The sequence below is a fragment of the Juglans regia genome, chromosome 12, assembly GCF_001411555.2.
Source record: "Juglans regia cultivar Chandler chromosome 12, Walnut 2.0, whole genome shotgun sequence".
Classification (NCBI taxonomy): domain Eukaryota; kingdom Viridiplantae; phylum Streptophyta; class Magnoliopsida; order Fagales; family Juglandaceae; genus Juglans; species Juglans regia.
Window position 1 is genome coordinate 30196692 of NC_049912.1, and position 60851 is coordinate 30257542.

General features: G+C 35.5%; 6 protein-coding genes and 1 pseudogene across 6 annotated transcripts; 3 read left to right on the top strand and 4 right to left on the bottom strand.

Annotated features, from left to right (window-relative positions):
- The first annotated feature begins 15461 nt into the window (after window positions 1–15461).
- LOC108984077 lies at window positions 15462–16222 on the top strand. Its single transcript, XM_018955907.2, has one exon. It carries the CDS (start codon window positions 15617–15619, stop codon window positions 15863–15865), a length of 249 nt encoding a protein of 82 aa, XP_018811452.1. The 5' UTR covers window positions 15462–15616; the 3' UTR covers window positions 15866–16222.
- A 6704-nt stretch (window positions 16223–22926) lies between these two features.
- Window positions 22927–24693, bottom strand: LOC108982657 (aspartic proteinase PCS1-like). The gene has a single exon (XM_018954091.2). It carries the CDS (start codon window positions 24469–24471, stop codon window positions 23158–23160), a length of 1314 nt encoding a protein of 437 aa, XP_018809636.1. The 5' UTR covers window positions 24472–24693; the 3' UTR covers window positions 22927–23157.
- Window positions 24694–29919: 5226 nt separating this feature from the next.
- On the bottom strand, window positions 29920–32203 carry LOC108982658 (probable E3 ubiquitin-protein ligase RHC2A). Its single transcript, XM_018954092.2, has one exon. It carries the CDS (start codon window positions 31544–31546, stop codon window positions 30368–30370), a length of 1179 nt encoding a protein of 392 aa, XP_018809637.1. The 5' UTR covers window positions 31547–32203; the 3' UTR covers window positions 29920–30367.
- Window positions 32204–33449: 1246 nt separating this feature from the next.
- LOC108982655 lies at window positions 33450–35343 on the bottom strand (annotated as a pseudogene).
- Window positions 35344–42158: 6815 nt separating this feature from the next.
- LOC108982656 (pumilio homolog 1-like) lies at window positions 42159–49056 on the top strand. Its single transcript, XM_018954090.2, has 9 exons — window positions 42159–43202; window positions 44050–45599; window positions 45684–45825; window positions 45918–46025; window positions 46650–46862; window positions 46955–47065; window positions 47460–47654; window positions 48174–48348; window positions 48628–49056. Exons 1-9 carry the CDS (start codon window positions 42576–42578, stop codon window positions 48672–48674), a joined length of 3168 nt encoding a protein of 1055 aa, XP_018809635.1. The 5' UTR covers window positions 42159–42575; the 3' UTR covers window positions 48675–49056.
- An 854-nt stretch (window positions 49057–49910) lies between these two features.
- Window positions 49911–56117, top strand: LOC108982660. The gene is made up of 6 exons (XM_018954093.2): window positions 49911–50642; window positions 50822–52639; window positions 53563–53764; window positions 53861–54057; window positions 54142–55186; window positions 56016–56117. The coding sequence occupies exons 2-5, from the start codon at window positions 50842–50844 to the stop codon at window positions 54216–54218; spliced, it is 2274 nt and encodes a 757-aa protein (XP_018809638.1). The 5' UTR covers window positions 49911–50642; window positions 50822–50841; the 3' UTR covers window positions 54219–55186; window positions 56016–56117.
- Window positions 56118–56644: 527 nt separating this feature from the next.
- Window positions 56645–58986, bottom strand: LOC108982661 (L-type lectin-domain containing receptor kinase S.4-like). Its single transcript, XM_018954094.2, is given in 2 exon segments — window positions 56645–56778; window positions 56781–58986. Coding segments are annotated over 2 exon segments (2025 nt in total). The 5' UTR covers window positions 58693–58986; the 3' UTR covers window positions 56645–56665.
- Between the last annotated feature and the right edge of the window lie 1865 nt (window positions 58987–60851).

Consider the following 60851-nt stretch of genomic DNA (forward strand, 5'->3'; position numbering starts at 1 on the left):
ATAATATATAAAATAGATTTATATTAGTTAGTATACTACTATACAATACGGCGTCGTTTCTATTGCAATAGGACTTTCTTTTTAATTTTTGAATGCATGTTATTATGTTACTTGTTTTATTTAGTTGTATTTCTTGTTATAATCAAAAGTTTAATTAATTCCCACAGGTAATGTTGAGAAAATTGAAATTTAAAAGCTCACAAATTTTTTTTTTAAAAAAAAGTGGGTCAAATATGAAGTTAAAAAAGATAAAAAAAAATAATAAAAAAATCCGACTCCGCTCCGACTCCGCTCCGACAAGTCGGAGTCGGAGTCGGAGCGGATTTTATATATTGCTAAACTTTATAAATATAAGAAGCACTCACAAAAAAACCAATAATCTAATTGTCAATAATATTATATAACATCCTAATATATAACTTAAACATTTATAATATAATATATTATATTGACAAACGTTCGAACGTAATAATAAGTACGTTCGAACGTTCTATGTATATAAGGCCAAAACCGAACGTCGAAACGCATTTCCCTGCCCGTATCCATCGTCTTCTCCGTTATTTGCCGCCACGCCGCCGTCACCGCCGCCGTCAACTCCGCCACAACCGTCACTAAAAGGTAGGCATTCATCTTTTATGCAAATAACATGTATTTTATTGAGATTTAGATTGACATTTGGATTGAGTTTGGTTTAAAACCGGATAAATATTACCGGATTTTCAACTTCATTTTCCGGCCACCACGACCAGTCATTGGCCGAATAGTCACCGTAGAAATGTTTCTTGAAGTGTATACTTCATTTACATGGTGACATTTCGGCATTTAGACCCTTGTAGAGAAATTTTCGAGATTTCAATAATGGCTGAGTCGACTCAGCCATTCTGCGTCGAAACGTTCGAACGTTTCACCAAGACATTCGAACGTACGACGTTTAAATTACCGAGCCGTTACGGCTTCCACGTTCGAACGTTAATCGTCTTACATTCGGACGTGAATATTATTAAACGACATACGTTCGAACGTTAATATTTACTTTCGCACGTAAATCACATACGGTCGGACGTTTAATTATAACATCCGAACGTAGTGATTTTCTACATTATTCATGCTTCGACGTTCGGACGTTCATATTTACGTTCACACGTAAAACAAATACGTTCGAACTTAAATTCGAACGTATTTGTTTACTGCTTATGTTCGAACGTACATCTGTACATTCGAACGTATTTGTTTTACGTTTGAACGTAAATTTATTTACATTATTTTACGTGCGAACGTATAAGTTAACGTCCGAACGTTTTTATCTTTAACGTTCGAACGTTAAAGATAAAACGTTCGAACGTTAATCCAGAGCATCTTAAAATTAATACAAAAAAATGCATTATTCTAAATAATTTTTTTTCCTTTTCTATTTTCAGGATATGGCTCTTCCACTGCATACACGAAAACGAGGGAGGGAAGGAGCCACGTCGGACACTGCCCGTATCGGAGCTCGTACTGTTATGGTAGAGAGAGAGGTCTTAATTAATGAGTTCGACGAACTCTGTTGGCAGCAGACGAACCTAAGAGATGTTTTCCTCAGTAGAGGCTGGGGAAATATCTGCACATTGAGGGGGAAGGTATACCCCTCAATGGTTCAAGAATTCTATATGGGGATGTGTGACATGCCTCCGGATGCATCCTCTCACACCGTGACTGTACGCGGTGTTTCCATTGAGGTATCGGCAGATGTCATCGGCGAGCACATCGGGATTCATCGAGGTGCTCAGACATTTACACACTCAACACCCCGTGAGGATGTAGGCACTTCTGCATCATCTACTGGCCGGGGATGTGAGCCAGCATCAGCCGATGATGCAGGCCAGTCAGAGGATGAGGATACTGGCGTCGAGGCTCGGGATGATGACCGAGACGAAGATTTCTACATCCTCACCGGGAGGGATCGCATGCAGATCGAGCGGAAGAACGCCTTCAACCAGAACCATCTGCTGCATTTCTTCCGCATGTTGCACCTTATTGTTGCAACAAATGTTGATCCTGTGGCTCATAAAACCACATTTAGTCGGCTTCGGGCACAATTTTTGATACGAGTGGCACGTGGAGATCCTATAGATTTGCCACTGCACATTTTTGAGAGGATCCGTTACGAGGCGAGCATCGTCTCCACGGATAATCTCCCATATGGTGTCCTCATCAGCCGACTATTACTTGCACGGGGAGTGCCGACCCAGCCAGAGGAGCGGGTCAAAGATCAGATGAGCCCCCTCGACATGACCACGCATCGGCGTAGCATTGGACAGGCGAGGGGACGTCAGCCACCCCCTGTAGAGGATCTAGTTCCTCCGACGCAGCCTGAGCCAGGTCATGTCGGGAGTAGTAGTCAGCATACGCCGAGTACATCTGCAGGAGATGTGCGGCCTGCTTGGGTTGATGCGGTCATCTCACAGCTGACTGCGCATATTGATCATAAGATCGATCGATCGCTCGAGGCTATATCGGCGTCTGTTGCCGAACTCACCCATCGTGTAACTATCCTCAACGACAAGGTTGATACCTTGACTGAGGAAGTACGGAGTTCGACTTTTGCGGATAACGTTATCATCTGACTGTTGTTTACTACGTTCTATCAATTTTTGTATTTTATTTTTAATATTTGTAACGAAAAATATTATGGAATATTTTTATCGTTTTTTCATTTCAATTTTTAATCTTCTTTGATGTTATAGTTTTCAACTTTAATACTAAATCACTGCATTTCAAATATATATAAATCAATAATATATATTTATATATTACAAAGTGTGTATATATAAATATATACAATTCAATTTTTTAGACTTGTTCACAAATTATGCACAATAAAAATACATAATTTTTAAATTAAAGTCATTTAATTTAAATTTACAATGAACGTTCGAACGTTAGTAATTAACGTTCGCATGTTGGCGGAAAACATTTTACGTTCGAACGTAAAATTAATAACATTCGAACGGTTGCGCCAAAACATTTTACGTTCCAACGTAAACAGACATAACGTTCGAACGTATATGTGACGTTCGAACGCATATTTCCCATACGTTCGAATGTAAAAAAATCTCATTCTATCTTTAGTGACGGTTTCCAAAAACTGTCACAGAAAATGCCTTTTAGTGACGGTCTAGGGACTGTCACAATTTCCCAACCGTCACTAAAAAGCAATTGTGTTGTAGTGAGTAGCAAGTGGGAACTATATCAATATGGGATTTCGAACTAGTCGGAAAATCTCTTACCCATGATATATGTCATGGTTAGAAAGGATTGAATTAGGTAGCATATTAAAGTACAAAAACATTTGTGTGGTCTCGTTCAATGTTTCATGTCTTTGATGGGTTCTCAAGTCGATCGGTTTATAATTACAAGCAAAAGTATGATACTGGCCATAGAGTCAAATGGACGAAACTTGGGATAGAAAAGCAGTTGGCCGGCGCACAACGGCCAAATTAAGAGAGAGCTAGCGTTCGGATGCAAGTTCCACTCATTATTTCAGAAGAAGTAATTCCTGAGGCTGCTACAATAATTAACTCGCTTTATGCGTATATAGGTGTACTGGGACACATGCATCTCATGTTGCTGAATCTAATATGTATGCATCATGCGACCCGGCCTTCAAGTAAACATGATGGTGTGCTCTATGGAAGTTGCTTAATTCGCCTTTCGCAAGTCCGGTCAATATATAATCAATTATACAGAATAAAAAAGAGAGTATGGTTTTCATTGTTTTAGGCTAATGATTGATGATTCCCTGGCGCAAAGAAAGAAACCCACCAATTTTTTTTTTTAATAATCTGAACTATAGTGATTGATGGATCGAGAATTCTAGCCAGTACTCTATGCAGGCTTTGTAGCTAGCCAACAAAGCGCCGGAAAAGTGATAAGTGGGAAAGTACCTGCCCGTTTGAATTGAGGTGTACGTAAATTATATGTGATGACGAGACCAATATATACTACGTACCGAGTACCGATATGAGATCTGCATGGCGAGCAAGAAAAATATTGTCAGGGGCCGGATCTGGGCCGCACTATATATATACACACATACATACATATATATATATACTAGTGGTGATAAACGTGCAAAGCACGTTTGCCACATCTATCAAATTAAAAAAAAAATAAAATATAACTTTGAATATTAAAATATTTTAATGTATAAAAATAAAATTATTATTTATTTATGTTCATCATTTATTATGAAATTTAAATTATATTAAAAATTCAAATTAATTAGATAATTTTTTTTCTTAAAAATGTACAGTAAAATTTTATTATTTATTTAATGATAAAAAATTAGTATTTTAATTATCTATTTTATGTTAGTTTAAATCAATATTTAAACTTCTATCGTTAGATTAAATCTGAAAATTAAAGATGAAGAGTTGTAATTTAAAACCTATAAATCAATATTTTTCCCCACCTTTCATTTCTCTCTCTCTTTCATTCCCCACGCACAATTGTGGTATTACGTCGCACATTGACATTCACACAGACGAACCTAAAAAGAAACAAAAAAACAAAACAAACATGAAAAAAAAAAAAAAAACCTCTTTACTGTTCATAACAGTAATGAACAGTATATGAATATGCGAAAAAAAAAACCACACAGCTTATTTACTGTTCATTACTGTTGATTAACAGTAATATGATAGCCTCTTTTAAGATATCGACAAATATATATATATATATATATATATATTTGAAGTTAATTTTAAGTGTATGATAGAATATTTATATTTTAATTAAATATTTTATGTTAGTTTAAATCAATATTTAAACTTCTACCGTTAGATTAAATCTGAAGATTAAAAATGATATATCACTTTTAGTATTACTCTATAAAAGTCTAAATAACTTAAATAAAAATCTAAAAAATACTTATTACACAAATTTGATCCAATCAATTCAATTATATATACTTGCTTTTACAAATTCTAATATAATCACTAAAAATTCAAGAATTATAAATAACAATTACATAACAATTCGACTATAAAGCAAGCATTTGACAGAAGTAATAATTTATTTTACTCTTTAGATAAATACAAAAAAAAGTGTATTTAAAGAGAAAGAGATAATATAAACATTTGCGGAAAAAAACATGCAAAAAAAAAAAAAAAACTCTACACTGTTCATTACTGTTGATGTTACTTTAAATTGAAGTTAATTTTAAGTGTATGATAGAATATTTATATTTTAATTATCTATTTTATGTTAGTTTAAATCAATATTTAAACTTCTACCGTTAGATTAAATCTGAAGATTAAAAATGATATATCACTTTTAGTATTACTCTATAAAAGTCTAAATAACTTAAATAAAAATCTAAAAAATACTTATCACACAAATTTGATCCAATCAATTCAATTATATATACTTGCTTTTACAAATTCTAATATAATCACTAAAAATTCAAGAATTATAAATAACAATTACATAACAATTCGACTATAAAGCAAGCATTTGACAGAAGTAATAATTTATTTTACTCTTTAGATAAATACAAAAAAAAGTCTATTTAAAGAGAAAGAGATAATATAAACATTTGCGGAAAAAAACATGCGAGAAAAAAAAAAAAAACTTTACACTGTTTATTATTGTTGATGAACGGTAATAAAGGTAATATAAACAATTGTAAAAAAAAAAAACTCTACACTGTTCATTACTGTTGATGAACAGTAATATCAACAGTAATGAACAGTACCTGCATAGCCACTTTTAAGTTATAGCGCAAGGCGCAGATATATATATTTATATATATTTGTTGTGATGTCAACCTTTTCTTCATGCACACAAGAGAAGCTGGCAGCCAATTAAACTTATGCAAGACGTGCTGAGGTGGCAAGAAAAGGGGCTTCTGGTTTAAGTGTGCAAGTTAGTTCAAATAAGAACTATAAATACAGGAGCTGTATTGTATTGTAATACTGGTGAATGAGAGAGAGAAAAATCACAGAGAGTAAAACAGAGAAAAGAGAGATTGAGTATGAGAGAGAGGTTGACAATTTTGTTTAAAAATTGTCTGAAAAATCACTACTTATTCTAAAAGCTTAACATAATGAGAATATGTAAATTTTATTATTTATTTTATATCTTAGCACTCTCTCACTTGTGGGTCAAACTTCCTCTCAATGAGTAGGTTCAATAAGTGAAATATGTAGATTTTATTATTTATTTTATATCTTAACATAAATCAAAGAGATCAGATGATAATCTTGTAATCTATATTTGTGAACTTTCAATCCTCAATAAAGCTCTTAGATTGTTACTGCCGTGAATGTAGGTCACTAGGATAGAACCATGTAAAATTCTTGTTATTCTTTACATTGTGTTTTAACTTTGCTTTCACAAGTTCCTGGACCTTTCTTGAGCAATCTAGCTTGGCATTGCAACTGTGTAACGTCAGAATTCTAACAATATTATTAGCATATATATATATATATATATATGTTATCATTTGAGTCATGAAAAGCAATCAAATATTAACGAAGAGATCAAAATTATTCTTGTTTGTTATGGAAACATGCATGAAAATAATTATGATATTGAGAAAATGGATTCTTCGATGTATCGCACAACATGTATTAATCACAATATGCGCTACTCGATCAACCATGTATATATTGTTTTAAAGAAGATAACAGTATTCCAATTTTATTAATTGTCCTCACTTGAAAATGAGGAAAATTGTGGTTACAAACACGACACTTGTGAGGTACATATGAGCTATGAAAATCAGAACACAAACATCAAAACTATTATGTTCATATAGTCCAAGTACACGGCCAAAAGAAAAACACTTTAGCCTAAGTTAAAACAATCCAAATATATGGAACCTGCAAGAAAACCAAGCACATAAGAAAAAACAAGCAAAACTTACCAGGTACAAAACATTATGAGACCCTTAGGTAAGGCATACCCAATTTATCCATGCGGAGAAGACCCCTCAATGAACTAGGCAAAGTATAATTTTTAAACCAGTCAGAATTCAAACCCTCAGCCTCACACTTTGCAAGAAAATCTGTCACAGCATTTCCTTCACGAATGATAATGGGTGATCACCTTGCCTTAGGCCCCGCTCTCCTTTAAAGAAACTCATAAGAGTCTCATTCATCATGATTGAATACCACGACGAGTATATATAAGAGTTAAGCAGGTCACAAACATTAGAAGAGAACCCAAAGTTGATCAGGATGTTTAAAAAAAATTCCAATCCACCTGCTTATAATCCTTAAACATATCAAGCTTAACCAAAACATTGCCTCCTATGGACTTCCGATCCTGTGAATAGATCAATCGACCATGTATATATGTTTAGCAATCTAGCTAATTATAACTGACATCGATCAATCATGAATGTTAATGTTGTAGCTAGCTAGAACTGAAAGCAATAAGAACCCTGCCCGAACTTATGAAATAAAATTAATATTCCATTGGTAGACTCGGGAAGGAAGATGTTAATCAAATCCATTTTTTGACAATAATCAAATTATGTGTAGCGTCCAAACATCTTTGTTAGTTAATTCTTGTCGCTCCAAATCTGCAGCATCCAAACATTTTTTGCTCTATTTATGTTAAATATAAACACAACAACAGGAAAAAATAAATAAATATTTGACTACAAAGATATGGGGAATAATATCTCATGTCCCCCCTTAACGCTCTGACGACTCTCTCTCTCTCTCTAGAACATATGAAGTTTGACTCAATTGTTTTTCAATGTTGTTGTCGTATATATGAACTCTAAACTACTAACTTCAACTACGCTACTGGCGAAATTAAGCTGTGTTTAAGCTAGAGGAATAGCGCGCTCACATGGAGGCCATGTGATAGTTTCGTCGCGCCTGACAATCAAAACGTTGGTAAAATTGCATGACCAGATCATTATTTATCTAATAATTAGTACTACCTTATATATATACCGTTGAAAGTTCATGTTGTTTATATAATTATACATCGATCGATCTCGATCCTAGCGATCGAGTGGCCGGTTATACATATGCCACGGCAGCTATATTAATTAAAGGATTGGTGGTGTTAACTGCTATACAGATCAGTTATTGCATTCTGGCTGTCCGATAAATTAAACAAGTTATTAAAACACTTGGATCAGAGAGGTCCAAGACGTTCAAAACAACCTGTTGCATAATTATACATCGATCAACATATTGTATTGGAGTGATCTTGAATATATATACATATATATATATATATATTGCCAATTCGTTCTTTTATTTTGGAGTGTGTTATTTATCATTTTGGCTTGTTCTTTAGAATTATTTTGAAAGTAAAACACACTAGAGACCAGAAAGAAGGGGGCCAGGGGAAACGACAAAAAAAACATTTGACATTAAAGCTGGGGCACAACACGATAGCAAAACAATATATATGAAATCAAACCCTTGAAAACACTTTCCTATTATGAAATGGTCCTCAACAACATAAAAGACAACAGCATAAGGCAATAATTTGGGGAGCATATTCTAAATTAAACCAAAAGAAAGAAGAAAAAAAAAGAACCACGTACGTCCATACATCCGCATCAAAAGCAACGTCCTTTGCAGTCCCAATTAACACTTGGAATGAGAAAGGCCAATAAAAGAAAGAGTAATCTTATCATAAAATGCACAAACGATATACAGTCGTTTTAAAAAAGAGTAGAGTCTATTATTAAAAAATTAATTTCTTATCATAGAGTCTCATATTTATTCACTTATTTTCAAAATGATTACGCGGCACTTACATACTCACGACTGCAAATATCATTTCTCTAAAAAAAAATGTGGTGATGACGGAGTAGGTCAAAATTAATGTCGTCTTTATAAATTAATAAAACATTATTAATCTTATAAATTAAAAATACATGACGTGTTTAACCACTCCCATGATCCCAGATGCTGCTGGCCTCTTCACTACTTACTTAAATAGGCTGTTTCGTTACTTTACATGCTCCCAACGCTAAATTAGACGACGTTCTTGTTCGCATGCAGTAGCTAGCTAGCATGCATTAATTTGCACTTGAGAAAAAGGTTTTTGACTGGTCAAATTCAGCTAATCAAAAGCAAAAACAAAGATACCGTAGAATCCAATGGATCTTGATCAGGAAAGCGAGAAATATATTTTTTAGAACAAATGTTCCCCGTCCTACGAACATGGCAGACTAGAAAGGTCGCTGCGCCTCATTTTGGATTTGTGTTTCACACGCCATCCGAAAGTAAAGCAAGCCTCAATGATTGATGATTCTCAATCCCGCGCAATGAAATTAATATGATTGATTGGGAATTTAACTAGTACTTAGTGGAAGGCAGCTAGCCCTGATAATTTTTATTATTATTATTGATTTCCCAATTTCTTGGCCATGCAAAGGATCCAGGATTTCCAGTAAACGAGCTGGAAATTGCTCATGATTTGAGTGGATATATATATATATATATATATATATGTGTGTGTGTAATACCTGGAGAAAATTACAGGTCTTGATAGCAGGAAATACACTCATGTTTGTTGGTGGTAAGTTTTATGAAACTTGCCGGTTGTGTTACACAAGACATATCTCGACAAAATTTCCGTTGGAAGTGGTCTCAGTTTATCACATGAGGGAATGGAAAATACAGTGTCCTTTTTTATTGGAACACTAAATGCATTTAACCAATTAGCTAATTACATATAAGATATACGTACGTACGGACATTACCTGAAATTAGCACATGCAATGGCCAGAGACAAGTAATTTGAGCTTTCAGGTAAAGCAGAGGTACTAGATATATAGATCTTGTCAAACTTCATATCCATGCATGGGAGGTGGTCTTGGATCTCTAGACAACAATCAACATTATCAGTGGTCAGTGGCAATGGAAATTAGTACTTAAACGCAGTACTGAAGTCATGAACTATGCATGCATGCATATGTTTCTGTACTTACTTAAGCCAATACATACATACTCCATGGACAGATTTAAAACTTTAAGTTCAAGCATAGGTACATTAAAGCTTCCACAATTAATAATACTAAAGTTCAATTTTCCCTACGTACGCTCGCTGCAGCCTGCCCATGCAGTAGTCACTTTTTGGATATTATAGAAGCACTACACCACTACACATAATTTTTAAGGATGTCATATCTCGGACGTTGGTTGTCAAGTTAATTTGGGCAGATTATTAACTTTACGTACATGGATGAATTTGTAAAGAGTTATAACATTAATTGAAGCCCCATGGATCGACTGACTAGAACATGATGCAAGGGTCGAAATTGATGTAATTATTGTTACCTACATTATATAGATCATCATCTTGAAGTACTGCCTTTTGAATTCCATTAACCTGGCCTTTTCCACCTATTAATTTTAATTTCATGTCTATCTTCTAAAGCTTAACATAAAGTACTACGGTCGTAGGGAACGTACAGCCTCTTGAACCAGAAAGCTGCAAGCTGAAATTTAAAAGAACCTTTTCCAAGTTTTATTTGCAGAAACAAATGTTATTTGACCGATGGAGACAAGTTTTTTTTTTTTTTCAATTTTATTTTAATTATCTGTTGCCATGTACCAACCAAGGCGCAGCTAATTTAACAGTTTTGTAATCGTATTTTTAATCCCCACGAACAATTTTGATAATATTTAGTCGATAAAGCGTAACGGTAGTGCAATCTCCTTTAAAAAAATAAATAAATATAAAAAAGATTAATTTTTTAATTATAAATTTTATTATTTTTTAAAACGATTATACGTTATTATTTACGTAATACACAAATTGTATTATATTATTACTCTATTTAAAAAGAAAGGCAAAATGCAATTTCAACATTTATCTTATTAGCTAGGCGTGTTCGCAACAGATTCTCTCTTTCTTCGTCTCTTTGGCTCTCACAGACGGGTGACCAATAGAAAAAACGGGAAGAACTTTTGGATCTGGTCCGAGGGAGTCTGCACTCTGCAGGGACCTGGACTCTGGAGTCTGGAGGCAAAAAGCTTCAGTACTTGTGCCGACTGACACGTGTGCAAATCGACAGAGACCAGCCCAACACAAATTTAACGCACATCGCATACTAGGGAGGGCGCTCTGTCCCACCCATGTTCCTTGATGCCATGTGCACCATGTGATCCTCACTACCATTTCCTCGTGCCATTCTTTTTTCTTTTTTTGTTCTTTATTTCTTCTTTAATTTATCTATTTTTTCGATTTTCAAAAAAGTCTCTCTCTTTTTTCTTCTCTCTCTTTATTTTTCCGCTATCAAACCAATCCTCTGGGTTTACGATTATACTCCCACATTTTTTTAATATATTTACTACTTTTCTTTTGATTTGGGCCCCATTAATGTTCCGTAATTTTAGTATATATTAATTTATAACTCTTTTCGATCGTTTTTAGAAATATAATAATCTATCTTGGTATCAAAATACACTATATATCTTAAGTACATCCAGTGACTTTGTTTACGGGTTTAAACTCTTTTTGGAGGGGAAAACGTTGTTTCAAAACCTTTGAAAAAAAACAACATGCGATGCATAAAAATTTATTGTTCTTCGTTTGTTTTCATTTTACCCAAACGATCTGCCTCATTCATAGGAGGGGGGCGTTTGGGTGGGGAGGGACATGGAACGTGGACATCAATATTGGCTTTGTTTCACAGGATGGGCATTGGCATGGACGTACATTAAATTTGACTCTTACACCGCTTGGTATTTAATTTTAAAGGAGCCATCGAGTCAAAGATGGATCGATGCATCTTTGTACCACATACGCGTTTGGCTCTTTGGGACCACAATGGTCGAAAAGAGAAAAAAGACAAAAAAGTAATGTCAGTTTAGATTCGAAAATCGTTTCATTTCATCTCATTATTATAATTTTTTTTTAATTTTTATATAAAATATAATAAACAATTCAACTTTTTTAAATCTCAATTCAATTTATTTAAATTTTAAAAAATAAATAATATTAAAAAATAATATTTTAATAATATTTTTTTCAACTTTTATCTTTTATCTAAAAATTATATCATCTTATATTTGAATCCAAAATAATTTTAAGTTATCAGGACTTTCAAAGAATAAAAGTATGAAAGTATAAATGGAGTTTTTACGTATGTAATAAAGCAAATTATTTACCATCTAGATAAATTGTAGTTTAAAATGTAACACATCATGAGTATGTAATCGGAGACAACATAATCGATCTAAAATAAATATAAGATCAATTTCTTGATTACCAAAGTCATGTCACATCCCGTAAATAATCGATAATTCAATGTATATTAATCATGTATACACGAATGTGTAGTCTGGCAGCCTTGATCCTTGTATATTCACTTTAGATTCTAAGAAAAGGAAGAGGATAAACAGAGGCGTCCTCATTGGCTGAATCAGGGGAATCGACGGAACGTATTGATGATTTTAGGATGTGATTTATTTTTTTTTATTTTAGTGCGACATCACGAAAATCTGACATCGATGATATAAGTCTCTTCACAGTTTTGGTAACCTGGTCGATTCAATCACTCAGCCGTACCCATAAGATGAAACAAGCTCAAAAATAGCTGTAATGATTGATCATGCAACACAATGGATCTGTCACTGTGGGCAACATGGGATATTTCATCAAGCTGCGCATGCCTCTTGTACGGTCACAGCCACCTGGTCATCTGATAATTACCAACACACTTTGGATATATGGGAAATAAAGAGATTACGATCGAGGAGGAACGACATGCATTCTTTTATGAGGACCGTTACATCTATAAAAAAAAAATTATATAAAAAAATTTTATAATTTAATAAACCACATTAAATCATATCAATTTGTAAGATTATTTTTATATAATTTCTTTGTAACTAAAATATTTCTCTTCTTTTCTTTTATATATAGTTAGAGCTGCACCATTGCAATGCAATGCAAACATGATCGACATGGACGTTTTTGGGTATCGATCGTGGAAGCTGCTAGCTGTAGATTAATATTCGACGTGGAAATATATTCGAAGAATATATAATAATTAAATAAATTAATGTTTTTTGTACAAATAAAAGCTCGGAGAGAGATGATAGAATTACTATTTTATAACAACTTATTTATAATTTTAAATATTATTTTATTTTGTACTTTTGATTTGATGGATTTAAATATAATAAAAAATTATATTTAAAATTATATATAAATTGAGCAAATATATCCGCACAATATATTTCATAACACATTTTACAATATATATTTTAAAATGAGAGTATTTTTGTAAAGTGATGTTATTTTTATAAAATATTTTACGAACAATGCTATACAATTTTCTCAATCTCCACACACCACTTTTTTTTTTAAATCTTTATATTTTTTTTTTTTTTTGAGTTTTATTTTTTTTAAAATATTTTTTTTTTCTATTCATTATTCATATATTAAAAATTTGATGAAAGAAAAAAATAATAAAAATTAAAAAATATGTGATGCGTAAAGATTGAGAGGTTGTGTAAATTTTTTCTTTCACTTATAAATAGGCATTGTAAACCTATCGTTACTCAAGCTTAAAATGTAGAGTTTATCACTCCAAATATTCCCTTTTATTGTACGTTTTTCTCCAACGACGGGTTTCTTCCTATACGACGAAATGTCTTGCGTCCCCTTTCATGCATTTGGAATTTTGGAGTCTTCCGATGAGGATGATTAATGGCTCCATGCAGGCGATCATGATTAAATTTCCTAAACGTGCATTTGATGAATATGGAAGCACATATGAATTAGGCTTTTCAATACGATTATAGACGTACATATATATAATTTAGAGTAATGTTATTTATTATCTCAATTTTTATTATATTCTCATTATCTCATGATGTAGCATTAGATAATAGATTTAAATATTTAATACCACATCATCAGATGATGAGATAATTATGAGGAAAGAAATGATATATATATATATTTTTTATTGTTACGATTCTACCTCGACTAAGTATAAGATTGATTGATGGTTTATAAGTTCTTAAGCACCATTTCCTTGTAAGCTAGTTTTTAAAGGTGAGTTCTACCTAATGGATTTATAACAAATAGTATCAGAGCCACCCCACGTCTAAGGCCATGTTGCGACGGTTGCAATCGTGCGGAACGGGAGATGATCGCCTGGAGTTAAGAAAAGACCTAGCGTACAACTAGTCCGTGTGAGCGTCGGGACTGTCGTGGAAGTCGGTTGCGGAGCGTGGTGGTTGTTACAATTCTACATTGATTAAGTATGTGATTAATTGCTGGTTTATAAACTCTTAAACATCTTTATTTTAAAAGATAGTTTTCAATGATGAATTTTAACTCATAGGTTCATAACATTTATAAAATATATGCCAAAAGTATCATTTCCGATCGTTATATCCAATACAAGAGGAATGATTTTTGTTTTTTGAGAAATGATTTTTCTTATCCAATGGTGGAGTAGTACGGATATATATATGTGACTAATGAGATTGTAACAAGATGACATGCGTGCAGAACAAAACCACCTAACCTATGGTCTCGTATTTGGAATTTAGTCTCAATTAGTCTCAATTCTATCTAATTTTAATTTGAATCTAATATTTAATATTAAACGGATTTTTCATTTAAAATTATTTCATATATATATATATATTATATTTTTCAAATTTTGTCCAAATCCATTTATCTTGCCGGAATTTCTGTCTCGATGCGAATTCATCTGTTTATTGAAATTTCTCGAGAAACATAATAAATTCGGAACTCTCTCATTCGGCAAAATTAACGCAAAGCAATGCGTACTTGGTGAGATTACGTGACAAAAAAGTTTTACTCTCGTAGAAAAAAAAACAAGCAAGGCATCTTTTCTATATGTATTTTTTTTTCTTTCCCTCCAAATGGTTCGGTAGAGGTGGCTTCCACATCATACAGAGTCACACACACTCCTCTTTAAGAGATTCTACTGAGTGCAGTTAACATTCCTGCTGGGCCACCTAAACTTCAAGCGCGTGATGTCACAAGCCCTAATTTTTCACGACAAGCCATGTTTTTTGGTTTTACCTGCCAACTGGGTTTACTTGCAGAGGGCAGCATCTGATCTAATACCAACTTTTCTTTTTTCGTAATCATAGATCTTCTGTTCTGTAATCTTTTTCGTCTATCTCTAATCTTGTAAAGCTTTTATGCAAACTGCAAACTTATCTTCCTAACCCTAGCAATTTACGATTACAACCCCCACAACCTTACTGAGATTTCGTGCATTAAATTCCCATCTCCCCTCCATTTTACCGAATTGAGAAGCCCATGAGTCATGACGTGTGCTTTTGGAACCCACCTCAATATAATAGAGTTTATTTATTTATTTGTATTATTAAATAATAAATTACTAAAATATTGGTGGGCCTCTCGAGGCAAGGGAGACCCAGGTGATAGACACTGCAACGCCTTTTCCTTCCTAACCCATTATAAATACCAACTCTCCGTTCTTCTTCCTCACTGACTGACTGAGTCTCGCTGCTCTCTGCCCATTGATTCCCTCTTCTCTTTGCTTGCTTTTTCCTCGCACTCTGTGTTCCAAAAGCCTAAGGGAAAGAGAATTCTCTCAAAAAAGTCAGTCAAGAAAGTAGTACGTACGTTCATGGCTTCCCTGTCTTCCAGTACTCGTGCACCCAGTGCTCCACCACCGTTTTACTTTGATGAGAAATGGAAACTTTCGAAGAAAGAAGGCTCATCTAGAAGCCGCTCCTCGACTACTCCTTTCATGAAGACTTCCCCGCAGAGAAGGTGTGCTTTTACGAGAAAGTGCGCTAGGCTTGTGAAGGAGCAGAGGGCAAGGTTCTACATCGTGAGGCGCTGCGTGACCATGCTCATCTGTTGGAGAGATTAATTTTAGTGATTCTTAGAATAGTTGATGAGGGTCTCGCACTGTTTTTTTCGTACCCTTCACTTGGGCGCTTTTAATTCTACGAGATCGTTCCCGGGTATGAGTAAAATCCCGGCATTTTCTTGGCATCCGAGAAGGAAGACTGGAAGCGGAAGAGGAAGGCCGTATACTTGTATATATATCCCCCCCCCCCTTTTAATTTTGTTTTTTGGCTTAGATTTTTTGGGCCCTGATGTCCAAGAAATGAGGCGGGTGGTTCTTGATCATGTTTCTGTTGCTTTCGATGTTTCCGGTCTCAATCAGAGATTTAAATTGAAAGAGAATGAATCAAAGATATCTTCAGCTTCTGAATATGATTCACTCTGCTTTACCTCCAATTTCCCATTTTTTCCTTTTTTGTTTTCTTATATATATGGATTCTCCTGCTCTTGATGATTGAAGTAATGGGTCTATCATCTCACATCTCTGTCTTTCTAGAAGGGGATTCCATTGAACCATTGCAGCTGATCAGCTTTGTGTGGATCTGGATTGCTTTCTGACAGATTATTATTTATCTAATTCTTTAGTGAACCGTGGATGTTGAAGATTAATAAAGAATATATAGTTTTTTTTTTTTTTTTTTTAAGAATAAAGAATAGTTGTATACACAGTAGAAGACGGAATCAGAGAGAGGAGTCTTGGCAAGCCAAGGGGCACAGCCATTATCAGAATTCGGATGCCACCCCTTTTTCCATTGGGTATTAGTATTCTTTTTCATTGTACGATTAAACTTTGCAGTCATTAGAGTAGCATTTTCGTACAAAAACCAAGTTTTTTTCTTTTTTGCACAGTATTTTACGATTAGTGGCCGAAACAGAATCAATGCACTTACTTCTACCATTAGGCTGATGCCTGGAGAAGTAATTGGGGCGCGACAGCCTATGTTCTGTAATCCAATCAAATGACTATACTGTCCTTGATTCTGAAGTTGTTTTGACCATGAATGGACCACTTTGACCCATTATTATGGGGGCTTTCACTGTTTCACGACTCTGTTTTGTGGACGGAATCGATAGATATGATCAGGTTCGTATCATGTGATGGGGTTAATAACAGAGTATTTCTTGGAATATTTTCATCCCTGAGAATTTTACAGCTGGCTTTCCCTGTAGTTTATACTGTTTCTATGTGGTGCAGTACGATCTGACTATTCGTTATAAAAAAAAAAAAAAAACCTTTGGAAATCATAAAGCTTGGTACTTAAATGAGTCATGACTGCTTATTGCTCAGGACGAAAAAAAAAACAATCAGCGACTTATTCCAAAAGAAAAACAATGAACAGTAACCTATTTGTTTCTTATTGGTTTCTCTAAATTCACTTTTTCCTTATAATTTAAGGAAAATTTTAAAAAATACTCTCAAAATCTTCCTCATCCAAATTTTTATTTTAGAAAAAAGATTTAGGAAATGAATAGTCGTTCCCTATATTTGAAGAACTACTATTCATTCTCTAAATCACTTTTATCAATATTTCATTCATTTCAATTAAATTAATTCTTCTTCTAATCATCTATATTTTCTTTCATATTCATATTTATTATAATTTTAAATAATAGTTTTAAATATAATTTAAATAACTACGAAAATATAAAAAAAAATAATTTTAAAAATAATTTAAATATTTATTTAAAATATTCACTAGAGTAATAATTCAAAACATAAAAAAAATATTGAGTAGTTAAATTTGTAAATGAAAGTGAGAGAAAAAGATAATAAAGAAAGAATAGAGAAATATTATTTTAATAGAATATAGAATGGATAGGGAATGAGATGTAGAAGGTTTTTGAAATATGAGTAAAATTTAAGAAAAAATTTTAAGAACTGTACTTTTTAGCTAAATTATAAGAAATTTTATAGGGAACTCAATGTGAATGCTCTTAGGCGTGTAAATAGTAATGCAGAATCATAAACTCAAATTTACATGTATATGCGTGATTATGGTGCATTTTAAACAGTGAGATGAAAGAATCAAAATTAAAAATTGAATAAAATCTTGTTTTTAATATTAATATTATTTTATTTTTTGAAAATTTTAAATTTTTTATTATATTTATATAAAAATTTTAAAAAATTATAATGAAGAGATGAAACGCATTACTTTAAAAATCTGAAAAATACATGATTTTTTTTATAATGTTAAAAATAACACACAAATTCATTAATTGTAATTTTTTAAAAAAACTAAAAAAATAAATAAAATACAATAGGAGTACTTTAGGGATACGTTTGGAGAACACCGATGGCACGATTGTGCAGACGATGAAGGATGGAAAGAAGCACGCATGGGGTCTAAGTGAAAAATTTGAAAAAAGAAGCAAAACAATTGTATTTATATTTTGTTTTGTGGAGGGGCTGGGCTATTGTTGAGGTCAACCGATCAGCTGAGCTTTCCACGGCAAATCTTGTTTGCGTGCACTTTATGCAATCAAACAAACATCAGTCCCTATATAAGATCTTATGATTTGAAGATTAATCATTGGATTTAGGTCTCGGCGTGCTTAGGGGCCCCGCAGGAGATGGAAAGAAATAGGGTGGGTTGTGGGTGGATGTTTGATGGGATGGGATGGGATGGGATTGGAGGTTTGCCTAAACCCAAATCATTAAGATCTTAATGGATATGATCCGCATGTCTCTTGGAGTATCAAATTCAACCATTCTACTTTGTGTTTTTGGAAATATTGCTTTGTTGCCCTTTAATTTAGATATACTATTTGATTTTTTCTTCTCCAAATCAATGCAATGGGTCACATCGATACCATCTAAATAATGAAATTAAAACTAACTTAACTTTGTCCGCCCAAAAGATAGATACCGTTTGACTGTGAATTCCCCTTTTAATTTTTTTTAATTTTAATTAAATGTACTGTAATTTACTTAAGGCCTCATGAATGCAACTAATCACATATAGACCTTAGGCGTGCATAGCGTCAAAGAAGCACGCACGAGAATCTTAATGACCATCATCATCGCCTCATCGCTAGAATTTTTGGGCCCACCCTAAAGGAAATCTTTCAGTAGAATACAAATACCAAAAGCTAACAAAAAAAAAATAGTTACATGAAGTTAAAGATGATAGAAAAAAGAAAGATTCAAAGTTTTTTTTTTCGAAAAAACATATATATATATATATATATATATATTAAGATCAACATTGAGATTTTGGGATGAATTCTTCGAATAAAAGCTTTATTTATACTTATAATTTTATTTACATAATTATATATCTTGATTTATCAGTTATTAAACATTTAAATAAAAACAGAAAACGCTCCTAAAATGAGACTGCCACTTGCGTATTTTCTCTCCCAAGTTCCTAACAAAACTCTCTTTTGACATTATTAGTATGTCATCTTGCTTACAAAATGTAGTGTAACGGTAATTATATGAATGTGGTTTTAAAAAGTAAATAGGTGATATATATATATATATATATATATATATATATATATATTATGATAAGAAAACATGGAGAAGACAGTTACGTACGTAGTCTGAAACCGTACCAGAAGGTAGAATCATATTGAACGGGAGTTGGAAGCCAGAGTTATTACTACCCCCATACACAACTATTTTAAATTAGAATGATTTCATCTTTAATCATTCGTCGCGTGGTGTAGAAAGGACCCACCAAACACGCGAGAGAGGCGGAGTGTTCAAAGTGGGTCCGAATTTCCCATAGTCAGAGATGCCGTTTGTTGTTTTTCTTAGTGGGCTTCTAATTACTACTCTCCATGGCTTTCGTGCTGTCGGGATTTGTACTGGGTATTAGTATTATTATCCAACTAAATGTTTTGGGCCAATATGCTACCGCAATTCAGTGAAGCCCACGGACTACTACAGAGTGATCTTGGGCCTGAGTTTGTAGATGCCACTTAACAAGTTGCATACACTCTCGGCCTTGTCGCCATCAAGAAGACACCAAGCCTTAGCCAGAGCTACTTGCAAAACAAAACAAAAAAAAAGGTCCCATTAAGTTGCCCATTGCATCTAAATCTCTTACAGATTTACCATACGAACATAAAAAAAAAAGCGTAAACTTATTAGATTGTAAATTTATTTTATGAGATTGCATTTATATATGCGCAGCGATAAATTTGTGAAAAAATTAAAGAATATAAATAGTGAAAAATAGCCTAGCTAGTTAGGTGGTCGTCCAAACATGCCGACAGTTTCTCCAATGGCGGATCATGTGTGGTAATATTTACATGCATGTACATGACCCAGTACTGTTTGAGCAGAGAAATTGGAATTGTTTGTAAAGAAGAAAACAATTGCCAATACAGCCATGCAGCCACTCGATCTGTCAGCGGGAAGCAACTCCATATATCTATATATATCTATAAAGCTCCCAAAAAGCCATTAAATTTGGGAGGGCCCCTACGCTATATTCCATATATATATATGAGGCGCACATGTTCCTGTCTTTGCTGCCTGCTCTTAACAAAGATTTTATGCTGCAAGATGCATCTCTTCGTGACTTAACTACAAATAAAAAATAAAAAATACAGTGACGACACATGTACGTCCATGGTGTGAGTTTATAGAGATCGAGTACTACAGTTATATTGATGTAACTAGCTAGGGTTAGTGTACACGTGCATGTCTAGATTTGTTTTGGTGTACGTCATGTTTTCATAACTTTGATTGTTTTAAAAAGGGAAATGCCAAAACCATATCGACTTTCTTAGATATTTTCATTTTCAGTCTATTTCACTACTAATTATAAATAATTCACTACTATATATTTAAAAACTATTCATTACTATATACAAATAATCTAAGATACTCTGTTTACCAACATTAATCTTATACGGTCAAACACAAGAATATTGGCTATTCTAAACGCTTTTGTAATTAGTCAATCTTCGAAGTTTTAATTTCATTTTATCACGTCATCAAAATTACTTATATAAACATTCAGAACATGTTATTTGGCAATAAGATTTATATATATATACATCTATATATATATTCCAAAGCTATTATCTTCGTGCAAAAAACTTGAATTAGTACGATCTTTTGACTATGGGATTTTGTGATATGGGCATTCCAATCTATGTAATTTTTTAGACTTTGTACCTATGTATTATCATGTTGGTCGTAAACTAATATTCGAGACAATTTTAAGTAAGATCTCAAGAAAAGCTTGGACCACATCATGAAGTATATTCAAAGATCGAACTAATCAATATTATAATTCAATTCATTGAAATATAATAAGCGGCAAGAGTTTCTCACTTACAAACAATATAAAATATAGTTAATCTTATAACCGGTCGGGCTGACCTCTACCCAAAAACAACCCACCGCTCGGAACCTTCGTTGGCGAGCTCCCTCTCAACTTTCATTGGTATTTAAGTATTTGGTAAGGTAATATTTCTAGCTTCTTACTTTCCTTCACCGTCATGAAATGGGGAAAACCTTTGGCAAAGCCGCGTAATGCACCATGTGATTGTTCATTGTTGCTTGTGGTTTTTACTGGCTCAAAATGTGCAGTCATTCGGTGACATTACTTTGATGAATAGGGGAGGTTATTAACATATTGGTAAATAAATAAGAACAGAATCCGACAATTTGTAATTCTGAATGTTAATAAACTGCAAATTATATAGAAATTTTTTTTTTCTGAAGAGGTCTCAATTTGGGTAGTTTTAGTATGCATCATGTGTTTCAATACTTGGGAAAAAATATTGATTTGTTTATTTTTGAATATGACTGTTAATTATAAAGTTTAGATATAAAAAATGATTGATTTTGTTTTCTAAGAAAGGCAAATGCATAATGATTCGTATCTCTTGTTGATGAGGTATGGCTGAGGGGAATGAGGTGTTTAAGATCGGCCATGAAAGTGGCTCAATTAGCCTGATACACCATCTATGGAAGATAAATCTAGACCTATAGGAAAAAACTTAAATTCGAAGCTTACCATGTCAGTGGCTAAGGACGACGGTGCTGAAGTGAACTCCTACGACAGTGCTGAAGGCTTGAACAATTGAGGGTTGCTGAAGCTTGATTTCGATCGGGTGAGAAAATGGTCTCCAATTCATGAAAGATCTAGTGTGATGAGGTTCATTGTGGTTTAAGTAGAATTACTGATGTGGCAAATTATCATTAAAGACTGTTAAAACCAAAGGATCAGCTCAACCGCTCCAAAACAGTTATGTATAAAATATCATTTGCTTACTAAATCAAGAGTATTTAATAAATTTATATAAGTATGCTAAACCTTACTTCAAAAATGTTAAGTAACGTTAAGTCATTCTCACTCAACCAATGGGTAAGCTTATGTTGTGAAAATATTTAAGAGACGTTCGAATTTGAAGATAATTTGAGATGAATTAAAATAAATTATGAATAATAATAATATGAGTTATAAATAATAATAAGATTTATGAATTAAAATTATTAAATAATAATAAATAATAATAAAATAAATTAAAATAAATTAAGATGAACTGTAAATATAAACATCTCCTTATTTTGAAGTAATTTGTTTGTTCTATCTTATTACGAGTACATGGGACCTACGAGACCGAGAGAAGTCATGTCATCGTGACGAAGGCTATTCCGGTATTAAAAAGAAAAAACGATTGGACGTTTCTAAAAAAACATTAGAATTTCAGAAAGGAAAATGATAGGCTTACTATCCTCTTACTACTCATTTACTACTTTTTTTATATTTAATTTTTTTTATAATTTTTTATTTTACTTAATAGTTAAGGAAGTGATAATTAATAAATTTATATATTTTTTTAATTTTTTCTTAATGATTAAGGATGTTAAAAAAATATTTAAAATAAAATGATAAAAAAATAAAAACATTACAAGTAATAGATAGGTAGTAGATAGGTGGTAAGCCTATCACTACCCTTTGAGAAATTAGGTACAAATTTTGGTAAATGTTCAGTGACATGACGTGCTTTATACAGTAAGATGTCATACGCACGGCTGCTCTGAGACTGAAAGTGGCCAGCTTGCACTGCAATAAAGAACTCAATGAGTGAGTAATCAGAGCCATCCCCATGAACATGAACCCTTGAGTTCGCTATGACTCATCAAACCTAATACTATGGGTGCTGCAACCATCTACACACAAATCTATCATTTAAAAGAAGAAAAACAAAAAAATAAAAAGGCAGTAACTGCCCGATAATTAATTGGACACCTCCAGTACTGTCCTAGTTTACGCGGGTCATGGAAAACCCAATTCTGCAATCACTCATAAAACTTGCTTTAGCAGGAGCTAGTTAGACTTGTTAGAGACCCAAGCCGAGCCTTTGACTCGCAAGAGCACACCTAACCTCTGCTAGTCCGACCCTAGAATTCACCAAATCAAACTCCATCCACAAGTTCTGCTGATGATGGTGGCCAATCACGAAAGCTTCTATGCCCAACAAATCCGAGTTCCCAAATGTGAAACAATACACCGATTTGCCACCCCTCACCATTCCCGGTACCCGATACATTAACCTTTCTCCCGATACCACCATTTCGGCCCCTCGGAACATTAAGGTCACTGCTGGTAACTGGGGTAAACTCCTTCCACTCGAGGGGACTCCGAAGCACAAGTCCATCGCTCCTTCAAAAACGAAATTGGGGTCATCCAAAGGACTCAGTATTCCTTTCGTTTGTTTAATGAACTCGTTCTTCAAAGCGGTGTAAACCGGACCGAGTAGGAAAGTGAACTGAGTGCCCAAGTCGACCATGGTCTGACCCGCCCCGGTATGATCCGGTACAAACACGGATTTCGGAAGTGCCAAAATTTTAGCCGACACTTTAATCCCCTCAAGGTTAACTGTGTAAGCTACCCGATCAAAATACGGTAACGGGTCTGAGATTTGAACCAGAGGGGTGTAGTTCAAGGGTCGGAGCCAAGTGAAACTCGCTTCACCGAAAAGCAAAACACCGGACGAGTCACTGCCCGATATGCAATACGAGAATTTCGGGAGACCCATTTGGCTGATAAACGACAAAGACCCCCGGTTCAGGCCCATCAATCCGGTGGTCTTGGAATCCTCTTCGGAGTTGGAACTGAAACCGGAATCCATGCACCCAAATATCGTACCTGGTCGGGGCGAATTTCCAATATAGAACGTCTCGTACGCGAGGTTGCCTTCATTGGACGAGGCGTCTGCGTAGGAGACAGTCGCGTGGCAGAGCTTATTCGGGTCGCAGGATACAGGTAGGAGTAGGGTCTTGGTACGGGTTTTGCAGGCGAGCGAGGCGCATGGTATTGGAGAGTAGGAAGAAGATAGAAGTGGGTTGAATATGGAGCGGAAGTTTGGGTTTTTTTTGCAGCGAAGCCAAGAGAGTTCACTCCCCGTGTCGAGGACCATGGTAACGCTCTGTGGGGGCGAGCCTACGGTGAGTGAGACTGTGAGGGTCACGTTGTGGTGGAAAGGGAGTTTGTTAGGAGGTTTTCGTGCAGAACCAGGTGAGAGTAGCGTCTGGGCTTTGAGGGGCAATATTACTGTTTCATGTGTTGCAGAAACAAAGTGCTGCTGCAGTTCGTTTATCATGATGAACAACCGCAGAAGAAGAAGGAGAAGCAGCGATTGAAGAAAGGCCATGGTGGAAGACAATACAGAAGGAGAGAAAAAAAATATAAGGAAATGTGACAACTCGTTAGAGGATGTGGGGATGTATGTTTCTGGTTTGCTGCGTCTTTTGGGCTAGAAAGCAATTGGTGGGAGTGAGATTATCGGAGGTAGGGATCTCTGTTGGTTTGCAACTCTTACGGATCAGAGTTCGTACTTTTTTTGTTTCGGTGAGAGGTATAGCTTTTAAACGAAAACCACTGTGATCACGTGGAAATTTGTTCATGATGAGTCAAATCTTATTGAAATACAGAAAAATAAAAAAATAAAAAACTTGCAATATGATATTCCTCCTAATGTTAATTTATACGTTTATCTCTATAAAATGTTTTTTTGTGAATCAAACAATTCTCCATTTAAATAATTGGCAGACTAAACATTAGCGCTAGTTTATTTTCTTAATTTCTCTCTATTCATCTTATTTTATTTTATTTTATTATTACAAATTTTTTAAATTTTTATATAAAATAAAATAAATAATTTAACATTTCTAAATTTCTAAACAAAATTAATATTAAAAAAATATTTTATAATAATATTTTATTCAAATTTTAACTTTAATCTCAACTCATCTTATTTCATCTCATCTCATCTACAAAAATAAACGATATTTTTTTATGATTTTCTTTTTAATTTATAACATTAGTCTTATATTTTGGCTATTTCTATGGGTTTTTTTTTTAAAAAAAAAAATTATAGCAAAAAGATACTTAAGTACTCTCAGGATGAGCAGGCTTTGCCAAGATGGTTAACTTTTTTTTTTTTTTTTTTTGAAGAAACAATACTGAACTATATTACTACTGAAATTGTTATGTATAACTTTTATCTCGCATCAGTGCATTACAAATAATAGGAGGTCCCTTCTCCATCAATATTTTTTCCTCACCAAGGGACAATGCATGCTTAGCTAACAAGTATGCCACATTATTCCCTTCTCTATGAACAAAACTCACTTTCCCATTCTCTTCTACCCCTTATGACCCGTTAATGTCTTCAATTATATGCCTCATCCACGAGTAATCATCATCCTCTTTGTTCACCCCATTGATAATTGTAGCTGCAACCCCTTCCAGAATCTCCTTTGAGAAGGCTAACTCATTGTAAACCTTGATAGTCCTCCATAATGCAAGGCTTTCTACAAATGTAGGCTGATCCACATTCCTTCTCATAGCACAAACAGATACGAACACCTCTCCCTCTGCATCACTAATAATAATATTGTCTCTCATCCTCATGCTCTTTGTGTTAAGAGCAGCATCCCAATTAGCCTTTACTTCATCAAGATTTGACCTTTTCCATCTCTTATTAGTCTCACATGTTACACCAGTATCTTTTTTATCCTTCAAACCCGCTTGAGCAGATTTGTAGTCTTTCATACCTTCACTTGTCATTTGAATCAATTTCCTTGGGCTATAGAATTGATTGTCAAAAATGAATTTGTTCCTTCCCAACCATATCCTATGCATGCTTGTTGCAAACCATTCCATATCCACCTCTTTGAACCTGCTCATGAGCTTACCCCATAGCTCCAGAAAGTCTTCATGATCTTTTATCACTCATTTCTGCACTAGACTTGAGGATTCTGCCCATACATCAATAGTAGATAGACAACTCCATAAATCATGTATCACATACTCTTCATAGCTTTCACATATTGGGCACAATGGATCGTCTCCTATCTTCTTATTGAAAAGATTACTCTTGGTGGGCAAAATATTGTTAGCAGCTTTCCATATAAACATTTTGACTACATCGAGCACCTCCAAATCCCATATATACTTCCATTTTTTAACATTCGAGTCAACCTTTAATGTTTCCCCTTTTGATATTCTTTTCGTGTTAATATATACATGGTAAACACTTCTAACAGAAAATACAATATGGTAACTTATGTAAAGTCTAGATTGGCTTATTGTCATCTTACATTAATCAGCGTATTGTTTATGAAAGTAAAAAAATATATGAAAGTTAGAAGATAATAAATAAACAAATAAAATAATTAAACTAAAGAATAAAAAGATATAGACTGTGATTTATGGTGTATAGTTAAAATAGAATCGATGATTTTTTAGTTAAAATTCATCTAAACATTGTCTTGCCGCGAGTTTTGTGACTTAGTTTTAAGAGTACTAGATGCATAAAAAAAAAATCACATCTCATCAAACTAAACTTACAAAATAATATTGTTTGATATGGTATATTATATTTATTTTTATAACAAAAAAAATTATAATTTGACGTATCGTATTAAATTATGTAAATTTGTAAACTTTATTCTATAAAAAGACAAAATATATCTCTAGTTTTAAAAGAAATATAAGTATTGAGGGTGAGACTCCGTTTGAATAGTGAGATGATATGAAATGATTTTAGACGAAAGTTAAATAAAATATTGTTAAAATATTAATTTTTAATATTATTATTATTTTGATATTTGAAAAAGTTGAATTGTTAATTATATTTTGTATAAAAATTTAAAAAAATTGTAATTATAAGATAAAATAAAATAAAATAAAACTATTTATGTATCTAATCAGGTCTGAGTGTAATAATATTTCCTTATCATATGGCGTCGCATGAAAGAGGTAATTTTTATTTTCATATGAGTAAATAAAATACAGTTACGTGCATGGTTTGGTGGAAAAGCACCAAATCGGACGTACTTTGACATAGTTTTTGTTCTTGTTTTTATTTTTTATTTTATATACAATTGAGGGAGTGGAGTTTTGAATTTCAAACTTTCATTTTATAGATTGAGTATTTTGCTAATTAGGCCATGATATTGTGTTCCATGATATTTTCAACCAAAAATAAATATATATTTTTTTACAAACTCCCTCTGCCTTTCTTTCGCAATAGCTTGAGTAGCTAAACATCTCTTCTGCCTGTTAGTCGTTACATGTATGGATGCTTCAATGATGGAAGATGAAGTGATTATTCACAATTTACCTAAAAATGCTGCGCTGCACATCAGTAGAACACGTTGAAGATTCATTTTGTAATTAAGAAAAATTTTAAATATTTAAAAATATATGATTTTATTTTTTAAATTAAAATTAATGATACTCTCGAGTGAAATTATAAATATTTCACTTTATAATACCAAAGAGACGTGGCATTTTAAAGAAAAGAGAAAAAATGTCTTTCTCTCGAAGGTAGTCCGATACAGCTAGGCTGTTGGGGACACAAAGTTGATACTTTCTATGAAAATCCGGGAAGTTCCACGGGTCAGAACTCAGAAGAAATGAGAGACTGTTGTTTATGTCTCGACACCAGGTGAGTTTGGTTGTCAAATTCATTTCAATTCATCATTACAAATTTTTTAAATTTCAATACAAAATATAATAAACAATTCAACTTTTTCAAATCTTAAAATAATAATAATATTAAAAAATAATATTCTAATAATATTTTATCATCTCAACTCAACTCAACTTACTTCAACATCCAAACACAACCTATATGTCATTGACTTGTTAAATTAAATTTGTCGCGCACTTATTTTGGTGAGTGTGACAACTTATAAATAAATAATCCACAAACTCACAAGTTCTCGACTCTGTTCTCAATCTCGATCTGCCTGGTTATCCATACCATAAAGCGATAAACCCTTTTCCATATTTTATTTTTTAATCTCAAATTACAAATCAACGTTAACTAATAGTAGAATTCCTCTATATTGACAGGAAAAAAAATATATTATAATTATTTTAAATAAAGTGTGATCAAATACATGGCGCCATTGGCCTTATTTTCACAGCTATATATATGATTATATATGCACTAAATAAATTGCGTAAATTCACTCTTTTGCTGTCTTTTTTCTTAAAAAAAATAAAAAATTAATTGTGTCGATTCGACCATTTGCACGATAAAGGCTAAAGATTAAAGAGCATTGCTTTTCATAAACTCATACATCATACATTAAATTTTTTTTATTTTTTAAAATTTTTTTTAAGTTTTTTTTGATTTTATTATTCTTAAAATAATTGAATTATTCTACTCATAATTCATATATCACGTATTTAATAGGAAAATAAAATTATAAAAATTATAAAAAATATGATGTGTGATGTATGAAGTTCTAAAATAGAATTTTTCAAGATTAAATAGTTAAATTCCAAATGGCGAAACTATGGACAGCAGGGTCACTAGAATGTTACAAGGATGTTTTTGGCTACTCATTTAACGTGTAGAAGTTAACTAAGATGTGGGTATAAAAATAATTTCTACTTATTTTATTTTATCTTATTTTACTTTATTTAATTATTATAATTATTTTAAATTTGTATATAAAATATAATAAATAATTTAATATTTTTAAAATTTAAAATAAAAATAATAATATTTTAATAATATTTTGTTTAAATTTAAATTTTTATTTAAAATTATTTAATCTCTTTTCACTGCCTAAACGACCTAAAAGTTACAACGAGATTCCCACCTCGTCTATCTCGATCGAATATTTATGACACGTACCATTGGCCTCGTTTTCACAATTATGAAGCAAGTATTCTACGTAACAGACATAGGCTTTTAACGCATGTATCTGTAGCTACATTAAAATGTCTTTCGGTGCCAGCAGTGTAGCTCTATCTCTAACCTAACACTTGTCTTTTCCTCATCTTTCGTGTCCACCTCCAGCCACCCACGTCTCCCTGTTACTACGTACCCATCAAATAGTAATGCCAATTTGTCAATTTATAGTTACCCACAGCCTACAATTAGATGCGGACAGCCATGTTTGAGTGCCTGTAAATTACTACCCATCATAAAAATAATAATAATTTAAAAAAATGTGTTTGCTTAGGGTTTGTTGCGTGGCATGAAGAAATTAGAAGCAGATAAGTCAGGACATGGTGTGCAGTATATGCTTTCACAATCCGAGACAGCATTGCGAATGTCTTCGATGCAGAGTTTGATTTGTGTTTGGTTTCTGGCAATCTTTTTTGCGGTTTTAAACTTTAATCAAGACCCAACAGTGAACACAGTGCACTCGTATTTGTAAGGTAGTCAGCCTGAGACGGCATATCCGTGTTAGCATTCTGGAAACTGTCCTAATATTTACCGGAACTCCAGGATTGCTCCAATTATACAGAGGCCAAACACGTCAACTTGAAGGACAGTGAATCAGTGATGTTCGATGAATTTCACTAACATAAAAATATTTTCCAAGACATAAGTATTTGGATTGCAATATTGAGTCAAGTACCAATTACTTGGCGCAACAAAAAGCTGAAGCCTTTGACTTGAAGGTTTTAAAAAAATCTTCTCAAAATGAATGGATTTCTTTGCGAAGGAACAGACCTCAAAGAAAGCTCATGCAACATGCTCAATTAATTAGCCTAATAGAAATTCAATAAATTTCCTGTTTGTTTTTTTTTTTTGTGGAGAAAGAAAGAGTGACAGAAGAACAGGAGATGACATATCCAAGCTAACTACAACCTAAAATTCATGGTACAAACAGATATAAATACAGTTGAGGGTAGGTAATGCTAATTCAATTACAAATTGCAAAGGCAATTATGGTACACACAAAAGTGAAGTTCTTCCCAGCACAGTTTCATTTCTTCCACTCTTCCTCATTCACAGACTCACAATTTGCAAAGGTATAATGGGTCATGTACCTTCTCAGCACAGTTTCACTTCCTCATCCTGCTGCTCCTTCTTGTTTTATGCTTATAAGAGTAGTCTATTATTAACTGCACAATTTCCCATCTAGCCATAAAACAAAAAAACAGAGCAATTTCCCGTTTAACATGTATTATAACCCACAAGTTCTCTTATCCCGCCCCCATTATCCCTCTATGATCTATCGCTGATTACCGTAAAGTCAAAGTTCAGACCTTTATCCTTCTCGCAACTAATTTCACCACTCCCTCATCCCACCATTAACATCCATGGACCAAGTCCTGCGCCTCCGCACTGCCATCGTCGAATTATAACGCGAAGACGCTGATCTTGATCTCCTAGCTGCTCGAGTTACCGAATTAGAACTGGAACTGGAACTTGAGCCCGAAGAATAGATTCCCCGGAAGCACGCGATCAGATTGTTAAGCATCCGGCCAAATCCTCCACTCTCCCTCCCTCTACTGCCCCCCGCCGTCCACGAAATCCTCCTCCCCGGTGCACCACCGTTGTTCAACCCTCCATAGCCCTCCGTTTGCACCTCCTGAAGCTCCCGCTCACCGCCTCTACGTCTACCTCCAGAAAACCTACCCACTGCAAACCCACCACCGGGAAGCCGCCATATTGTCAGCCCGAAATTCTCATCCGAGTTCGAAGCCAGAGTCTGCCTATTCTCGGTGCGGTCAGACTCCGCCACTGTGTTCTCAGTATCTGGAGGCAGCTGGTGGCGGCAGACTGGGCATGAATTTCGAATCAAAAGCCACGGGAGAATGCAGTCCGAATGGTATATGTGCTTGCAGGGCATTTCACGGGCCTCAGATCCCAATTCGAATTGTTCTTTACACACGGCGCAGTGTGGCTCCACGGACAGGTGAATGTCTCCTATTTCGATAGTGGGCATTGATTCGATGGCAGATTTCGAAGCCGGCGAGTGCTCACAGCGTGCGGCGCCATTTAGTCCAATCCGCGAGAGCTGGTCGAGAAGGCGATCGAACCCGGATCCAAATAGAAACTCTGACATGCTCGGAGGCAATGGTCTCAGCCCGGACCCACCGCGATCATCGTAATAAAGCCCAAAGCCACGGCTCTCTCCACCGCCGTCGCGGATGCCCTCGGAAGGTCCACGGAGCACGATGACAGGGTTGAAGGGGGAGACTTCCTCGCCGGTCTCCCGGATCCTAGGAAGCGTGTGGCCCAAGTTCTCGTTGGGATTGCCAGAGCGGTGGTCAATCATTAACATCGCGGCCGCAGGGAGCCTCCTGCGCCGCGGGTCCGCGTGGACGGTCCGTTGCGTGCTATCGATGGCTTCCACGAACCCGCTATGGCAATCGGAGCACACGAGGGACGATAATTGGTTGGAAACTCTGACGAAGCGGGTACATCTGTAACACCAATACGACACCGTCGCAGGCATAGACATCTGGATTCCAACGCCGATGACACAAACAGCTGAATCCACAAGCTTTTCTTTTCAAATCCAAACCCAAAGAGTTGAAATTTCCTAACCTTTAATTCCCCAATAAGAATTAACACTTTCGGGGAATAGAGAGAGGGGGTTGTGATCGAGACAAGAAGAAAACGAATGGGGAGAGAGAGAGAGAGAGGAGAAAACGAAGAAAGAGAAAATTATAAAAATAAATAAATCAAAGGAAGAACAAAGGGCGCCGAAATCGCGTGGTCAATTGTTAGCGTGTTACGGAGGGTACGGGCGAGAGCAGTGGTGGACCGTGGTTTAGAGCGTAGACGGTTCAGGTTCTGTTTCGAAGCCAGATTTCCAACGGATCCGTTTGGAGCCGTTTGTTCCTTCAGGCTTCTAGATTCATTGAAGGGCAAGGCGGTCGCGTATTCGGTTGGTTGGTTTGTTCTGAATCGTAGCCAGACAGTTCACACGGGATTTTGAGGGACGGTATATCTGTATTTGTATTTTTTGTTTTTTGTTTTTCAAAAGTTGTTTTTATTGTTTACAACGAGTACAATTTACGGTGGGTGAGGGCCGTCTAGATTCGGGTCTCGTTTAGTTAGACAGATACGTTAAATTGAGATGATTAATTTAACAGTGATAAAATTATTAGAGATGATAAAATTCTTTTTTCTTCCCTGTTTACTCTTCTTCTTCTTCTTCTTCTTCTTGGTTTTTTTTTTGAAATCTCCCTGTTTACTCTTCAAAATAAAAACATTATACTATGAATATTAATAATTTAATATATAGGAAATCATAGTTAAACTTAACGTTTTGCAAATCAAATTAACGCAAATTTGTAAAAATAATATATAATTTGTTCTTCACTTTTTATTTTATTATTTTTAATTGTACTAGTTGATTTGTATTTTAAGTCTATTGAATTTAATTGATTGACTATTAAAAACGTAAAAAATGTATATATCATATCATTTAGTATAATTAAAATCATAAAATTCATAAATAAAAGTATCATTATTCGTTTTTGAAATAATTTTTTTAATTTTAATTTTAATAAAAAATAATATTAATAGCTTAACAACGCTTAGAATTTATGAAGAGGACATCGAAATTTGGTGGCACTTTTTTCGTTTTTTACTTGAATTGGTCAACTTCGTGAAATAAATATATAACAAGTGGTTTTTAAAATTTTTCGGAAACGTAATCCAAATCGTTATGATCCTATCGATAAGAATGGTCTTTGATACATGATCAGATTGAAAAACAAGGTGGACATGCCGCTGCCGAAATCGTCATCATCCTGTGAAGTGGTTGGGTGTCTTTGCTTGGTCAACGTACTTTTTTGCACTATAATCCTAATTCTTTCTGGAAAAGAAATTTATATATTAATTTAATTTAACGTGTCATGTTGAATTATTCAACGAAAATGTCAAAGCTACAGCTGATCATGATAACCATGCCAATAGAAAGGCTAATCTCAAAGGATAGAAAAAGAAATTCATGATAGATATATAGTACGTACTAATTCGAATTCCTAGCTAATCCGTCTACCAATTAACTATCTAGGGCTCATGAACTAATTTCGTGGTGATCCCAAAACCTTCTCTCTCTTTTTTGGGTAATGAAAAGCATCTATAACTACATACGCTGCTTCTCGCGGAAAGCCCACGCTCGTTCAGTTGGAATAACCCAACTGCTTGAATTTATCTGGTTCAGTTGGGCCCATATATATCGGGCTCGTTCGAAATGCCGACTGGTTGCATATCGATTCTCTTTTTGAAATCCAATGCGACTATTGCCGGATTTAATCATGGAGTAGCTGGGCCCATATACAGTAGTACTATGCCACGGATGAACTTAAAGATATATAAAAGGATATAATATGTATATTTTCAACGGCCAGTTCAACAACACGGCTATATAACTAACATTAACGGTCGTAATCGACAAATATTAGGCAGTTTCATATTACATTATTTAACAATTCCAGAAACAATAATCCCCCTGCCCGGCCCCAACCAAATTACAAAAAACAAATAAAGATATCAATTTCTCATATTATCTCAGTGAATAAACGGCTTGAAGATGCTCACCCACCTTCTTAACCTGATCAATGAACGAAATATAAGACACAGTTCCATCATTTCCAGCCAACACCCTATACTTGTCCCTTCTAGTAAAGTTCGTGCACTCAAACCCTAGCGTAGCAGCCAAGATCCTTTGCACATAATTTGCAACATCATGCGGACTTTTCCCAGAGGAACATGTCGCTTCTATTGGTAACTGGTTCAAGAACGTTACCTCATAGATAGGCCTAGGGTTCATGAAGAAGAAAATCGGGTCCAGTGCTTTCCAACCCCTAGCCGTGGTTGCATGGAAGAACCCAACGCGATAATTCATAGCCACTGGGACAATTCGATCCGTTAGCTCTGCAAATAGTGCACTAAACCTCAAAAGGAAGGGTTCCCTGCATGTTGTTCCTTCGGGGCAAACCACCAGATCTCCCTTTCTTAATTGTCGCTTGATTTTCTCTGCATCCGTCTCCCGGATTCGTGTTAACCTAACAGTGGGTATTGGCGACAGGATCTCAGTTAATCGAGAAATGGAGTATGTCACAGCTGGGGTTTTACGTCCAAGCACGGTGGAGAGGATCACTGGGTCCATTAGGCTCCGGTGGGTGCACACAAATAGAACCCCAGAGTTTCCACCAGACACAGGCGGGGGTGGTTTTCCCTTGACAATAACCTTGCCACCAAATAGCCGAGACACGTAGGGAATGGCCCACATTGGTAGAATCAAGCCCAGAACAAGGCGGATTATTGCAAGCAAGATGCCTAAGGGCATCCACAAGAGGATTAGGAGGGCAATGAGCGGTGTTGGGCGCTTAACTAGGCGGCCATCATGAAAGATCACTGGGAGGGGGGGAAGAACCTGTTGGTCATGCTTTTGATTGGCGATCAATCGTGGGTAGTGCATTTGTTCCTGCATAGAAACCATGGTTACATGCTACTTCGTATTAACATAAGTCACGTGGATACGTGATTTGTCAGTAGTGGTTACGTACTTTAGAGAAAATATCTAGCTACTTACATTGCACAGCGATAAGAATGAAGAACCAGTAGCTGTAGGTCTTCCCAATCCTAAATTTGGTGGTTCATCAACAAACAGCTTAGCTACTCGATCAGAGAGAGGACGAATAATATCCTCCACGAGCCCCGTTGCGAACCCAAACCGATTCACAACAAGTTCGCTTCCAATAACCCCATCAGCTCGCAGATGCTCCTTAGCAAACCTCTCCACCATAATCCTCGGTGTCTTAGTCACCACAACTCTCTTTTCGTGCGAGCTGAAGACTTTCCATGCCTCCATATCAACTTCATCCACGTAAAACTTGGGCAACACTGCCCTCGACACTGATTCGATCTCGGATTCACGAACACCCACGACTGCAACAAAGATCATGAGCTTGAGCCCGGCGTCCGCCATGCCCATCATGTCCAGTAAGCGAATCACGGGCCATAATATCAATAACATCGCAAACCTAAGCAAGCCCGAGGCCTCGAATGCGACTAACATGAAGTAGGAGAAGGGGTCTGGGTCGTTCAGAAGGGTGCCTTCAAGCTCCGCAACGACGGACTTCTGCGCTGGGGCCTTTTCCATTTGTCTCCTTACCCTCATTTTTTTTTTCTTTGTTCAAGATATATTCTTGTGTTAAGAATGTTAGGAACTTGGGTGAGGGGTGACAATGGGTTTTATTATGGTTACGAACTTGCAGTATTGATCTATTTTGACTGATCTCTAATGTGGGAATATTGGGCAGTTCATCGGTTTACAACTACCCGGCCCTTTTATATACTTTTTGGATAACGCCTGTCTCTCTGATCTGAATGGGTATGTCTGCAAGAGAATAAAGTATTATACGCCACGTACATTTCTTTACAAATATAGATTACCTTACTCCAACAACTTAGCCTAATTAATTCAGCGCGCTGGGATATTTTTCGTATAAGGTCCGCTCGTGTACACCTAAAAATGTGTCTAACTCGGTCTCGCGCCTTTAGGTTACTTAATTACTTCTGTTAACTTGAGCCGTAGGTGATGTTATTCCACCGTGCGTATATGAATTTTCTACTACAAAAAGTTTGTGACGATGGTCATGGTCGCCACGTTGTTGAATGGGAAACTCCCGGAAATTTCTCCATGATTTTTTTTTTTTTCCTGTTTTGCTTTTGGTGCTTGATTGTGTCATTTGTGATCACTACAAGTTTTGGTTCCATTGATTAGTTATACTCTCTCTCTCTCTCTCTCTCTCTCTCTCTCTCTCTCTCTCTCCTTAATTTGGTTCAATAAGTGAGGTTATTGCTATATATATATATATCCAAGTAATTTATTGAGAGTACCAGGGCCGCCATAGAATGATCAGTAGTACACATGACCTGCTTAAATTATAGTATTATGGATATATAACACGATTATAAGCCCCAGATTGTTAATTAAGGATCATGAATTGTCATTGTATTAAATTTGCTGGAATTCCTTCATGCATCGATCACATGATGATATCCGGTCATCCTCAAACGTTGAATATTATATGAGCAAGGGCGTTTGTATGTTCTAAACAGTTTTGACAACCAAGTCATGATCATCACCAACAATATTGCTCCAGCAAGAAAATGGATCATAATGGTTTATTTTATGTAATACACACACACACACACACACAGAGATTAACAATCAATTAATATTGTAACTAAATCTATCTCATTAATTAATTCAAGCATGCATGCAGTCCTTGAAACAAAAAGTTTGTGATATAATTTTCTTTAAAAACCATAAAACTAGGGAAAGAAAAAAAGAGGCAAGAGAGTTCAATATTTTGCAGTGACGAGGGGGTAGACGAATTAATATGAATTATTAGCCTGGACGTACGTAATGCATGGTAAGAGGCGCATCTCATGATCATGACATAGATGCTAATTATAAGCTACCCAATTCAAATTCGCCTGTAAGTTTTCCTGACATGCTTTCCATGTATGTAAAACTCAACAGTGGCTGGATTAATCCAATTCGATGTTCCTGGGCGTAAAGAAAGTTTCATTTATATTCCGATAGAATGGCTTGCAAATTTTTTTTTTTTTAAAACAAATAATGATTAAAATTGCTAATTACAAGCAACCTTAAATTTCTTATGCTGTGTTGAGACGTCTAATCTGCATGGATCTATATATATTTTTCTAAACCAACAAAAGTGGTCGATATATTCCAAAGTAGGTTAGAATTCCCAGCTAATTATTGGATTCTCGAAGCTAGCTTACGGGTATCATGGGAAAGCTAGCTTGGAATTAATAGAAGCATGCATTAAAGTAGCTAGCTGGTTTAATTACCAACTTGTTTGCCTTAAATTAGCACTGATTTCCTTGACGATGGTTTGCTCAACCTCCTAATTGGTTAAACATGACTAGTTTGATCAAATGTACGGTATGCTAGCTATCTATTTGGCTTTCTCAGGCGTAGACCAAATTTTTCTATAGGGTAGGTGAGGTTGGTTTGATTTTGACGATTAAAAGCTTTTGCAAATGCTGTTTGTGTGTAATAGGTTATTAAGATGGATATGACGCAACGTTTTATACCGTACGTTCCTTCAAACTTCTTATAGCTAGTTAACCTCCCAGAAAGTCCAATTTTACAGTACTGCATGCCTAGTTAGATATTTGATCAGTATTTCTATGGTATAGAGAGAGAGAGAGAGATTCATGTTTGCAATTTCGTCAATATATAGGGTAATGTGACATCAGCCATTAATTTGGTCGAACTAAGTTATTTAGACCTTTGATTTATCACTGTATACGTCTAGCTAGCTAGGATCACAGGCTTGCTCTTTCACTGGTCTAATCACTATATATAATTAATGAAAGCTAGCTGTTTAATTCTGTTTAATACGTATGGGTACATATTCATGATGTTATTATTAATTCCATCACTCTTCGATGAACACGAGTACATTATTATCATGCAGTAGCCATCGAGTATTCGATCGAGTTCAAATATCGGGGAATATATTTCTATTAAATGGATCTTGGCTGAATAATGGACAACTGATCTATGGATCTCGCACGAATCTTGTATTTACGGTACGGAGGATTTATATGGCTACAAAAAACTAAGAATAACACTAAATTCATTATTTCCGGTTTTAGTAAAGGAAAATGATATTATGCCTCTAAGTTTGTCTTCTCAATTTGACTTTTTATGTATTTATTTATTTTTTAATATTATTTTTTATTTAATAGTTAAGGAAATGATTGTTAGTGTATTAGTGTTTTTTTTTAAATATTTAAATATATTTAAATTTTTTTAAAAAAATACAATTTACACTAATTAAGATGATACCAAGTGGACAAACTTGGAGGCAGTAGCATTATCTTTAGTAAATTACCGTCCATATCTGATCCGGCCATGATCTGTCGCTGTTGGCCTGGAAGCGAACCTCAAGCCCGATAAATTCTCTCTTGGACCACATCTTCCAACTTGTACACGAATAATTAGGACATTAAAAAAAGGGGTTAACCCAATTCGACTCATCTATATATTATGCGTTTACTTTATTTCTTTCTTTATTTTCTTCAAGTTTTTCCAAAAATGGGAGCAAGAAAGCTTGCCTGGCTATGTCTAAAACCCAAAACGTTATTTTCTGTCAAAACATGCCAATTAATTAGATGCACCTAATATTGATCTAATTCCTGTTTGTTTTTCAATGTGATGATGATTGATGATCGATGTCCCGTGACGAAGATGGCGGAGGCCTATAATATCTCAAAACATTCACGCCCGTTTCCCACTAATTAAGGATAACAATAGAGGTGCCGTGCCACCACGACCATTGCCCAATTAGCACCGCGGTGAAATTAATGAGGATTATCGATGAATGATATAGTCTTGAGACTTGTGCGTGTACGTGCTCTTTGGTTCGTCAATCGTCATGAAAAGGACATCTGGATTCATCTAAAAAGTTCTTTAACTCGCCACTAAGGCAACAACAGATATCTTGGATACACGTGTTATGAACTTATGGTGATCGATGTATAAAGAATTTCAACATTTAATTACCCCGCCCTTCTTTGCGTGAAAAATGGGAAAGATATATGGCCATGATGAATGTTTTTTGACAAGTTGTTTCGGTTCTCGATAACACTTCTTTTTAATATTGCTGGGATTCATTGAAAAATATGTTTGGTGTGTTTTTTTTTAATGTTTATGATAATGATGTGTGTGCGTGTGTTTTTTATCAGTAAAAAAAAAAAAAAAAAGCTGTGTAAATACAGCAGATAAGATATTAAAGTCGGTTCAACCGTTTTCACTGCCTACCCACCCAGCGAATAATTAATATGATGTGTACTGTGAACATTAATCTTCAAAAATAGAAATTTATGAGCACAAATACTATTTTTATGTCATCACCTAACCCTCTTGGAATACATAACACTTACTAAATTTATAGGAGTTTACTTATTTATTTATTTTATTTTTCAGTTATCCATTTATTTTAAAGAAATATTTTAGTTGAAAATTGATTTTATAAAATTAAATTTATAAATTCTCGTGATTTGATATACTATAATAATTACAAAATATATTTAATATGTTATATAAAATTATATAAATTTATAAATTTATTTTTATAAAATATATATTAATTTTTCTCTTTAACATTTTTCTGTAAGCAGAAAATCAGAGAAAATATTAGCATTGGCTCCGTGCACAGGCAAGTCACGTGGCCCAGGAAACAGACTCTCACATGTCCGCAAAATCATCCTTATCCACTGGGTTTAATAAGAGGATCGTGCTACAATTACAGAGAAGTTACAGGAAGGCCAAATGCATTTATATATATATATATATATTACATTTAAATATTTTTTTTTAAAAAATACAACATTATTAAAAAATATTATTTAATTACTAATTAAAAAAATAAAACAAAAAAAAGTCAGTAAACTTTCTCAAAAGAAAATCTCGATGGACTAAGCATTTTCCTTAATATTTTTTTTTAAGAACCATTTTCCTTAATAAGATGTAACTAAAAATGACATAAACGCAAATATAATGTAGGTAACATGCTTTTCCTACTTCTATAAATAAAATAAAATATTATTTCACAGGTCTTTTTTCGGATTATGCCTATTTTGGATATGAGAGAAATAATGTTACGTATAGTTATGGAATGCGCAAACGACATATAATCGTTTTGAAAAAAATAAATAAATATATAATTCACATGAAAAAAATTAATTTTTTATTAATAGATCTCATTTTTTTTAAAACGATTATACGGTATTTGCTTAACATTATTTATATTATTTATTATTTTTATCTATATTATTATTATTATTTAATATTTTATTATTATTTTTGTCTATATCTTTAAAGTACATCTTTATTTTATCTTTTAAAATATATTATTAAAATATATTTTTTATTTTATATATTAATTTTTATAACATGTCATAAATTTATTTATTTATACTATTTAAATATTATACTTTTTAAATAAACGCAGAGTCAAAAAGCGTGATTAGGGGGCCACTTATCACGGTTCTGGATGAGCAGTTTTTTTTTGGGGAAGGGGGGTGTTTGGGACAGTCGCTTCTCTATCTCGACAGGATACGTGTCACGCCAACACGGGTGCATATAGTACTTTCTGTGTGATGGCCATGTCATGCTCTTCTTTTGGGAATTTGCTCATTGAAATTTAAGATTTTAAGAGATTAATTGGATGAATTAAAATTAAAATTAAAATTAAATAAAATATTATTAATATATATATTTTAATATTATTCTTATTTTAAAATTTAAAAAAATTAAATTTTTTATTTTATTTTACATAAAAATTTAAAAAATTATATTGATAAGATAAATAATTTTCAAAATTTTTTAAATTTAAAATTTTAATTTTAAAAACAAACCAGACCTTAAATTTTGAAATCAAAAGCCAACACAATTAAAGAGGGTAATAAACTACTAATAGCGATCCACTGTTGCTATTTTCTTCAATCAAGAAAAACAGAAGTATTTTATATTTGAGATATTTTAGTCACTCCTTGATCATAATGATATCATTGCTTTATGCAATATTAAGATGATGTGATAATAGATAATAAATAGATATTTTATAATTTAATATTATATTAGAAGATAATAAAAAGATAATCACAAATAATACTTCTCTTATTATAAATAATTTTTAATGATTTTTTGTGTTTATTAAGAATCGATTATATATAATAGCACTTATCATTATTCAACGTATCTTGCATTTTGTTATTGCGATGTAAAACAATTTTATTCAAAAATGATAGAAAAAGGATGTGAAATAAAATAATCTATACATGTCCAAAATAAACAAGTCTTTATAAAAAAAAATTATATAAAAAATAATAATTCTTTATTAGTAAGACCCTGTTTTTTACAAAATAATTTATATAAAATTTGTTTATTTAAAATTTGTACCTAATATTACTCGAATGTGAAATGTGAAAGAATGAATGTATCTAATAATGAAATACAAAAACTACTAAAACCGTTAAAATGACAAAGTCCCCACAGGCACTATATGGGTAACACTACATAAGAACGAGAGTGAGTTTATAAGTAGCATCGATCATCGGTATGCTTGCATGAGAACACGTACAACAAGTGCTCCACGACTGCAAAATTTATAGGCCATCTATCTAAAATACAATGAGGAAGAGCAACAATCAAAGTTAGGATTCATTATTTATTTTTTAAGGTTTCTACTTCGCAATGATTAGAATGACACTTATATTGACATCACCACCTTTTTTTAATTCCATTCCTTTCGTATTTTCAATTATAATCTTGATGCAGAGCTGATTTAGAACAAAAGAAAAAAAATTAAGGTGCTCATTATCACAATATGAAATCATTCTACTTACAAATTGTTGTTGCAAGTCGGGCCATTAATGCTAGCCAGTTGTTGTGAGAAATGATACAGGAAAAATAAAGTGAAATAAAAAATCAATCGCACCGTATAAAAATTTACGTATTTTGACAATGTATTTACATCTACAAATGTTCAAAATATCTTATTTTATTGAGAAATATCAAAATACAATACGAGAATAAATCATATTGTTCCAAACAATCATATTTTTTATGATAAGCACACACACATATATATCTAGGGATTGAAATATTAATTTTACAATTGTCATATTATTCGTTCAAGTGAGATGTCAAATGAATTCTATGTTTGAGTTTCGTTCGAACGATCCATCGTTTAAATTTTCTATTTAATATTTTTCGAGTCACAGATTTTCTGTCGACCTAATCCTGCGCTCTATATTTCAAGCCTCATCGAAAATCTACTTAAAAATCGTAATAGCACCTCATCAAATCGAATAATCAAATCATAGGGCTTCAAAAATAAACGAGACTCCACTTACACAAGACTGATAAATATAAAAACTATATCGATATGTATTAAAGGAAGATAAAAGTAAAAAAACCTAACCAAACCAACAAACCGGCATTTAATCATAACAATAAAACCCTAAAAGACGTCTTGTAAGAACAAATCGCATTGGAGTTAATCCCAGCCGTTCGTCCCAATATCCAACCGCCCAGATTCATCCACTGCTTGTGCTTATCACTCCCGTCTACTCCACTGCACTGTCTTCCCCTCCCTTGCTCACCATTTCTCTCTCTGAAAATGGCCAAAGGCATAACCAATTATGCTCGCTCTAGACTCTGATCTCTACCTGTTTGAGTAAACTCCAAACAAGGAGTTCAAAGTCCATACTCTTACACACCCAAAACAGTTCTCTTGCTCTTTTTTCATTACTGCTAAAGTTCGAGCTTGGGGTTTGTGATCTTTAGCACAAAAGTAACATCCTTTTCTATTTTTTTATTTTTTGCGAGAAATCGATTTGATTTTCAGCAATATAGAGCTGATTCTTTGCTCAAAGTTACAATCTTTTAGCAGTTTCGGTCTGCCTATTTCACTCATGTGATGGTCACCGATACTTATTCAAAGATGGCGCCTGATGTTTCAGTGAGATCAGTGCTCAAAAACAACGATTATGACGAGGATTTGGGGGTGTTGATGAGGGAGCAAAGACGGCAACAGGAGGAGTTCACAGACAGAGAGAAGGAACTCGGTATGTACCGAAGTGGGTCGGCCCCACCAACGGTCGAGGGCTCGCTGAGCGCTGTGGGGGGATTATTCGATGCCTCGGGGGTAGTGGGTTTCAAGAAAAACAGTGGGCAAGGGCCGGTGAGCGAGGATGAACTTCGGGCTGACCCCATGTACGTAAATTATTACCATTCGAATGTGAATCTGAACCCACGGCTGCCGCCGCCGCTGCTGTCGAAGGAGGAGAGGCGGTTTGCACATCGGTTGAGTGACGGCGGCGCGGGCCCGGCGGTGGGAGGAATCGGTGATAGGAGGAGAGTGAGTAGAGGTAATGAAGAGAGTAGGAACGGGGATGGGAATCGGTCGCTATTTTCGGTGCAGCCAGGGTATGGTAGAAAGGAGGAGAATGGGAAGGGTACAGCGGAGTGGGCTGGCGATGGGTTAATTGGCTTGCCTGGTTTGGGGCTAGGGAGCGGGCAGAAGAGTATTGCAGAGATCATTCAGGTGAACTTAGACGGTGATATGTAATTTGTTTGGTTCGGTTTCTTTGTTCATTAGTTTTGGATGCTTTTAAAGATTTTAAGGCGACGCTTTGTTGTCTGAACTCTAAAGTTCCCATCTTGGAGCTCATATTTCTTTCTCGGTCTAGCTTTGTTTTTGCATTGTTCATCGGTAATTTGTTTGACAGTATATACTTAAAAAAAAATTTGTTTGACAGTATATGCTTGGTAGAGTAAATCATTTTAATTTAAACTTCTGTGTTCTATTGAAGATCGTTTGGTTAATATAACTTTTATCAGCTGATTCATGCTATCGTGTAATTATTGAATCGTTAAAGTTCTTGTAATCATCCATATTTGATCACCCTAAAAGAAGTTAGTTTCTCCTACTGTAGGCTTACATATAGATATTTCAGTGGTTGCTCTATATTTCTCGTTTGTATCTGCTTCTCTTTTTTCTTCACCAACTGCGTTTTCTTTTATGATGTAGAAGGATGTGCCGTTAGTTATTCATGCTAAGGTATAAACTTTAGTGCCCCTGTTCTTTGGGTAAATGTTGGTGGTATCTCAGAACCTTCAGAGAAGTAATTGGTTCATAATTTGGAGAGGCACCTAATTGAAAGAATGATATATCCTTTGTGAGGGCTGAAATTGAAAAAAATAGTGCAACTGGATTCAAAACTGATTTGCACAAACTTGTTTTCCTACCCATAAGAGGTACTTGGTTTACTTGATATGTACATTTATGTGTGCCCTGATTCACTTATGACATGTGCTATATCTTTGGAAAACTTCAGCTGGTTTTTCCCTGCTAAATGCTGCTGCCTTTATGGCTTTTGTTCTCATTGCAGGAGGATATACATACATCATCTGTCTCTAGGCACCCATCTCGCCCTGGCAGCCGAAATGCATTTGATAATGGTGTTGAGACTTCAGAATCCCATTTTGCTCATTTGCACCATGAATTGGCGTCTATGGATGCTTTGCATTCTGGTGGGCATAAGCAAGGGATTTCAGGGTCACAAAATGTTGGTGCATCAGCTTCTCATACATATGCTTCTGCCTTAGGTGCCTCCTTGTCGAGGAGCAGCACACCTGACCCTCAACTTGTGGCTAGGGCACCAAGCCCTCGTATTCCACCTGTCGGAGGAGGGAGGGCCAGCTCATTGGATAAAAGAAGTTTTAGTGGATCAGACTCATTCAATGGTGTCTCACCTGGTTTCAATGACTCTACTGATCATCTGGTTGCTACTTTGTCTGGAATGAACCTGTCAGCAAATGGTTTGGGAGACAATTCAAGGTCAGAACTGCAACATGAAAGTGATGCTCACCGTGACCTATTCAATTTGGAGGGCGAGAAGGATCATATAAAACAACATTCATACTTAAACAAGTCTGAATCTGCGCATTTTCATCTGGGCCCCCATTCAGCTAAAGGATCATATCCAAACATTGGTAATAGCAGTGGGGTTGAGATGGATCTGAACAATTTATTGAAGGCTGATAAGAAAATAGAACTCCATAAACATGTTGTATCATCTGCTAACTCTTACTTGAAAGGACCATCTACACCAACTTTCAATGGCCGAGGAAGCTCACCTTCTCACAATCAGAATTCGGAAAATATGAATTCCCCATTTCAAAACTATGGCTTGAGTGGGTATACCATTGATCCTTCATCGCCATCGATGATGGCTAGCCAGCTTGGGATTGCTAATTTGCCACCATTATTTGAAAATCCTACTGCTGCATCTGCATTGGGCCTTAGTGGCATGGGCTCTAGAGTATTTGGAGGTCTGTCTTTAGGACCAAATTTGTTGGCAGCAGCAGATTTGCAGAATATTAGCAGATTGACAAATCACACTGCTGGAAGTGCCCTTCAGGTGCCACTGATGGACCCGTTGTATCTTCAGTACTTGAGATCAAACGAGTATGCTGCTGCGCAGGTTGCTGCCCTTAATGACACAGCAATGGATAGAGAATGTATGGGTAATTCATACCTGAATATAATCGAAGCCCAGAAAGCTTATTTGGGGGCATTGCTTTCACCTCAGAAGTCACACTTAGGTATTCCTTACCTTGGTAAATCTGCTGGCTTGAATCATGGTTATTACGGAAATCCAGCATTAGGTCTTGGGATGTCATATGCTGGAAGCCCATTGGCTGGTCCTCTTCTTCCCGGCTCCCCTATTGGATCAGGCAGTCCTGTCCGGCACAGTGAGCGAAACATGCGTTTTCCTGGCATGAGGAATTTAGCTGGGGGTGTCATGGGTGCTTGGCAGTCAGAAGTCGGCGGTGACTTGGATGAAACTCTTGCAGCCACTTTACTAGATGAGTTTAAGAGCAATAAAACTAAATCTTTTGAACTTTCAGAAATTGCAGGAAATGTTGTTGAGTTCAGGTATACACGTGTTAAAATTTGTAATCTGTTACCTATTGTAGACCTTCAAATTTCAATTTTCTCATATAATATATTCTTGAACAGTGCCGATCAGTATGGTAGTCGATTTATTCAACAGAAACTTGAAACTGCCACAGCTGAAGAGAAAAACATGGTTTTTGATGAAATTATGCCCCAAGCACTTTCATTAATGACTGATGTCTTTGGTAATTATGTGATTCAGAAGGTAATTTTGTCTACTGATTTGCCTTGTCTCTTGTATTCTTTATTATCTAAAGTGCCAAATTATTAAGCCTCACAGTTATTATTTTGTTTCAGTTTTTTGAGCATGGAACCACGTCCCAAATAAGAGAACTGGCTGACCAGCTCAATGGTCACGTGCTGACCCTTAGCCTTCAAATGTATGGCTGCCGGGTTATCCAGAAGGTATGGTCATTCAATTGACCTGGCATAAAGTTTTCAGTGCATCATTCATATTTGCTTATCTCGGTTTTCTTACTTAGTCTTTGGTAGTGGTATCTACTACCTTGCATCAACGTGTTGAAGAGAGGCTTAATGTTCTATTATAATATTCTTAGGTAATTTGAGAAACTGTTAAGATTCTCATTGGAGTTAATGCTGACATTCACCTTCTTAAGTAGTGGGAACTATTATAAAGCTGGCCTTTGAGAATGGTGAATAAGACATTCCTTTTTTGAAAAGTCTTAAGACTGTCCAGGAATCATCTAATCCTAATAACTTTGAAGCAGCTGGAGGCACGAAAGAGAGATTTAGGCTCTCATAACTGCCCTTAGGTTTAGGTGTGTTGAACTAGGCAAATGCATTCTTTGTTTTCCAAATGTTACACGTGATAATGCATTATATCATATACCGAATCTGCATTTTTAGGCAGTCATTTCTTTTCTAAGCTTGTTAGGGATATAAAAATTCAAAATCTCTTTTGCCAGCATGTCTCTAATTATATCCTAATGCTGATTGCTGAGTACTGGTGCTTTTGACCTTCACTTAAAATGGTGTTTCAGGGTTTACATTCTGTTTTCTATTCTTCAGGCTATAGAAGTTGTTGATCTGGATCAGCAGACTAAAATGGTCAAGGAGCTGGATGGTCATGTTATGCGTTGTGTACGCGATCAAAATGGGAACCATGTCATCCAGAAGTGTATTGAATGCATACCTGAAGATGCCATCCAGTTTATTGTTTCAACATTTTATGATCAAGTTGTGACTCTTTCTACTCATCCATATGGCTGTCGTGTCATACAGGTAAAGGTTCTGTTTTTGTAGGTGGATACTTGTGTGTGGTGCTAAACAGGGAAGAATTCTATTGCTGAAGTGCTATAAATTTCATATGACAGAGAATCCTGGAGCATTGCGATGATGCTAAAACACAGCAAATAATGATGGATGAGGTTTTGAGGTCTGTTATCATGTTGGCTCAAGACCAATATGGGAATTACGTCGTACAGGTTTGTTGTACATCTATGAAGCTTGTTGCATGCTGTTGCAATTTGAAATAATCTGGGTTCACTTATGTTGATTATATTGATATGAATTTATTTTCCAGTCAAATTAAATTCAACTCCTTCAATAAAAGGTGGGGATTTTAGACATTACTGAGAAAGAGAATAAAAAAAGTTTTATATGTTACCTGTCTCTAGTTTGACAGGAACTCAGTATCAAATTCTTAATTTATAGTTGCCTCAGATGACAGTCATATATTTCGCACCACTTTAACTCAGTTGTTCTATGAAGTGTTTTGACTACTGCTGCTTTCTTAAAAATATTATTTGGCTTTAGTTTAACCCAGATTTAAATTTACTTATCAAAAAGTGTTTTGACTGCTTGCATCTAATTTTACAGCATGTGCTGGAGCATGGCAAGCCACATGAACGTTCAGCTATCATAAATAAATTAACTGGTCAGATTGTCCAAATGAGCCAGCAGAAATTTGCCTCCAATGTTATCGAAAAATGTTTAAGCTTTGGAACTCAAACAGAACGCCAGACACTTGTTAATGAGATGCTTGGTTCCACTGATGAAAATGAGCCCCTCCAGGTTTGTTAATTGCTAAGTGCTTCCAATGATCAAATATGCTAAAGCCTTTTGAAGCTTTTTCCAACATATATTTTCTTTGATCTGATTAAGTCCTAAATATTTATCTTCCTGTTCTCTTGAATAGAATAGAACAGCACCCAGTGCTGCCTGTCATCCCTCTCCTAAAATTATTCCATTGGGGATGAGATAACATGACCCTGTGCTTTTTGATTTATGGGGCCAGGGCCAATTGTGCTAGTTTGAATTGTTAACCTAGATTGTTGAAGGTTTCTATTGATAAAAGCTAAGGGTGTTTGATGTGTCTTTTGACATCTCCAAAGCTTCATCGCGAGTGTCCTTGCAGCTATTGCCATGCTCTCTCTCTCTCCCCCCCCCCCATCCTTGTATGGTTTTATCAGTATGCAAACTATGTTCTTTTTTACTTGCTGATTTTTTTGATATTGGTTTTTACCATGTGTCAACTTTTCTAACACTCTCCTCTTTTTTTATTTGGTTTTTGGGTTCTTCCTTGGTGGATAGGTGATGATGAAAGATCAGTTTGCAAATTATGTTGTACAGAAAGTGTTGGAAACTTGTGATGACCAGCAACTTGAACTGATACTTAACCGAATAAAGGTCCATCTGAATGCTCTTAAGAAGTATACATATGGGAAGCATATAGTTGCGCGTGTGGAGAAACTTGTTGCAGCTGGAGGTATTTTTGTTATTCTGCTATTTACTTATACACGGCGAGAATAAAATAATCTGTTTGCTTTAGTTTTTCTTCACCCATTATTTTTAAAAGGTTCATTGCTTGGCAATTGATTTGAGCGTTGGTGAGCAACTGATATTTTTAGTTATATATTTAGTATTTTACTTGCCTACTCAGTTTAAAAGTTTAGATTCTTGTAAATTTAGGTGAATTAATGTTTTACCTTAAATGCTTAATTAGCATGTAAAAGCTTTCTAACTGGCTGCTTAAATCTTTTTGCAGAGAGGAGGATTAGCATTATGAATCCGCATCCTGCTCAGATGGCATAGGAAACAGAGTTATTGTACAGCTAACTGAGGATAGTATGAGCACCCTAGCTATTTCATTTTCATCTTATATCTACTAGTGGCTCGTTCTATCTTTTCATATAGATGGGAGCCGATTGAAAATAAAAATTGGTGCTTGTACTTAAAACTGTACATTGTTAGTTTGAGGATATACCTAGAAACGGGCAAGTTGAGGCCCCCCCCGGTGGTGAACGTACCTGATGCCCGCTGCAGAGAAGATAAAAATTAGTGTACGAGTTTTTAATGTGTAAAAAGGGATGAGAGCGCGGATTTGGAGCCGCTACTGTACAAAATATTACTAGAAATTTTCTGAAGTATGGAATTTGATTATTGTCTTTAATTTAAAGAACCTTTTCCCCCACTCATATGGCTGTGGCATGTGTTGTGCCGTTTGATATGATGCTAGTTATGCTTTGGCTAAACTTTGCCTCTATATTGTCATCAATTGGTAGGTGGTTTGGATCGAATGTGGTGAGTGATTTCATGCCCAAGTTGATTTTTTTATTCTGTAATACTTGCGAGGCGGTACCTAAACCAGGTTATTGATCTTCTAGACTTGCCTTTAGTTTACGTTTCAATGATCTGCATAAAAAACTAGTAAAGATAGGTTTTTATGGTTACCCTAAACCAAGTAGGCTTTTAGGATGCAAAATGCGGAGGAGGGAATTTGAAGTGGGTTGAGCTGAAGAGAGAACTTGTGTATCTGTTTTTAAGTTTTCCATAAATATCAAACTCTAATCCCTACGACATGGCAAAACTTGAATCATAAATTCCGTGGACGTCATTGATAACAATGCCGGTAAACATAGACTATACCTGCTTAAATCATCCGTCGGTTAGGAGGGCAAAACGTTATAGCATACCGAGGACTCGAGGAGCCCTTACATCATTGCATGTCTTAAGCGCCGTAGAGATATCGTATGCATAACTACGGGTATTGGAGCAAATGGCCTTGAAAATACGAGCAACCGCCGTTGGCTTGCAGTTCTTTGGATTCTCGAAAATGAGTCATTGTACAGTTGAATAAATCTGCTTCACACACTACTGTGTGAAGCAGCCCCAGCACACTTAACGTGCTGGGGTGAAAAAAAAAAAAAAACTATGTGAAGTGTGTGGAGAGTGTGATGAATAGTAGAGTGTGATATAGCATATTATTGTTCCCATACCAGCACAGTTACATATTTATTTTTCATTTTCTGGCCGAGTTGCATTTTGGGTTAAAGCTTGCGAGAAAGTTCATTCTCTCTCTCTAGCACAAAAGAGAGAGAGAGAGTTCATTGCGTTTGATATCAAATGCATCCATTTACGATGAAAATCATAACCATGCGTGCAGTTCGTTCGTCAGATTGTTATTTAGGTTAGCTCCAAAAGCATGAAACCCTTCACCACAAAGAATCAGAATTCTTTGATCTCAGTTAAAACTTAATCCGGTTCAAAAATAGACGTAACTCTTATTAGCCCTAATAGTTCAGTTTCATAATCAAACCCTACCCTTCTGTTTGTTCCTTGGGAAAATCTTTCCTTGTCCCCATTATTCCAAGAACCGGCCAAAAGAACCCGTACCGGCGTACTCCCCGAATAAAATGTAAGCAATTTCAATAAATAACAATAAATTGGATTTGTTACTTTTCGGGAGGGAAAAACCATACCCCCCGCTGAGAAGAATCTCCGGTTGGCGGTCGGTCTGGATATGATCGGCCTCGCCGGCTCTCCAGTTAGGTTAGGTAACCGGAAGTCTCGGTTTTGCCCACCTCAAGACCGGTCCATAAAGCTTTGACCCCGTTTTAACCGGTCACCCGATTAAACCGAGCAAATTAAAAAGTAAACTCAACCGGCTAACAGCTGCCCTAACCGGTTCATCCGGTTATACATTCACGGTTTATAAACCCCCGACTCTCCTAACTCGGTTCTCTCACCTGCTCTCGACGGCTTTAGAAGAACCCAAAATAAGTAAGCTCTCTCGCTCTGTTCATGTTGTTTTTGAATTGCGTGTGCTTTTTGGATTTTTAATTTTAAGTCCAAAATATTATATTGGTGTTAATTTTATTTTACATTTTTGTTTGTTTGTTTTTTCTGCATATTTTAGTTTGTTTCTTTCTCTTAGTATCAACTTCTATCAATTTCCACAGTTGTTAATAAGGTTGCTTAAATGGCTTCGAGTCTGGAACCAATGCCTATAACATCCCAAAAACACGACCCGGCATGGAAGCATTGTCAAATGTTTAAGAATGGGGAAAGGGTGCAGCTCAAATGTATATATTGTGGCAAACTGTTTAAGGGTGGCGGGATTCATAGGATCAAGGAACATCTGGCTGGTCATAAGGGTAATGCCTCTACTTGTATAAGAGTTCCACCTGATGTTCGGGTCTTAATGCAAGAGAGTTTAGATGGGGTTGTGGTGAAGAAGAGGAGGAAGCAGAAAATTGAGGAGACCATTTTGAATGTTAATCCAATTTCTAGTGAAATGGATGCTGTTGCTAATCACTGTGAAGAAAGTACCGGGCTTCAGTTGACTGCAGTTTTGGAGACACCTGAACCGAAGTCCAGTTTGTTAGTGAATCTGGAAGGAACAAGTAATAGGAGTGGAGAGAGAAGGAAGAGGGAGAGAGGTAAGAATTCTTTGACAAATGCGGCAATTGCTGATGTTGGAGCTCTTACTGACAGTGTTGCATTAGGTTCAAAAAGGGTGAATACTCTTGTTCATATGGCAATAGGACGGTTTTTGTTTGATATAGGAGCACCTCTGAATGCTGTGAACTCGGTTTATTTCCAACCTATGATTGATGCAATTGCTTCGGGTGGATCTGCGGTTTTGCCACCCTCATATCATGATCTTCGGGGTTGGATTTTGAAAAATTCAGTTGAAGAAATGAAGAATGAGACTGAGAAGTACAAGGCAACATGGGCGAGGACAGGTTGTTCTGTTTTGGTCGACCATTGTTGCACAGAATCAGGTAGAAATTTGCTAAGTTTCTTTGTTTATTGTCCTGAAGGAACAGTGTTTTTGAGATCCGAGGATGTATCTGACATCTCAAAGTCATCGGATGCTTTGTATGAATTGTTCAGGCAGGTGGTGGAAGAAGTTGGAGTAAAAAATGTGCTGCAAGTTATAAATAACGGGGAAGAGCAATACACATTTGCCGGCAGGAGGCTGACTGATACTTTCCCTACTCTGTATTGGACTCCCTGTGCAACTTGTTGCATAGATTTGATACTTGAGGATTTCGGCAATCTTGAGTGGATAAATGTGGTAATTGAACAGGCTAGATCTATTTCGAAATTTGTATACAATCATAGCTTGATTCTGAATATGGTGAGAAGGTATACTTTTGGCAATGATATCATAGAACGGGGAGTCACTCACTCTGCTACAAACTTTGCCGCATTGAAACGAATGGTTGATCTTAAACACAATTTACAGGCAATGGTAACTTCACAGGAGTGGATGGACTGCCCACATTCAAAGAAAACTGAGGGCTTAGCAATGTTAGATTTTCTAACTAGTCAGTCATTTTGGTCCTCGTGCATTCTGATAGTCCGTTTAACATATCCTCTCTTGCGACTTCTGAGAATAGTTAATAGTGAGAAGAGACCTGCCATGGGATATGTTTATGCAGGAATGTATCGTGCAAAAGAAACAATTAAGAAAGAACTTCTTAAAAGAGAGGATTATATGGTCTACTGGAATATTATAGATCACAGGTGGGAACAACATCGGCAGCTTCCTCTTCATGCTGCAGGCTTCTACCTTAACCCAGAGTTCTTTTATAGTGTTGAAGGGGACATGCACAATGAGATTCTGTCAGGGATGTTTGATTGCATAGAAAGATTGGTTCCAGATACGAAAGTTCAAGATAAAATAATCAAGGAGATAAACTCATACAAGAATGCTATTGGAGATTTTGGGAGGAAGATGGCAATTAGAGCTAGAGACTCTCTACTTCCGGGTGAGGGTCCATTCTATTAGATTGAATTTTTTGTCCCCCCTTCAGATGCAATGTTATGACTTTGTCTCTGCTAATATACTTGCAATCTATAAAAATCTTAGCAGTGTAAAGAAGTTCATAATCATGCTCGGTCATGCATAGAGCAAGCCTGTTGAGTAGGAATAAAAAAGATGCTCATACATATGGCATGAATGACCGTCTAGGAGCATTTGTAGGCAAGGTCTCCTTGTATATCATGAAATCACTCCAAAGTAGGGCTGGTAATTCGTGTTACTCGGATTGTGTAAAGTTGGGTTCGAAATTCTAAGGGGAGGTTTGGATAGTGAGTTGTGATGAAATGAGATGAGATGAAAGTTGAATAAACTATTGTTAGAATATAATTTTTTAATATAATTTTTATTTTGAGATTTGAAAAAGTTGAATTATTTATTGTATTTTGTGTAGAAGTTTAAGAAAGTTGTAATGATTAGATGAGATGAGTTGAGAAGATCTCTCAATCCAAACAACCCCTAATTGTATATGAGTCAAAGCCCTAGACCATAATCTGCTAATTTCATGTTGGGATCATGTCGATACAGAACTTGTCAACTCTAATTGTCTGGTGTCAAGTTAGGGTCGTATGTGAGTTAACCGTAGTTGGACTTATTTGATTATATAGGTTAGACCTCCTCAACCTAGTTCGCTAATTTTGTATTAAATTCGTGGGTTGTGTCAAACTTGCAAACCACCCTAATAAGGATTGCACTATTGGCATTCATGGAGGTGGAAACTTCCATCAATCACGCATGGGTCAAATACTTCCCCTTCTCATCTTTCATGTATTTCAGAAGCAAAATTTCATTGTCATTAGTCTTCTGTTTAGATTTTTGTCTTATTGAGTTTATACCCATCCAGTCTTTTTCTCACCTATGTAATTTGATCAGCTGAGTGGTGGTCAACTTATGGAGGTGGTTGCCCGAACTTGGCACGTCTTGCCATTCGTATTCTCAGTCAAACTTGCAGTTCAATTAGTGGTAAGCAGAATGGTATTCCTGTCGAACAAATATATGACACAAGGAACTACCTAGAGCGTCAACGCCTTAGCGACCTTGTCTTTGTTCGTCACAACTTGCGACTTGGACAAATGTGAGTCAAACCTGGTGGACCTACTATATGTGTAAATGTTGGTGCACAATTTTTGGAAGGGTGAAGTCTTATTTTTTTGGCTTCTACTTTCTACAGGGTTGGTATGAGCAAAGAACACGATTATATTGACCCCATATCATTCGACTGCATTGATGTTGTTGAAGACTGGACCACGGGAAAGGACATCAGTGTGGATGACTATGGGAGCATGGATTGGACGTCAGTTGATCCACCTTCCAGCAGCACAACACTTTTAGGGTCTTCAAATGATGAAGCTGAAGACTTGGGTGCAGGTCATTTTAGATCCTTGAATGTGAAAACATCATCAAAGAGTTTTTAAATCAATGTGTCATGTTTTTTTTATAATCAATTTGCAGGGTTCGATGACCATGAGATTTTTAACAGAGACAAAGAAGTCGAGGAAAATAATGATGACATTATGGTGCACCATTAGAATAGGATACAACAAACTCCATTTTTATCCAGAGAGTCCATGTTGATAACTTGTTACCTCCTGCAGGATGATCAAGCACAGAAGATTATGCAAGTAAATGTGCATGTTTATTATGCCTCCAAGCACAAGTAGGTAGTCATCATGTTAGAGATAGAGCAATGTTGCTGATAACTAGAAGCATGTAGTTGTATAGTTTAAGATGCTTTTGTACATCTCATCTCTTCCGGAGTTGAATTTCAAAATTGTTAAAGCTTTTTAAACACAGTGCGAAGCTGTATATGTACTGAAGATATAGATACCTTGTGAAGTAATGTGATTTTTCTTCTTTCTTTTGCATGGAGCATTGCTGGTGATATCTGAAAAATTCATATTTTATTACTTCCATACCAACTTTATGAAGTCGGGCATGAAGCAATCCTACTGGTCATCTCTCTCTCTATCTAGGACCATAACTATGAAAGGTCATCACATTTTTATCACAATCTTGACCCCTGTTCTTTTCAGCTTGCCCTTTCATTGCAGTGATCACATCTCCTGGATGGTATCATCTTTATTCTCCATTATACATGAGCAAACTGTTCGTAGCTGCTGGTTATATTGACTGTACATATAGCTTAAATTGATTTTCTGTTTTAATATTCTGCACTTGGTTTTGGTAATATCCAGTGTTTGGTGCACTGATGCAGTTACATTTGCTTTCGTTAGGTTTTGAGGTGGAAACATTAGCAAAGAAAGGAAACATTATGACTTTTTTTTTTTTTTTTTCATTTTTCTTTTCAATATTGAATTGCTCTTAGGCTGTGAGGTTCTTTTAGATCCGTTCGGAAGCTTTATCAATGCATAATTACAACAGAAATATAGCTGAGATATAGGACAGCCGAAGGAGAGAATCGCACCTACATGGTTAATATTAAGAATCAGGGAAGATGAAGCTATGGAGATTTTAGAGCTGAGCTTTGAAGATCAAGGTAAGAGAGTTATACTTAAATTTTTGGCTTCTAACATGAAGGTTTTTTTTTAGAATATACGTTGACAAATTTTAGAAGAAAAAATCTACATAACCTCTTCCTATTCACACAACCTCCACACACAACACTTTTTTTAATTTTTTTTTCTTTTATCAAATATTTAATATATGAATAATGAATAGAAAAATTGAATTAGTTTAAAAAGAATAAACTCAAAAAAATCTTTAAAAAAAAATTTAAAAATTTTAAAAAAGTGTGGTGTGTGGAGGTTGGGAGGTTGTGAAGCATTGCTATTTTAGCTGGCTGCTAATAAGATACTGCCACAAAGTTCATAGATGTGCCCTTGGTATCCAATAGAGAAATCTTTGGAATTCCATCACTCATAGAAATTAGGATAGACTGAAGAAACAATGAAGTTCAAGATTCGAAAGACAGTATGGTTCTTAGTTTGGTCAGATTGTAACTCCTCTGGGACGGTGGCCTCTGGATATTTGCTTTTGCATGCTAAACTTCACGCTATGAAAACATGTAAAATTTGAAGTTCACATGTTAAAAATCTCCGTACATTTTTATCGCATTTATTCTCTATGATTAAGCCAAGAACTGATTAAGACAGTGCGTATGGTATTGTCTAATCTCAGATGTACGTTTGAATATGTGGAGTTGGACCATTTTTCTGTGCTTCTAGTGTTATATTTTGGAATCGACCCCCTCTGCTCCTTTTTTCTTTCCTAGTGCGCTGCTTTATTTGCGTGCATTTGGTGCGCGATTGAATAATATACAGATTGGCATCGTTGGACTGTAAAGTGGAATTATTTGTGTTGTTTAGTTACAGGTTGGACTTTGCAACTTGATTATCAATTTTCGTTTGGTCGTCTTCTGAAGCGACTCTGAATCATGGTTTTCTTCCGGGACCGGATTCTGACGTGGCATATAGATATATCTATTACTTTATTAGAAATCCCAGTAAAAGAACAACAGGCAAAGGTCTACATCGATTGTATGGATGCAACAGTGACCGTTTCATTTACAAGGATGCATTAATCGTGTCTGTATGGACATTTGGATTTGTGTGTTGGAGAGCTTTCTCGACATGTTGTAGTTTGCACATTAAAAAGGCTGCGGTGAAGGAACCCGCCAAGATGCTTGTCACATAAGGATTGATGTCCAGTAATCAACAGGGCATAATGCCTCACATTCTCTGCCCCATGCTAAAAGAATCTTGGGTGACTACGATTATGGTGACAGTTGTATAATTTAGTTAGAGAAGAATGACGTTTGTAAACTGAAGATTAGGATGGTTCTTCCTTGTGATCTCCTCTTTCCTTTCAAAGAAAACACCATTTATCTAGTTGTCATTCCAAGATTTTGTACAGGAGAACGTCTACTTTGGTTGCTGGAAGGTTGCCATCTAAACCATACAGTGTAATTGGGAGTCCAACAAAAAAATCTTGGAACCCTTCTCATGGTTACCTGACCTTACCTCTGCTGGGAAGTGAGAGGTGAGGCCGAACTACCAGCTTCAATATCAGCATCCATATCATCGTTGACCGATGACCGTGTGCTCACTTTCTCAAAGATCGACGATGTTGCACATAATCCTCAAGCTCACCACCACCTTTTTTTTCATCATATGCATCTAGTGCTTCCACAGACTCGGGCAGGGCCACCTCCCCTTCCAAGTACCTCGCCACCTGCCTCATGGTGGGGCGTGCTTTTGGCGAATTGTTGGAACACATTAAGCCTAGTTTAAGAACCACAACAGCCTCAAGCTCATCGAACTCTCCCCCAATCCTTGGGTCTACAACCTCAAGAATTGCTCCTACTCTCCAGTTGTCCCATACCCAATCCACCAATATCAGCTCCTCAGGCAACGCTTTAGGCTCGATGGGTCTTCTACCACATACCACTTCAAGCAACAAAGCACCAAATGCAAACACATCCGAGCTGGTAGTTGGCTTGCCGGTGCGTGTGAGCTCTGGGGCTAGATAACCCAGCGTGCCCACCACCTTGGTGGTGCTTGGATTGGAGCCGTGCTCGTATAACTTAGCAAGACCAAAGTCTCCAAGTCGTCCATTTAGCTCAGAATCCAATAAAACATTGCCAGCCTTGATGTCCCTGTGAATGACAGTTTGCTCCCACTCTTCATGTAAATATAAAAGCCCTGAAGCCACGTCTTTGATGATCTTGAACCTCTGGTCCCAGCTCAGAATTGTTTTGGGCTCATCAAAGAGGTACTTGTCCAAGCTTCCATTAGGCATGAAATCATAAACGAGTAACAGATCGCCTCGCCGCCGACACCATCCTAACAACTGGACCAAGTTTCTATGACGAAGACGACCAATACTGGCAATCTCCGACACGAATTCTCGCAAACCCTGCTTTGATTCATGCGAAATTCGCTTAACAGCGACTTGGGTGTTCGAAGATGGCAGAGTTCCTTTGTAAACTCGACCAAAACCACCAAACCCAAGTAGCTCTTTGTCTCTGAAACTTCTTGTAGCTTTCTTGAGCTCCTTGTAAGAAAATCTATGTGGACCAACATCAAGCTCCCAGGCTTCAACCACATCAGCGTTCTTGATTTTCCTAATGAGGCGAAAAGACAAAACAATCACGAAGATCATCAGTAAAGAAACTGAAACACCAATGATTAGGCTCTTGTGATTCTCTTTAGGCCTTGGGAGCGAAGGAAGATCATCTAATTTGAGAGTTTTGGCTTCTCCATTCATCTTCAAGCTCCAGCCCATGATAAAGTGCGAGCTAGCGAGCAAACCAGTTGAAGAAGAAAATCCAACGTACATGAATTCTTGAAGAAATGGAGATAGGTCCACTTCAAAGGACAGAAGTGTCGATCTCGGTTTCACAGATGAAGGTGAAAGCTTTACATCTAATCGGTTATTTTGGGAATTATATTCTATCCATGCCTGAATTACCTGACCACTCTTCAAATTAAGTTCTTGCAGGGAATTATTACCATCGAAATAAGCGGCCGGAACTGATTTGTTTGATACTAGGCTGTCGATGTCGATGCCAACATGATTGTCGTTGATGTCCTCAAACTCCAAGTCCTGGACGGTGTCGAACTCCACCGCAAATATGTGGTTAGAGAAGTTCCCAACTTCGCTGGCGTTGAGTAGGCCAAGATACTGTCTTGGAAGAGTCCCCAGAAGCTCTTTCGTGGGGGATATTGCGAAGGCAAGGCCATGGCCACCAAGAGTAGCATACTCGGGGACTATGGCGAAAGCAAAGGCGGTGGAGAAGGACAGAGCTTTGCCATCCGTGGAGTTCTTGAATTGGATTGGAAGTGGGTAAAACGCGTGGCCCAGTACTCGCTGCGTTTCGTTTGTTAGCCGAAGTATGCCATTGTCTTGGATTCCTGAAGCTCCATTCAAGCTCATGTTGCTGGCTGCACCTTTGAACCCATTAAAGAAGAGTTCGTCAAACACAGACCTTGCCGGAATTGAGAGAACAGAGAAAACCCATAAAAGCACGAGCCTTTCAGCCATATCTGGGATCAGAATTGAGCTGTGTGAACCTGAGGATGTGCACGTGTGTTATTGCGTGCAGTGGATGAGTTCGTACGAAAATATTTGAAAAACTGCTTCCTTCGCTCGCATTTTCTTTCGATTGGTTGGGAAACAAGGAAAGGGAAAGATAAGAGATTCCTGTATCCAAGGGGGTGAGAAGGAAACCGGTTTCAAGATTACAATTACACTCTACCAAATAAAAGATGTAGGGACGTAGTACAAGGAGGATAAAGTGATTTCTTTTTGTAAAAAAATAAAAAATAAATATATGGAGAAAATGAAAACCATTTAAGTCAACTTTTAGGACAGATTTGGAAGGTGAGATGAGAATTTTATGTTTTGTTTTGAAGTTTAAAATATTATATTTTAATATTATTATTGTTTTAAGATTTGAAAAATATGTATTAGGATTTGAAAAAGTTGAATTATTTATTATATTTTATATGAAATTTTGAAAAAGGTATAATGATGAGATGAGATGAGATGATAATTTTATATTTTATTTTGATTACCAAACCAGCCCTTAATGAAAAATCATTTTAAAAGAATTATGTTCTACAATTTCATGAGCTGATATAATAATAATTAAATTGATTTATAAGACGATCATTTAAGTGAAAAAAATTATTTAAATACATCAACAGATATAATTGAGATGATAAAATAAAAAATAATATATCTCAATTAATATTTACTTACCAGAAAAAAAAAAAAAAAAGAGAGGAAAACATTATATCCACCTCCCCCTATATATATTAACAGCCTGGCCTATGGGGGTACTTTGTGCATGCTATTTATTGTCTTCTTGTATGCGATAGCAGCACGAACTTATTTATTGGGTTAAATAAATTTCCTTTTCTTGTTGCCAATATTCCGTAGATCATAGGAGAATGTCAGCAACTTTTTCTCCATAAATTGTATTAATATCTTTACGAATTTCAAAATATATTTGATTAAAAAAATATAGAAAATTCTCAGATGTTTCTTGCACATCTCATAAATTATGATTTTCTCTAATCAGATCAAAGATTATTCCGAGTTGAAGAACTTGGAAAGAATATCTTTGATTCTTTTCCATGAGCATCTTTTGGAATCTTCAACATTTTCATCAAGATGGACGGAGAAAAGGGATTTCTTGGAGGAAAGTGCAGTAGCCCACTTGATAAGGATGGCATATATAGATAAGGAGACGGATACAGATTGGCCTTGTTAACCCAAAACCGAGTGCCATATGACCCAAAGCCATCAAAATATTACTGAAATCGGTGGTCCGGTGAAAAAGCTCCTTCTGTTTTCTCAAAAGTTGGTTCAAAATTCACGACCAAATTCTATTAAGAAAAAATCTACATAACTTCTTATTATTCATACAACATATTTTTTTTAATTTTTATTAATTTTTTCTTTTATCAAATATTTAATATATGAATAATGAATAGAAGAATTGACTTAATTTAAAAAGAATAAACTCAAAAAATATTTAAAAAAAAATATTAAAAGAATTAAAAATTTAAAAAAATATGATGTATGGAGGTTATAAAGTTGTGTAGCATTGCTTTTCTATTAATATGACTCGAAAGATATATCTATGGTTTCAGCTTTCGTGGCGAAGGGTCTTACGGGGGGGAAGATATCGTGCATAAAGTCAACAACTGTTACTTCAGCCTTCTGTTCATTCCTTTGATAAAAGGGAAAGTGGGAAAGTCTTATTGCAAGCGATTTCGTTATTCTAATAGAGAATCAATTACAGCGTAGCAACACTACCAAAGTACACTGACTCAGTCAGTGGGTGGGCAATTTAGGCTTTGTTTGGATTTAGAAACCATCTCACCTTGATTCATCTCATCTTATTTTATTATTATATTTTTTTAAAATTTTCACACAAAATATAATAAACAATTCAACTTTTTTAAATCCTAATTATATTTTCACATTATTTTTTTAACACTTCTAAATATTTTTAAAAAAAGAAAAAAATTTACAATATTATTAAACAATATTTTCTTAATCACTATACAAAAAAAAACTAAAAAAAAAAAAATTAGAACATGATAAATGCACGGAATCCCTATCATTTTTCTTAAAAAAAATATACAACTGTCACCCCCTTAAACTGCTTTGTTGGGTCGTTTATTAGGAGA

Excerpts from the sequence above, each read along its gene's own strand:
- LOC108984077 (XM_018955907.2), top strand. The coding sequence starts at position 15,617 with ATGGCTTCCCTGTCTTCCAGTACTCGTGCACCCAGTGCTCCACCACCG.
- LOC108982657 (XM_018954091.2), bottom strand. The coding sequence starts at position 24,471 with ATGGCCTTTCTTCAATCGCTGCTTCTCCTTCTTCTTCTGCGGTTGTTC.
- LOC108982658 (XM_018954092.2), bottom strand. The coding sequence starts at position 31,546 with ATGTCTATGCCTGCGACGGTGTCGTATTGGTGTTACAGATGTACCCGC.
- LOC108982656 (XM_018954090.2), top strand. The coding sequence starts at position 42,576 with ATGGTCACCGATACTTATTCAAAGATGGCGCCTGATGTTTCAGTGAGA. Across the intron at positions 45,600-45,683 it reads GGAAATGTTGTTGAGTTCAG|TGCCGATCAGTATGGTAGTC; the intron begins GTATACACGTGT and ends ATTCTTGAACAG. Across the intron at positions 46,026-46,649 it reads GCTGCCGGGTTATCCAGAAG|GCTATAGAAGTTGTTGATCT; the intron begins GTATGGTCATTC and ends TCTATTCTTCAG.
- LOC108982660 (XM_018954093.2), top strand. The coding sequence starts at position 50,842 with ATGGCTTCGAGTCTGGAACCAATGCCTATAACATCCCAAAAACACGAC. Across the intron at positions 52,640-53,562 it reads TAGAGACTCTCTACTTCCGG|CTGAGTGGTGGTCAACTTAT; the intron begins GTGAGGGTCCAT and ends TAATTTGATCAG. Across the intron at positions 53,765-53,860 it reads AACTTGCGACTTGGACAAAT|GGTTGGTATGAGCAAAGAAC; the intron begins GTGAGTCAAACC and ends TACTTTCTACAG.